The sequence below is a fragment of the Pipistrellus hanaki genome (genome assembly GCF_964339955.1).
Source record: "Pipistrellus hanaki genome assembly, chromosome: 14".
Lineage (NCBI taxonomy): Eukaryota > Metazoa > Chordata > Mammalia > Chiroptera > Vespertilionidae > Pipistrellus > Pipistrellus hanaki.
The window spans coordinates 2,784,655-2,854,594 of NC_140516.1; the positions used below are offsets into that span (position 1 = coordinate 2,784,655).

The window sequence follows — 69,940 nt, forward strand, 5'->3', positions numbered from 1 at the left end:
CCCGCAACCAATGTACATGCCCTTGACCAGAATTGAATCTGAGACCTTTCAGTCTGCAGACCGATGCTCTATCCAGTGAGCCAAACCGGTTTCGGCAAACCCTTACTTCTTGTAGGGAAAGTAGCCAAAGCAGAGTGGCCAAGCTGGGAACTTTCAGGGCATTGTGATGGCTCCTATATTTGAGAGCTAGAGAATGCAATTCTGAAATGAAATGCGAACAATAACCAGGTTAATTAAGGAGTGTTCTGTTAAAGAAGAGAGAAATAATTCTCAAGGCTACTCTTCAGGAATACTAGCATATTACATCCTCAAATATTTGTGAGAACACTGTACTTATATTGCATATAAATATATACTCTTTCACCAGAAATGTTGCTTTCAATTTCACTTTGAGGAAGCATCGTATTTTGCTACTCCTTCAAAATTACTGTTTTTACAACTTTCAAACCAAATTCTTACATTTAAAAATATATATAACATCACATACGATAATAGCATGAATTCATTTATTTAGTGAAAAGGTCTCTCCAGAGAGCCAGGCACTCACTAGGATTTCCTGATTCGCTGGAAATGATACAACTTCTACTTTCAAGGAGTTTATTTTGATGAGGAAGACAAACTGGTAAAGAGGTTATTACAATATGGCCTGTTAAGTACTCTGATAATATTCTGTACAGTTTTGTGATTCCTTTTATTTTGGTTTAGTATGCCCTCTACTCAGTTTCTACACAGTAGAAATAGACTTATCTGAATATTAAGGACATATGGATCAATTTATGTTGTTGGTTATAGACCTTCTGATTATAATAAACCATTATTGGAGAGGCTGGAACTTGCCCCATTGGATGCCACAAGGGACATTTGATCGTGCCTATGATGCTGTCTTAATGTTTCTACCAGAAAATAAAAGTAAAATCAGAGTGTACAGAAATATTGATGCAAGATGGGTAAAGCACAGTATAATCAAGATGCTTTTCAAAGCCTTATCATTGTTACCATTAATCCTTGAAATAAAATAGAAATGATTGATAAAGCTGGAATTTGCATTCTTTATTAGTTTATTACCAGAACAAAAAGAGTAAAAGGCCAAATTACAAATTGTGGAATATATTTACAAATTTTACAACCAAAAGGAATAGCATCAAGCATATTTTAAAAATAGATACAAATTGGTAAGAAAATACTACTTAAACAAAAAAAGGCAAAGTATATGAATAGGAATTTTGCTGAAGAAGAAATATAAGAAGTGAAATTATTAGAAATCAGGAAAATTTAAATCAATATCATAATGAGATGCCCTCTTACATTATTCAAATTGATAAAAAAAAATAAGTGATAATATGAAATTGTTAGAGTATATATGGCCAAACAGAATCTCTTATTTAGATGCAAATATATTCAAGATAGTTTAGCATTAACTCCTAAGGCTCCTAAATTTATACAGAAAAAATCTTGTCTGTATACAATAGAAGCCATGTGCAACGATGTTCATAGCAATTTTGTTCACAATAGAAAAACAAATGGGAAACACTGCAAGTGTTCATATCGAGAACACAAATGAACTATTGTGTATTCACACAATGGATTATCATAAAGTGGCAAAAAAAAATTATGGTAACAATTCCAATATGGATAAAGCTCAACAGAATAATATTTAATGAAAAACCCTGCAGCTCCGACACGATGCTTTTAATAAGGTGAACATAAGTAAAATTGAAGAAGAAACCAATTGCATTTTATGCAACAATTAATGACTATATACTTCTTGGGAAATATTCAAATGTATAAAACACTATAAAGAGGAAAGCCTGAATGATGAACACTGACTTTAGAACAATAAGAATATATCAAGTAAGAGAAAAGAATGTAATGGGAAAGATAGACAAGAACATACGTTTAGATGTAGAGTAAAATGTCTGGTGAATTCACTTGTACTTGCTGCATGCATGAGAATACTATACTAAATATATACACTATATATAAGGACATCGTGTTGAACCAGCAATGAGTGTGAACCGACTTCTATTAGTAATGCAATTCTATTCTTATGGGAGAATTCCAAGAAATCTTAATTAATGATGATAATTGGGGGAAAATGCAAGTCACCCAAACATGGTTTGAATAGAAAATGACTAACTAAATTGACAAAGAAGGTAAATCCAACTTTCACAATCTCCTCTGTCACACTTTTCAGAAAGTTGCTTGGCTGTTTCTGATAACAATTTACATCCTATGAGCAATTAGGGAGATAGAATGATCCTCTAAGTTTCCCCTCTCCTGACCATGCCTGATGCCAAAGATTGTATGGAGAAGCCATGCAATCTCCTTCCAGAGATCCAACTAGGATAGAATATACAAGGTCTACTCTCTGCTTTAATTCCACTCCCTTGTCTATACAAGTTATCCTTTTAAGCTAAAGGCAAATGAAGAGAAATCAGGTTGTGAGCATATAAAATTCAATACATCACCTCTCTCTCACTTTGTTCCTGTAATTTTTCCTTGAGTCACATGAGCAAACCTCTGGGATTTATTTGTTCCTTCCTTCCTTCCTTCCTTCCTTCCTTCCTTCCTTCCTTCCTTCCTTCCTCCCTCCCTCCCTCCCTCCCTCCCTCCCTCCCTCCCTCCTTCCCTTTCCTTCTCTCCCCTCCCCTCCCCTCCCCTCCCCTCCCCTCCCCTCCCCTCCCCTCCCCTCCCCTCCCCTCCCCTCCCCTCCCCTCCCCTCCCCTTTTCTTTCTTTCTTTCTTTCTTTCTTTCTTTCTTTCTTTCTTTCTTTCTTTCTTTCTTTCTTTCTTTCTTTCTTTCTTCCTTCCTTCCTTCCTTCCTTCCTTCCTTCCTTCCTTCCTTCCTTCCTTCCTTCCTTCCTTTCTTTCTTTCTTTCTTTCTTTCTTTCTTTCTTTCTTTCTTTCTGTTATTTCTTACATACAACTATGTGGTCTAGCTTTTCTGGCCTTGCTGTTGAAAAAATAGAGGAATTTAGGAATTCATTCTCAATGCAACACTATTCATTGAAAGCCTACCTCTATTTATATCTCTTCTCTAACACTCTAATTTCTCTCTCCCCTAAGACAGATATCTATTCCAAGTCAAACAACTTTGTAGTCATAAACTCAAAAATGTAAGGGACATACTCATTTTCAAAAGGAGTACTCACAGTAACCAAGATTTAAATAGAAAAGGCCATTATAAATTATGGGGTTTTTGGACACAGGTTCTTCCTCACCTGGCAAAGCAAATATGGAAACTGTAACATGTTCTCTATATAGATCTTTATGAATAAAGGTGTCTATAATTGAAGGCAATTACAAAGATCAATTACATATCAAATTACTTCTCTAATTCAGTTTTTTAATACATGCCAAACATGAACACATTTTTCACAAGAATTTACTTTTTAACAAAAATTAGTTAGCTTCTTATAAAGAAATTTTCAAAGGAGATCAAGCTTCATAAAGGAAGGTCCTGGACAATTATAAATATTTTTATTTGAAAAGTATATTTTGCACCCTACTAAATACCATACATGCAAAAATTCAATTCTAACAACATTGTAGAACTAGATATGTAAGATATGAAAATACATCTAGAGCCTGGCCAGCTTTGCTCTGTGGTTGAGGATAGACCTATGAACTAGAGTCTTTGTTCAATTCCCGGTCAGGGCACATGCCTGGGTTGCAGGCTTAATCCCCAGTATGGGGTGTGCAGGAGGTAGCCAATCAATTATTCTCTCTCATGATTAATGTTTCTACTCTCTCTCCCTCTTACTTCTTCTCTGAGATCAATAAAAATATATTTCAAAAAATAAAAATAAAGTTCTGGAGCTACAAGTGTTTTAAAATAACCATTTAAAATATAAAAAAACTTAACCCTTGGGGTCTCTTTTTTTAAATCAAAATTTAAATAGTCTAGAATTGCCCAGCCAGTGTGTCTCAGTGGTTGAGGATTGACCTATGACCCAGGAGGTCAGGGCTCAACTCCCAATTTTGAGGGTCAGGCTAGGTGATCAGCCAGAAGCAGTCAAGCCAAGAATGGGTTGGGGCCAGGCACAACACCTGGAAGTGGTCCATTGGATAAGGCCATGGGGCCCTGTGTATGAAGTTGGGAGTCTCGAGTGGCCGCAAAAGCCCCACCTTCCCATGGTCCACACTGGATGCCAGCAAGAAGGTCCCTTGTCCTCAAGGAAGGGTGTTCCTAGTGAATGGGGCAGAAAGCCAGCCCTCAGGGCCCAATGACCAGTAAGTACCTCAGGAGGGGTGGGTCAGTGCTCCCAGAATGGAAAGTGATTTTTGGGGGACTTGACACAGCTCTCTCCCCGCCATGTCAAAGCACATAGGCAGGGCTATGGGGGTCGTAGGACACTCCATTGTGAGTTGCCCCGTGGTGGGGGCTATGGGGGCCCCCAGGGCTCATGGAGGCCCATGGCGATCCCAAAATCGGGGGATGGTTTCCCCATGCTTGTGGACCTGGACCCTGGGTGGGAGGCAATCTGTGAGCAGAAGGCCATCTGCAGTTGGGGCATTCAGGCACCTAAGACAACTTCCAGAGGTGGGGCGGTAGGCCCCTGTGTGTGAGTATCAGGGCAGCCTGGCCAGTGCTGCTTGCTGATTGGTCCAATGAACTAGGGGGCAGGGTTTCTGAAAGAAAGGGAGTGGCCAGGCCAACAGCTGAAGGCTGTCAAGTCAATGAGCGGGTGGGGCCAGGTGAACAGTTGACAGCCATCATGGCAACAAGGGGGCGGGGCCAGGTGAAGAGCTCATAATTGTGATGTAAGCAGGAGAAAGGCTGCTGGGCAGGGACACCTGTGAAATGCCAGCAGGCAGGCAGGCCTGCAGGCCTTCCTCCCGGCAGCAGAGACCTAAACAAGAGGGCTGGGGGGTTTGGGGGCAGGCCAGGTGATCAGCCGAAAGTGGTCAAGTGAAGAATGGGTTGGTGCCAGGGGCAACACCTGGAAGTGGTCCAGTGCATAAGGCCATGGGGCCCTGTGAATGAGGACGGGGGTCCCAAGTGGTCGCAAAAGCCCCAGCTCCCCATGATCCAGATTGGATGCCAGCAAGAAGGTCCCTGTCCTTAAGGAAGGGCGTACCCTGTGAATAGGAGAGATACCCGGCTCTCAGTGCCTGGCGACCAGTAAGTATCTCTGTATGGGGCGGGCCAGTACTCCAGAGTGGAAAGTGATTTTCGGGGACTTCACAGCTCTCTCCCTGATGTCAAAGCCCATAGACAGGGCTATGGAGGATGCAGGACACTCTGTTGTGAGATGCCCTGTAGTGGGGGAGATGGGGGCCCCAGGGGTTCATGGAGGCCCAGGGCTGTCCAAAAGTGGGGGCTGGTCTCCCCATGCTTGTGGACCTGGACCCTGGGTGGGAGGCAACCTGTGAGCAGAAGGCCATCTACAGTTGGGGCATTTAGGCACCTAACACCACTTCCAGAGGTGGGGCTGTAGGCCCCCGTTTGTGAGGAGCAGTGCAGCCTGGCCAGTGCTGCTCGCTCATTGGTCCAATGTACAAGGGGGCTCATTGGTCCAATGTATGAGCGGGTGAGGTTTCTGGAACAAGGGTTCGGGCCAGACCTACAGCTGAAGGCAGTCAAGTCAACGAAATGGCGGGGCCAGGTGAACAGCTGAAGGCCTTCATAGCAACAAGGAGGTGGGGCCAGGTGAAGAGCCCATAATTGTGTCCTAAGCAGGAGAAAGGCTGCTGGGCAGGGACACTGGGGAAAGGCCAGCTGGCCGTCAGGCAGGCTGCCAAGCAGCAGCAACCTGAACAAGGGGCTGGGGGTTTTGGGGGACAGGCTAGGTGACCAGCCAGAAGCAGCCAAGCCAAGAATGGGTTGGGGCCAGGGGCAACTCCTGGAAGTGGTCCAGTGGATAAGGCCATGGGGCCCTGTGATGAGGACTGGGGTCCTGAGTGGCTGCAAAAGCCCCACCTTCTCTTGGTCCAGACAGGATGCCAGCAAGAAGGTCCCTTGTCCTCGAGGAAGGGTGTTCCCAGTGAATGGGGCAGAAAGCTGGCCCTCAGGGCCAGGCGACCAGTAAGTATCTCAGGAGGGGCAGGTCAGTGCTCCCAGAGTGGAAAGTGATTTTCGGGGACTTGACACAGCTCTCTCCCCCCCCATGTCAAAGCCTATAGATGGGGTTAGGACGGGGAGGTAGGATGTCCCCTATAGGGTCCCCAATTGGAGTGGATGCAGGCTAGGCTGAGGGAATGCCACAATGAATGAATCTCATGCAGCAGGCCTTTAGTTTTCTTATAATAACACTAGAGGCCCAATGCAGAAAATTCTAGCAAGAGTAGGCCTTTTTCCCCCAGCTGTTAGCACCCTCTAGCATCCTGGACCCGGCCTCTCCATGGGCACTCAGGATCCAGGCTTCTCTCTGGAAGGTCTCTGGAAGGACTTCTGTCTAATTAGCATATTAGGCTTTTATTATTATAGATTAAATATGTTGAAACATATGCAGAGATTTTGTATCTGCAATCTGGACTCCTGTTATCAGTGAATGTGGCCATCTCCTCATTATTTAGGTCTTCTTCAATGGTTTTCATATAAATTTCCTTTGACTTGTGTTAAGTAACTTCCCTTAATACCCTATATTTTTGCTGCTATAGTAAATGGCATCTTAAAACAGTGGTTTAAACTCTTTACTTTTCTTATGAAGAATGTATTCAATTATTGATATTTCACCCATATTGCTAAGCTATTTTATTCTAAAATATTATCTGCAGAGTGGCTTGGGTTTCTTTGTAAAGTTAAAATGAAAAAAGAAAAACATTGTGTTGACTAGTTCTCTGAAGTTATGATAGAGGTATTCTTGATTTTATAGAAGATACTTTTAACATGTCAACATTGTGATGGATATTTACTGAAGGGTTCTGGTAGAACTCTTATCAATTTGGAGATAATCTGATAAACAAATCTTTTATTATGCCATTCTGGGTTTATTACAAATCATGCATGAGTGTTGACTATTATCCAAATTATTTTTAGCATGTTTGACGATGAATATATATTTTCCTTTAGTAATGTATTAAAATGATTAGTTACTTCAATGCATGTAAAGCCAAGGTTAAAGTTTTATAATTAAATCCATCTTGACCATGATACTTTTTAAAAACACTGCTGGAAAGTTTTTTTCTATTAATTTATAACTTTTTACCTTTTATATAAGAGAGGGTGCCCTATAATTTCTCATTTCTGCACTGTCCTTATCTGATGTTGACATTATGTGCATAATCCTACTTTTTAAAATACTAAGGACCCCTTTTACTTTATTTCTCCTGGAAAAGACTTTGAGCACAATCCCAGAATCTGCTCATTGAATGTTTGGTATGATAGCATCTGTGTCTGTTTGTATTGGTCATGGAATGTCTTAAACTACTGACACAATTTTTCAGTATTTACTGAATATTATAGACTGAATTGTGCCCCCCATCCTGGTCTCTTTTATCTTTTGAAGCACTAACCTGAAATATGACTGCAAGTCATGATAGGACCTTCAGGAAGTGGTTAAGGTTAAATGATTCCCAAATTGCAGGGCCCTAACACACCGGATTGTGCCTTTGGTAAAGGGACATGAGAGTACTCTTGTCACTTGCCAGAAGCCAATTCGAGCATGTCAGCAAGGGCTGAATCATCTGGGAATGGCTTAAAGGCATTTCCCCAAATCTGAAAAGGATGCTTAAAATGATTGCTTGCTGCCAGACAGCTCAGGGAATCTTAATCTACATGTTATTGCCTCCTTCTGGCCAAACACCTGAACAGCCAGAGGGAATTTCCCAATCTGACAATGGCTTCTGTATGAAACCTTACCTTTTGAAGTGTGTATCTCCACCTTGCCTTAGGACAATTTGTGTTAATAAAAAGCAAGGGATCCTGAGACAAGGAGAACTAGGTTTCTTTAGCCAGGTTCCTGTGCCCCCACAAATGCCTTTCAAAATAATATTTTGTCTCTGGACCCCTTTCTCCAGATTCCAGAACCCTTCTGGATGTTGGATTAAGAGTACTGGCATTAGTCACCTACAATAGAGAAAAGGCCTGTCTGCTACCTGGGAGAGAGGTCTTATCAGACACCAACCTTGCTGGCACTTTGATCATGAACTTCCAGCCTCCACAAGGGCAAGTAAAGACATTTCTGTGGTTTTGGCCACACAACCTGTGGCTCCTTGTTATGGCTTCTAGAGCAGATGAACATGCTGGCTGATATAGTGTTCTATTTCTTTCATAAGTCAGTTTTACATGAATTTGGATATTCACAAGCATTGGTATAATCTTGTTCAGATTCATTTGATTTTTATGTTTCTGCTCTATCTATAGTTATATAATTTTTAAGTTTTCTATTTCTTAACTAAAGGGCTGGTGCATGAAAATGCACTCCTCAGGGTCCCTCAGTTCAGCCTGCACCCTCTTACAATCTGGGAGCCCCTGGGGGATGTCAGACATCCTTAGTGCTGCTGCTGCAGTGGCAGGAGAGGCTTCCGCCACCACCTCTGTGGCTTCTGGCTGAGTGGTGCTCCTCCTGCATTGAGCATCTGCCCCTTGGTGGTCAGTGCTTATCTAGTGACCAGTTGTTCCACTGTTCAGTCAATTTGCATTATTTAGGACTAGGGTGCACGAAATTTGTGCACAGGGGGAGGAGTCCCTCAGCCCAACCTGCACCCTTTCCAGTTGGGCCTAAACTGGTGGTCATCATTCCTCTTGCAATCTAGGACTGCTGGCTTCTAACCACTCACCTGCCTGCCTGCCTAATCACCCTTAATTGCCCTCCCATGCCAGCCTGGTCTTGTCCCCAAGTGTCCTTCCCTCCTGTCCTGGTTGCCCCCAACTGCCCTCCCTTGCTGGCCTGATCACCCCTAACTGCCTCTGCCTTGGCCTCACCTCCATGGCTTTGTCCAGAAGGAAGTTGGACTTCCAGAAGATGGCCAATTGACCCCATCTAATTAGCATATTACTCTTTTATTATTAATATTATCCCATGGTATATAATCTATTTTTTATATAATATAATAGATAGATTATATAGGATAGGATTGCTTAAATGGCTTGGGGGGGAAGCCTTTTTCAGCAGGAGGAGATGCTCTTGACAGACAAAAATACATAATCCCTATAACTGGACTGATAGCCAGCCATATGCACTATACTGCCAAACCAGTCGTTAAAGAATTGAACCACTTTCTTACACTGTATTCCAAACATCTGTTGCCCTTAAAACCCTTTCTCAGACCCCACCTTAGGTTCTGCCTTTGCAGTTTACCCAGTTTAGGTTCTGATTGGTTGGTTTCTATGCCAGTCAGTGTCTCCGGGCCTATCTCTGGACTTGATCAAAGAGGCAGGGCTGATCAGCAGCCTGGAGGAGGCTAGGAGAGAAAGAGAAGCCGCTCCTGGCTCAGCCAGAAGAGAAAGAGAGAGGCAAGGCTGATCAACAGCTGCCATGGAGGCTGGGGATCAGACCCTGTCCCTCTCTCTGCAGGCCTCTCTCTGGGCCTGATCCACAGCCCCCTCGGCAGTCAGTGCTGGGTCGCTGCTGGCACTGGCTGCAGTCAGTGCTGAGTTGCCACGGGACCCAGCACTGACTTCAGGTGTTTGGTGTAGCCTTGGCTGTTATGCACCCTGGCTCTTTATATATATGGGATTGTGTCTTTTGCTTTTCTGTGCATTCACAAGGAGGACATTGCCCCAAGCAGTGAAAGGCAGTTCTCCTCCAAGTATGAACACAGTAGACAAAGATATACGTGTATCTATGGCATCAATATTCCCTGAGGAACAACCAGTGTTTACAAAGCTCCTGGGAGGTTATACTAGAAAGAGAAGTTTGGGAGGCACAATTTGGTTTTGTGGTCAATTTTATTAGAGCATTATTTGCATATGTTAACTTTCAATTAACTTTTGGCTTTTAATTATTCTCTCCTTAAATTTGGTTTTTTATTTACTTGTTCTTTCCTTCACATTTTCTCACTTTCAGTTTTTTTGGGTTTATTTTACTATTGTTTCACTGATATTTTAAGGTAAATTATTAGCTTATTTATTCTCACCCTTTCTTTTCTTTAACATAAATCCTGGGGCCACAAATATCCTCTAAATTTCTCTTTCACTGTAGTTGAAAATTTTTAGGTCATATTTTATTATCATTTGACATTAAAATATTTTTAGTTTTGACTTGTTTTTTTAAATTATTTTATGTCTGATTAATTGTTTTTAAAACTTTCTCTCTCGTCATTGGTTTCCACCTGGTTGCATGATGACCGAGAGCATGATCAGAATGATGCAGTGTCTTTGAACTTTATTGAGATTTGTTTCAACGCATGAATGATGGAGAGTTATTAATAAATAACTTATGGTGTTAGTCACACTTTCTATATTTTAAGTAGTATTTCCTTTTCTTGACAGATGAGCAATGAAATTTCTCGCTGTAACAGCTGTTAGACAATTTCTCATTTTAATCATTTTACTTTATTAACAGCATGTCAGTTTAACATTTTGTGGTTTTTGTGGGAAACGAACCTGTACCATTGAGAATTCACCCACTTTAACCCTAACCTGGTTTGTTTTCTGTGGTGGAGACTCCAGCCTCCTCTTGGTTTGCCCAGCATCTCTAGTATCTTTCACTCTTTTCCAGTCAACTTTTCTATGTCCTTAGGTATTAAGCATGTCTCCCTTGAAAGCATACAGCTAGATTAAAAACAAACAAATGTGACAAATTCTGTCTCTGTCTTATAAGTCAAGTCTGTCCACATTGTGGGGGCCGTGGGGTGCCGCTTGGGTCTCTGCAGCAGGGAGTGTGACACAGCTCTTCCCAGTGCTCCTCCGGCTGCTGCTGTTTCCAGTTCCTTTGCTCACCCTTGTTTCTTGAACCCCTCTTTTTTCATCTGAGTTCAGTTTCCCTCATCCTGAGGCACATTCCTTAGTACTCTTCAATTCAGATTGTGGGGATGATAACCTTAAACCGTGCATCTGAAAACACCTGTTTTGTCCTCACTCTTTTCAAAAAAATCTGTGTTTATTTTTCAGTTTCCCTGATATTCAATATTAGCTGAGACTCAATATGATTTTGTGTTGGTTTCAGGTGTGCAGCTCGGTGGTCTGGCTCATAAGTTATGACGTGGTCCCCGAGGAGTCCAGTGCCCACCTGGCAGGGCTCTCTCTTGAATAACAGTTCAGTTCAGTTCCATTCCGAACACTGAGCGGCAGATCAGCCCCCAGGTGGCCTGGGCGCCTGGGACTGCCTCAGACTGCGATGCTCGCCTTGGGGGCTGGTGCCGCACCCCATTTTCTTCAGTGGGCTCTCTTCATAAAAGGAAAGTCATGCTTTGGGGACCAATCGCACATTTCTAATGGCTGTTCTGAACCTTGTTTCCCCGCCTCCGACTGGCCAACTTTACCATCTAACTTTGTGACAGATCCCTGAAGCCTGGGGGAGCAGAGAGCCTGTCCCCTCACGTGCGGCGCCCGCCCCTGCATCCAGCACATGGATTGAGGGAAGGAAGGAAGGAAGGAAGGAAGGAAGGAAGGAAGGAAGGAAGGGAGGGAGGGAGGGAGGGAGGGAGGGAGTGGGGGCTCAGCTGCGTGTCCCTCCCACCATCCGACCGGCTCTGCACCCCTGGGCTCACATCACGGCCCCCACACCCGGCTGCCGTGGCCAGCGTCCTGTGCTGCCCAGACTGCACCGCCTCTCCTCCCCACTCACTGCAGGCAAAGCTCAGGGACACCGCCGCCCTCCCGGCGGGTCGGGGCTGCCTGCCCGGCTGGCGCTCCAGCCCCCCGCGCTCCCAGCTCTCCCTACCGCAGCTCTGCGGGGGGCTGGGGCGCGGGCAGCAGCTCCTGACCGGCCCCTGGCCCAGAGCAGGGACTGAGGCGGGACTCCGGCCTGACCCCCGACCCCCAGTGTCTCCTGGGTCCGCAGACCCCGGGAAAGGCGCCGCGTCCAGAGGGGCGACGAGAGCCCGAGGGGGAGGCGCAGACGGGGCGCTCGGAGCGCGGAGCTCGGTGGCGCCCAGGAAGCCAGCCCCGCGCCCATCGGGCGGGTCTCCCGTGCGGCAGGTCCCCTCGCGAGAGGGGCAGTAGGGGGGGAGGGGGGGGGCAGGGCGTGCTGAGCCGGAGCCCCGCCCAGAGGCGGGACGGCGGGGAAGCTGCCCTCCTTCCCCTTAGGTCGCAGCAGTGGAGGTGCAGCTGGACGTGCGGCTCGGTGGTTCCCCTCGCCTGGGAGAGGCCAGGTGAGAGCTTAGTCCTGAGCCAGGACCAGCAGTGAGGGAGCGTGGGGTAGGCTCCTCTCACCCCCTCGCCGGCCCCTGGCCCCTGCCAGCTTCAGTCCTGCCCCGGACCGTGCCTCCGTCTTCCCTTCCCGCACCTGCTTTCTCTGCCTCTTTCCTCCAGGCCACCGCCTGCCTCCCCTCCTCTGCCTCCTGCATGCTGGTCTCCTCATTCCCTCATCTCTCACCTTTACAGCCTCTCTCTTCTCTGCTACCCCTTCCCCTGTCCTGCTGCTCTCTCCCTCTCTCCCTCTCTCTGCTCTCTGTTCTACCCCCCCCCCCCAACTGACCCTACTGACTCTTCAAGCTGCAGTTCTTCTCATCCACCTCTCCACCCTCCACCCTCCATCCTTCCACCCTCTACCCTCCACTCTCCATCCTTCCACTCACCCACCCCTCCACCCTCCACTCACCCACCCCTCCACCCTTCACTCAACTCACCCCTCCCTCCACCCTCCACTCACCCACTCTTCCACCCCTCCACCCCTCCACTCACCCACTCACCCTACCCTCCACTATTCCACTCACCCACCCCTCCACCCCTGCACCTTTCCACCCATCCATTCATCCACTCATTCTGTGTTGCTTCCTTATTCTCAGCCAAGCTTGTGCTGGGCTCCAGGCTGATAAAGATGTATTGGCCCCAGATCCTTTCTCCAACAGATTCTATCCAAAGATCTGGGCACGTAACTTGTTCAATGTCTGTTGTGTAGAAAGTACACAAATGTTTAAGTTACAAATCTCTGGATTTTCAGGGTGAGCTGGAAAAACACTTGGCTTTAGACACAAAGTGTTGATTTAATCTTTTTCTTGAATTTGCCTTTAGTGCTGGCACGACAGCACCCTACAGAGCTAACCCTGCGGGCACATTTAGGAGATAGTGAGGCTTACCCCATCTTTGGGTGAAGGCAGCGCAGGGCCAGGTAAATGGGGAGAGGGGCTGGATTCAGAGTTCAGTTGTGGGGACACAATAGGGAAGCCAGGGCTTTGCATGTAAAACATCTGGGTGAGAGTTGAAAGAAGAAATTCACTGTATATTTTGAAAATATATTTTTGTCAATGCTGCTGATGTGCAGAAATTAAGTTACATAATTAATGTGGAATGAGACAGACATTTTATAGCAATTATTATAGCATTTGAAATTAATGTTTTTAACATTAGGAAGAAGTGTTTTATCTTAACATCAAAGATTATCTTAGATACATTCTAAGTGAAGAAATCTAGATAAATAAATATGAGTCATTTTAAGGAATAAAATAGAAGTATTGCATATCAAAGTATTTTTTTGCTTTTCATTAACAATTTTAATTTTGTCAGAGAGACATGATTTCATATTTTTATAACAGATATAGCTATCAATATTTGTTCAAACACATGCAAGTAAAGTAATATATATTAATATTGTATATTAAGTTATTAAAAATACTTGTGTGTTTTTTTTTATTTTTAAAGCTACCACCTAATATTTGAAGATTTGGGTTCTTAGAAAGAATTTAATCCTTCTTTAGTTTATTATAATTTTTAGTAATAATTGTGCTTATTTATAACTGTTTAATTGATATAGAAAGGGAAATTTATTAGTAGATAAAGCACACAGAACAAGTGAACAAAATTAAATATGATGGAAGACAATTGCAGTGTGTTTACTGAAAGACTCTTTGATTATAGATAAAAGTTGTTGGCCAAATTCATAGGTATATGCATGGAATTTTGATCTGGGAAACTATTTTCTTGACTAGACAAATCATGTTTTAAGTTGTTTTTACCACTGATTTCCAATGTATTTGAATTCTGGGGTGGGGTGAAATGGATGTTTTTCAAAGATAATTCTAAATAAATAATTTAGAATTATCATGTGTGCTTTGCTTAGATTTCTTTTTTCAGAAACCCAGGAAGCAACAGCTTTTCTTTAAAACAAGTAATTATGCCATATTTTAAAATTCAAAGTGAAGTCTTTACGTACAATCTCTCTATATAAAAGCTTAAGGGACTATTTGACTGGTAGCTATGACGTGTACTGACCACCAGGGGGAAGACACTCAATGCACAGGCATGGAAACGTGGAACAGACTAATGAATCTCAGAGGGAAGCGGGGAAAGGGAAAGGCAGGAAGAGATTAACCAAAGATCATATATGCATACTAGAGGTCCTGGCCTGTGGGGATGGGGCCAAAACTGGCCCTCCTACATTCCCTAAGGGGTACCAGATTGAAAGAGGGTGCAGGCCAGTACAAGGGACCCCCCCTGGTGCATGAATCCATGCATTGGGCCTCTGATGCTTTAAAATGTTTTATTTAAGTTGGCTGTAACTCTCCTTTCTATTGTTGGCATCAGATAGAGTCTGGCTGGGAAATCTGATGTACAAACCATGGGCTTTTCCATTGAAGGCAGCCACTGGATTGGTCCACAGGGCCAAGTTAGGTCTCTAGCGGACTTCATTGTGGCCTAGTAGCTGGCTGTATTCTGGGAATCTTGCATTTGGTTTTGATTGAACATAGCAGGCACTGATGCTGGAGGCATGTAAGGCCTAACTGGACATGGAGCCTGTGGAGGATGGCAGGGAAGCCCTCCTCTTTCCCAGCTCCATGGCCCTGCTAGCCAGCTCTAGGGAAGCCTGGGTAACTCTTCAGTTGTTAATTTTCTCAGGATTCCAGGATTAAAAAAAATGCCTAGAAAGCATATGTGTTTTTCTTCTCAGAAAATCCCAGAATCTCACAATCCACAGGTAGAAGAGGCTGATAGAAGATTATCCTCTGGAATCTTCCAAAAGGGTCTGAGAAGCATCTCTGGAGTGCAGAGAACTGAAGGGTAGAAGCACAAGAGATATTTTCTGCACTTATTTGTTTTAGCTGAAAAGAAAGGCAGACACAGGATGGCCCTGGCTGGCAATGTAGATAGTGTTACTGAATAATTTCTGAGCTGCAGCTTGGAGCTGCTGGCTCAGGATGAGTACCCGCGTACCTTCAGATACCTCAGGAAAATGAGGTCACCCTGAGGTATCTGAAGGTACGCGGGTACTTCAGATCTTTCTTCTGTAAGTGGAGTGGGAAGAAGAAAAGTGCTTGGCCATTTGGTCACTCATTGACCACTGTTGTACACTAGTCCCTGGATGCGTAGGGATAGAGGGAAGGTGGCCATGACTTTGACTCTGAACCTTGCATTAGTCTTTTATATATATAAAAGCTTTTTATTTATATATATATAGCTTTTTATTTTATTTATTTAGCAGGCTAATTTTTGAAAAAATAAATCTTTATTGTTCAGATTATTACAGGTGTTCCTCCCCCCCCTCCCCTTAGCTCCCCTCCACCTGATTCCCAACCCCACTCCACGCCCTTACCCCCACCACTGTCTTCATCCATAGGTATAAGATTTTTGTCCAATCTCTTCCCGCACCCCTCAGATCCCTTTCCCCCTGTGAATTGTTAGTCCAATCCCTTTCTATGTCCCTGATACTATTATATTCACCAGTCCATTTTGTTCTTCAGATTTTTTTTTTTTTTGTTCTCTTGATTTTTTAGATTCACTTGTTGGTAGGTATGTATTTGATGCCTTTTTGTTGTTCATAATTTTTTTACCTTTACCTTTTGCTTCTTCTTCCTCTTCTTAAAGAATACCCTTCAACATTTCATGTAATCCTGGTTTGGTGTTGATGAACTCCTTTAACTTTTTCTTGTCTTTATCTGACCTTCAATTCTGAATGATAGCTTTGCTGGGTAGAGTAATCTTGGTTGTAGGTTCTTGTTGTTCATCATTTTGAATATTTCTTGCCACTCCCTTCTGGCCTGCATAGTTTCTGTTGAGAAATCAGCTGACAGTCGTATAGTTACTCCCTTGTAGGTAACTAGTTGTTTTTCTCTTGCTGCTTGTAAGATTTTCTCTTTGTCTTTTGCTTTGGCATTTTAATTATGATGTGTCTTGGTATGTTCCTTTTTGGATTCCTCCTGTTTGGGGTCCTGTGTGCTTCCTGAACTTGTATGTCTATTTCTTTCACCAGGTAGGGAAAGTTTTCTGTCATTATTTCTTCCATTAAGCCTTCAGTATTCTACTCGCTCTCTTCTTCTGGCACCCCAAAAATCCAGATGTTGGTACGCTTTAAGCTGTCCCGGAGGCTCCTCACACTATCCTCACACATTTGAATTCTTCTTTCTTTTTGTCTCTCTGGTTGGGTGATTTTTGCTTTCTTATATTCCAGATCTTTGGTTTGATTCTTGGGGAATGTTGATCTATAGTTGAGTTTCTGTATATTCTTTATTTCAGACTTTGTATGCTTAATTTCTGGCTGGTCCTTTTCCATTTTTTTTGGTAGTCTCATTAAGGTCCTTGAAGGTCTCACCAAGCTTCTTGGAGGTCTCATCAAGTTTCTCAAAGGTTTTTAGAAGATTCTTGAGTAATTTTATAAATGTGATTCTGAACTGTGCGTCATCCAGTAGTTTACTCTCCTCCATCTCTCCCATTCGTGTCGTGCTTCTGTGTTTCCTCATTTTGGCTGCCTCCCTGTGTTGATGGAGTGGCTTTGTGTGGTCTTTGACCTATAGGGGTCAGTAGCTCAGCTTCCCCAATCACCTGAGGTGGTTGTTTTTGCTATATCCCTTTGTGGACTTTGTGCAAAGTCTTGGTGTAATTAAGCCTTGATTGCTGTTGGTACACTGGGAGGAATTGACCTCCAGGCCAATTGTCTGTGAGGATTGCTATGTCTATAAAGGAAGAACTGCTGCGCTGGAGACACACCTTGTTTCAGTGGGGTTTTGGTGCTCACTGAGACCGTCTCCCAAATGTGTCACTTATGGGTGTGAGGGATTGAAACTGAGCACTGGAACTCTGGTTTTTGGGTCTCAATGAGGTGCAGTTCAGCTACTGTCTGAGACCAGTACTGTCCTGTCCTCCTTGGATCTGTTTGCTCTAGGTTGCAGTTCTGCTAAACTGCAACAGAGAGGGCCATTCATATGCAAAGTCCACTGCTTGGAGCTTGTATATGTTGTGAGGGGTGGAGTCTCGGGGTGGAGTCTCAGGGCGGAGTCTCAGGGCATCACTAGGCTGGGGCGTGGCCAACAGCCAGGGCTGCTGTCTGCCACCTCTCTGATGGCATCCCCACATCTCCCTGCATCTTGCACTACAGCACAGCAAACAATCTCAGCTCTTCAAGCAAGCCAGCCTCACTTTCTGACCTGATGGCAGACAGTCTAGCCTCTCCCCAGAAACTAGACTTCAGAGAGATCAGACGCTTGTCTCTCTTCGGGTTGAAGAAAGCACCACCCTCCGCCAGCCTGGATCCACCACTAGCCCTTATCATGTCCTCGCCCCCCTACCTCAGTTTTTCAGTGCTTGTGCCCTGGATTCTTCTCTTTCTCTTTCAGTCTAGATGTAGGGCTTCCTCTCAGCCAGCTTTCATTTGTTTTTTGGGAGATAGACTTTTGTTTTATAGTTGTTGTTTTTTTTGGACTTGTTGTGCCCGGTAGCCGTTTAGGAGTGTTTACCTACGCCACCATCTTCGTTCCTCCGCATTAATCTTTTATATATATATAAAAGCCTAAGTGATCAGCCAACTGGCTGACTGACAAGTAGCTATGATCCTCAATGACCATCATGGGGTTGATGCACACTGACCACAAGAGGACAGACGCTCAATGCAGGAGCTGTTGAGCTGCATGACTTGGCAGCTGCAGTTCTTGGTTACACACCGGGAACAAGAGAGGAGGGAGCCTGGTTCTGGAGAGCGTCACCTGAGAACCACCCTCTTACAAACTAGGACCCGTCAGGGGATGTCAGAGAGCCAGTTTTGGTTCGATCCCCACAGGCTAGGCTGAGGGACTCCATCGGCACACAAATCCATGCATCTGGCCTCTAGTGTGATGATAAATTGATACTACCTAACAGTTATTGAGCTAGGTTCTTTAGCATTCAGATGTATTAATCCATCTAGTCTTTACAACCACAGTGGGTACCAAGGTGATCCCTTTTTCACAAATGAGGAAACAGGCAGAGAAAAGATCCACACCTTCATCAGGATCATAGGTTTGGTAGATCAAAGCCAGGTTTGATCCAAGCATCTGACCAGGAGTCTGCTTTGTTGTGATGTAGGGCTTGATGGTCACGTGGGAGGGGCTTGGAGGGCATGAAAAGGAAAGTAATTCCCAGATGAAGGAATGGCCAGAGTCTGCAGTCAGTGCCCGGGGAATGGGTAATAAACAAAGAAAACACGTGCTGTTACCAGTGTGGGCTTGGTGAGGCTTCATCTTTTAGAATGAGCACTTGCCATGTTGGTCAGCAGAACCCTGGTTGGCCACCCAGGAGGGTTGGGAGCAAGTGGGAGAAGCATCGTCTCGTGGGATGGCTGGATGTGGTCGGATATCCTGTGACCTTGACAACTTAGTTTTGGGTGGTTTCAAAGATCATCACTTAGTAATCCCACGATCTAAGCAAGGGCTCAGAGACAGTTGAAGTCTGAAATTGAAATCCAGTCCTTTTAATAGGAAGAACACAGGTGGAACTGAAGATGTCTCTGTGGCTCAGAGGGTATGTTACTGAGTTCAGGCTGAAAAGACCAAGGAGGACAAGAAAAACGTCTTCTCAGGACACACATGATAGAGCATGATGAGGACCAGATAGTGTTAGGGAATGAGATCCTGGGATAAACTGAGGCTGTTGAAGAGAGCAGAGGAGAACAAAGGCTCATTACTGTTGTTTGGGAGCAAGGAGAACAAAGGCTACAGAGGCCCACTGGCTGCCAGGGCAGCTGGTGTCATGGAGGAAGAAAGAGGGAGGCACAGCTTCATTTTGCCAGGGGCAGAGACCTGTCCCCCAGTTTGAAAGGGCATGGGTGGGTCCAGGTGGGAAAGAAGGAGGGAGTCTGTGCATGAGGTCACCTGCCCCAGAACTCCCTGGCCAGGGCATGGAGTGACCCTAGAGGGGATATCACATTTCTGCAGAGGTCATCCGAGAGGCCTTGGGGTACAAGACAGAGGTGTATGGAGCCTGGTGCTGGACGAGACCAAAGTTGGATGCTGACTTGGAGAGGAGCCTGGGAGTCCATCAACAAGAAGAGATGAGCATTGCAGTCAGCAGGGGCTCACTGGGCCAAGCCATGTCTGCCTCGCATCACTGTCCATTCTGAGAAGCTCAGATCTGGTGGTTGTGGCGCACAGTGTGCTGGGATTCGGTGGGGCCACAGCAGAATTTGGCAGGACATTCTCTGCCCTTGCCTGAGTGATCCTACCCAGCAGCGCAGGCACATGGGAGAGTGGTGACCCTCAGGGAGGCTGGAGTCATGCCAAAGTCCCAGTCAGAATCTTCATTGGCTTTTTTGCTTCCTCCTCCTCTTCCTGCTCCTCCTCCTCCTCATTATTATTATTTTTATGTGTTATCATGTCATTTTCTTCTCTCTCCTCCTCCTCCTCATTGTTAAGATTTGTCTTGTGGCACTGATGGAAAATGGAATTGGATGGATATCTAACACAGCAGTTGGCGGAGTCCGGGTTCACAGTGTTTCAAAAAGCTGGAGTGCAGTGCTGAGCTCAGCAGCCTGCTATTTGGCAGGTTGAAGATGAGTGCAGTTGAGTTGAAACATGCAACTTTCCTCATATGGTTGCTGTGGAAAGTCCATGAAGTAAGGTGACTGAGCCTCTGGCACGGAGACACTTATATAGCCAATAAACAATGACTTCTATTTTCATATCATGAAGGATCTTGGTAGCAAAATATTCCATCCATCCTGCAGTCAGGCCACATATCCAAAGTTCAGTGCTGAGGAGAGGGCTGTCCTTGTTGTGGCTCAGGGCACTCTGCACAGTTCTGGCCACAGGGTCCGCACATCTGTGCTTGGCAGAGGCCACCTGAGCAGTGAAGGAGCCCAGGGGGCGGGGGGTGTCTGCTGAGGAATGCGAGGTGCAGCAGGACCACAGGGAGGCATCGGTAATACCGTCCACAATAAAATAAAATTAAGTTAAATAAAAAAAGAAGGGCTCAGACCCCTGGAAGCACAGTTTGGGGCATGCGAGGCTGACATGGGTAGTGCAACCAGAGCGGGCTTTGGGGACACACTCTTGGGTTTCAGCCCCAGCTGCACCTCCTACTTTCAGGGGACTCTGGGTAGGGTGTGGAGCTTTCCAAAACTCATGTTCGCTTGTCTGTGAAAAAGGGTGAAGGTGGAAGGAGGTGACACATGCAAAGCACCTATCGTGGACGCCTGCCACCTAGATAGAGGGAGGAACGAGTGCCTGGGCTTCCTTTCCCATGTGCGGTGTGAGCAGGGCAGGGGGAAGGAGCTGACATGAGCCCGCATGGTATTTATGTGTAACAAGCCTGTGCAAGTGCCTGGCCTGTGAAGAAACTCAGCCGTCTGCTGTCAGGTCCTCCTGGGCCTTTGGAAATCTTTTCTAATATGAAAGCTTGGAGTGTGTCCCAGAAGCACTGCTTGCTAGCTGTGGCAGGTGCTTTGAAGATGGGCTTTCCAATTTCTAGAACTTGCTGGTGGGGCTGATGAGGGAGAGGCAGGGAAGAGTGCCTCCCCAGCCGGGCTGAGGACACCCTCTCCTCTTCAATGCCACCCTCACATATGGCCACATATATGTCCCCTCCAATCCTCAAGAGCCTAGGGAAGCTGATTAATCTGAGTGTGCTCAGTAAGTGGGCACAAGAGTTTGGTTGCCAGTTGAGCAGAAGAAAAGTGGATTAATGTGAGGAGAAGCAAGTGTTGGCACTTTCAGGGAGCAGAGACAGGTGGGAGAGACTCCCAGATGTTCCAGGGGAGGGAACAAGCACAGAGTGGCTGACCCCAGGTATAGCAGTGGAGGCCAGGCACATCCCCACATCTCCTGCCATGCCTGGGTATTTGTCGCTTCAGCTTTTATCTCTCTGATGCCTATAACTGCAGGAGCTCCTGTCCCATTTGCTTAAAGTTCTTGGCATTTCTGAGGATTTGGAGGGGTGGGGGGAGATTGGCATGCTGTGTAGCAAGAAATGCAAACTGCTCCAAATCAGCATGCAAACATGTTAGAGCTGTCCACAAAGTCAGAACTGGCTGTCGGATGCCCTGTATGCTCCATTAATATAGTCTCTGCTACCTGGATGCTGACAGGGGTGGAAACAGTACTGAGTCACGCCTCTGGGTGGCAGCATTGTGCAGTAACTGTCCTTCCCTGAGGAGAGCTGAGGTAAAGCTCTGAGACAGGGTGAGTGTGGCATCTATAGTAGTCGGGGTTCTTTGGATACAAACAGCTGCCTGTTGCTTCCTCTCTCTGCAGAGGCCTGTGGTCCAAGCTGGCCCACCCAGCTGGCTCTCCAGTCTTACAGCTCTTCCCTGAAGACTACAACTGCTGGAGTGCCACCCTGCTGAGCTGTCCCAGGTCCCGCTAGTCAACATGGCTGCTGGAAAGGGGGTCCTGCAAACCCGGGGCTGCAAGCCAGTGCTGCTGGAGCAAACCAAGCACCCAGGCTCCAAGGCTGCCCTCAGCGGCTGTGGCCAGCAGGAGGCTGGCGCAGAACTGGCACTGCCAACCCCCCCGGGCGAGCTTAGACTGGGAAAAGCACTGGCCCAGATGGTGCGCTGGGAACAAGAGCAGAGCACCTTCATGGAGATGCCTCACTTCAAGAAGAGGCTTCAGAACATGTGGGCCCAGGAGAGGGAGCATGATGACTTCACAGGCCAGCCTGGCCCTCAGCAGCAGATGCAGGGCACCCCTAGGGAGCCAGCTAGCAGCACAGTTTCTGCCGCATGGCCCAGCAGAGCTGGAAGGGAGCAGAGAAGTGCCTTCCGCAAACCAGCCAGGTGCTCACCAGGGAGACCTGGGTCAGCCTCTCCCTTCCCGGCAGGCAGACCTGCAGGTGCTCGCAGGGAGCTGGGACCCATCCAAATAGCAGACATCCCTCGCTGGGCTAGACTTTCCATCTCCAAGGCTTCGGTGAGTGACTCCTGGAACCTGCAGATGCTGCCACAGAATGCTGCTCATGGCAATGCTGTCCTGGGCACCCCCACACTGTGGGTAATGCATGCCATGCCCCAAATACCCACAGCCTCATCTTCCTCCTCCGTCTCCTGGGCCCTCTTGCCATCCGTGATCACTTCCCTGGGCCTGTCCACCCAGAACCGGTGCGCCAAGTGCAACCTCTCCTTTCGCCTGACCTCTGACCTTGTTTCTCATATGCGGTCCCACCACCGGAAGGAGCATGCAGGGCCTGACCTGCATTCGGAGAAGCTGAGAGACGAAGCGCTCGCATGCCCCCTCTGCCATGAGTGCTTCCGGGAGCATCACCATCTCTCCCGGCACATGACTTCTCACCGCTGACCGTGGCCGTGGGGCTGGGCATGGCCAGGAGCAGGCTCCCCGGTGCCACACAGAAAGCCCTCTGCAGCCCTCTGCGGGGCTCCGTCATCACTGAGAAAGGCAGTCCTCGGCTGGGATGTGTTTTGAGGTGAATAAACTCATGAAATAAAATGATGCGCTTTGCTAACCAGGGTGTTGGGACTCCTGGGCGCAAAGTGCTTCCAACATCTTCAAGAGTGGGGCCGCCACTGGCACCCCCGGGCTCCATGGAGCCGCGCTGGGCTTCGGAGACGGGCCAGCCTGGATTTGGGTCTCAGCCCTTTTACATACCAGGCCTGCCCTTGCACAAACTGCTCTGTCTGTCTGAGCCTGTTTTCTTACCTGCAAAGTGGAGATATGACACCTGCGGCTGTTGTCAGGGTTCCACGGAGAGACGTGAGGACACGGGCCAGCACTGCGCCTGGAACAGTGTGATCCCCGTGGAAAGGAGACTTACCGTCAATGTTCGTCAGCCGCTCTACGTAACAAAATCTAAGTGGCCAACAAACCCAGAGTATCCATTTCCCACCGCTGGTGTGTGGGTTGGTGGGGCTGAGCTGGTGTTTTCCGGGCTCGGCTCCAGGCCATATGTGCTCTGGCTCTGGAACCGATGGGCTTCTCTCGTGATCACACCAGAACACAAGAGGGCAAGTCCGCTGCCTGGGTCACTTCCGCTAACATCTCCTTGGCCAAAGCAAGTCAGTGGCCATGTTCAAGGTTAAGGAGTGAAATGTGCATGCTGCCATGGTGAAGCCAGGACGAGCGAGTGGATGTGTCACCCACTACCTGAGTGTGAAGACTTGGGATCAATAGTCAGCTATAGTTCTCCACGTTCTGCATCCGTAGCTCCCAGGAAGGAAGCGTGTGCAAGGCTCAAGGCTTACCATGTGGAAGCGGGAGAGTTCTGGGACCCAGTATTATCTCTTCTGCTTATCCATGCACACGCCAGGCCATAAGCCGATGGCATGCCTGGCTGTGTAGGCCATCTGCTGGGAGCCTTTTTGGGTCAGTGCAGTGTTTTCACTGGTTTCCACTTCACTCTCAGGATTTCTTCAATCTGAGCTGCAGCTTGCAGTCCTCAGGTGGGGCCTCCATCACAGGCTCAGGCCTGTGGTTGCGAGGATCTAGTGGGGGTACCATGGGGAGCACGCCTAAGTCTGACCTGTGGGGAGGGGTATGTGGCATCCCCGGAGGCCTTCTGAGAAGTGGGGGGCATGAACTGAGCCTCCAAGTCAGCAGTGCTGGTGATTCAAGCCGGGAGGAGGGTGGTCAGAGCACAGAGGTGCCAGGGTGCTGAAGGCGGGCAGGAGGACTGGGGGTGTGTGTGTGAGGGGGGCAGCCTTCAGAGGAGATGGAGATGCACCAGGGCCTCGAAGAAAGAGTCTGGACCAGGCATGGAGGTTCAGTGCGGAGAGGCACTTGGAGGGAGGGGGTCTCTGGCCTCAGAGGGAAGGGGAGGATGGGCTGGAGGAGAGGATCCCCCCCCCCCCTGAGGCATTTCCTTTGCATCTGAAAGGAGCCAGGGGCTCCCTAAAGGCACCAGCAGAGACCTCGGTTCTCAGGGAGGCTTGGAGGAAAGGCCTGCAGGCCAGCCCTTTGGGCAGCTGTGTGGAGGCAGGGTGTGCCCAGAGAGGCTGAGGTTGCTGGGAGCCACCTCTGCTGTCCCAGGTGGGCACAAGGGCCTTTGCAGGATTGAGCCTGAGGCTCCACACTGTCATTCGAGGCGTCATTTCATCCACATGGCACCTAGGAGGGAGTGCTTCAATTCCCATTTTCTGCAGAAGAAGCTGAACTGCTGGAGGCTAACAGACTTTCCTAAGACCATGGATGCGAGGACAGGACCTCGGGACCTGCTCATGCCGAGGGCAGATCCTTCCTCGCCTGCCACCGTCTGCTCCGAGTGCTCATATGTCCTTGAGGGCACTTTACAGACTAGGACCAGAAATTGGCTTCAGCGTGCCCCCTGCCTGCCCCCCCTTCCTATTGCTTTTCTCTTTAGCGCTTTCACCAGCTTGCATGCCATCTGTCTTGTTGGCTGTGTCCCCATCCATGGAGTGTGAGCTCCATGAGGGGTGCCGCTGCTTTGGGCACTGCCGTCTCCCCAGCAGCAGAGCGATGCAGGGACACGGCAGGTGCTCAGCAGGCTGCTTCTGCCCACAGCCCACAATGCTCATATCAGCTTCTCACTGCGTTTTGACCTCGGCCATCTTTCTCTGGCTTACTGGATTGGTCCATAATTTCTGGGAAATCACTTTGAAAGGCATAAATTCATCATTTGAAAACACAAGACATTTAGAATCAAGAGTGTAGAATTCTCACCCATTCCCTCACTTCACGGCAGTAAGCACTGCGCCTGTGGGGAAGCTGGCTGCAAAGTAATGCAGGGCGAGTGGTGGTGAGGCCGAGCCAGGGTTCCTGGGCGCCTGTGAGGCCCATCTGTGTGTCTTCCTGGCCTGCCGGACTCGAGGAACCACAGCTGTGGACTCACAGGGAATTATTACTAACGGTGACTGCACCACTCACACGCAAGAGAGACAGTAAAAAAAAAAAAAAAAAAAAAAAGGTAAATTAATAAAAGCTAATTAAACTAATTAAACTTAAGAAGAAGCACAATAAGATATCTTTCTCCAGCCCAGTTTTTAAGATGGAATTCAGTTTGCTAGAAATTGACTCTGAAGATGGACTTTATTTTGGTAAAAAGTGATGTTAATGCAAGTTGCTCTGCAGACACTGACATTGACAAACTGAAGGTGACGCATAGAGGTGATGACTTACAGGTGATGAATGTGGCAGACACCACTTGTCACAGCCAGGCCCCAAAGTCCTCCTGACAGTTGAATCTTGTCTCGCTCATTCTTCTCTCCTGCTTTCCTTCGTCTGCTGGAGAGGAGTCACTTTTAATCATGGTTTTGCCCAAGCACCCTCTGCCACCTTCTGTACCATTTAAGTGTTGGCCAGTGATGTTGCCACAAAACATCACGTCAGCAGGTAAAAGTTTTCTCCCCAAGCCTTGGGTAACAATTGCTATATTCCTTAAATTCTCTGTGTCACATTTAATCTCTGCACCTCAATCTTTGGCTTTGTAGGATATGCAATCTGTCTTTTGGAAATTCCTCTCCCGCCTCTCGAGTTCAGAGAAAGCTCCCCAGCACCCACACCCACGAAGGCAGCTCTTTCAACATCATGCGGACTCCCCACCCTGCCTTGGTGGCTTTGCCACTATTCCCCAGTCTGGTCTATCTTTTCTCCTCCTCCCACAGGCCCCCGGGGTCCTGGCACTTGGTGATTTTCTGACAGTGCTGTTTGTTATTAGGTAACCAGAAGCCACCAAGTCAATGAACAGAAAAGCTTGGCCAACTTCTTAGGCAAGGAGAAGGAAAAGCTACAGTGGCTAGAAAAATGGCTAATTGTATTCTAATAAACTAACTCCCAGTAGCCATTCAGTTAAGACTTATCAAAGTCCAAAAAAAATGTGCCAAAGAGGCTAAATAAGACATTTTGAATTAAGATCTATTTTATTTCTCAATTTTAACACTTCCTGTTTTTATCTAGAAGTAAAACCTTGATAAGTCTTGGATCCCAGATTTTAACTTTTGGCCAACTTCTGGTTGTGGATTCTCTTCAAGTGACTATCTATTAGGTTATGGAAAGTGAGGGACTCCTGCAGATTTGGGGCAAGAAGGGGAAATGACGAAAGGCAGTCCTGACAGCCTGCAGCTCAATGTCCTGGGCAAAGGCTCAGCACCCGGCTGAGTGCAGGCCGGAATCAGCACTGCTTGTGAAGTTAGAAGTCAGCCAAAGCAGGCGGCCTCTAAACTGATGGTGGGAATGGAATGCAAGGACTCCAGGAGCACAGTAGTGGGGGTGGGGGACAGGGACAGGGAGAGGGAGAGGCAGGAACCACCTGGAGACCCCTCAATCTGTTATGGTCCCAGTCTCACCAGGTGCTGGGCCTGGTGCTGCTAGCCTCATCCATACTGCCTGATTCCTCTGGGCACAGGAGGAGAATTCTCAGGGTGAAAGGCAGCAGGAGTTGTCCCAAGGAGAACCTGGTGCCTTCCTTATTTTGGAAGGTGCTCACGCCCCCTGGAGGCAGCAGGCCTCCCCTGCAGGCCACTTCCTTTCAGAGAAATGTTTGCATGTGTTGTTTTTTGTACCAGAAGTCTTGTGGGATAAACCTCATATAGCAAGGTATAAATCCCATAGAAAATAAACCTTTTATTTAAAAAATAAATAATTTTCTGATGTGTTTTGATTTGTGTCATTTCTTAGGAGAAAGTAATTTATTTGGCAACAATTTTGAATGGGGACTCAGTGCATGCTGAGAGAAGGGTTGGGATTCTTTAAATTCACAGCTTTTTCTTCCCTGACCATCCGTGCTTTCCCAGGGCCGGAACAGGACACCAGCGGCCTCTGCTGCCCTTGCTATTCCCAAGGGCCTGGGCCAGGAGGCTGTTTTTAGCACTGGCTGCCCTGGTGAGCAGGGCAAAGAATGGGCTCGGAGGCCAAGTGGCACTAACTCTATGGGACCAGTAGGTGGAGAAGGTGGCAATGGCCCTGTCCAGTGGGGAAGTTTTCCTTGTCCAGCAGTGAACCATGGGCCGTATAAGTTTTCTTTTTGAGCTGTGTCCCCTGTTGCATGAAAGCTGAGTAGGTACCCAGGGCCCACAAAGGAGGCCACTGGCTGTGTTGGCTGTGTGGGCAGATGCAGGGGCACAGGAAGCAGGAGGGTGCTGGGAGAAGAGCTGGGCCTCCCCCTGGGCTCCAGGCCCCCCTGTCAAGAGAGAGCACCTATGGGGTCTCTCGGGTGCCTCCTTCACACTCCTCCTGGAGAGGTCCCTGCCCTGCTTCCCAGCTGGGCTGAGCCAAGCCTCAGGACGCTGACAGTGAAGGTCACCTTTCCTTTCCTCTTCTAACTACAGAGAGCATGGCAGGCTGTGGCCTAGATGTGGATCCCAGGAACCAGAACTAATGAGGCAGGTCAGTGAGCCAGGACAAGTGGAACAGGGAAACTGAGACAGACAGCTGAACAAACTGGAAGAGCAATCACAGCTGATCCAGAAGTCCCAGGATCACATCTGGGCTTCAGCTGCATTTCAACTCCAGGCCCAGAGAAGCAGCACAGCCAGGTGGGTGGCACCAGGACCACCTGCCGTGGCTCTGAGAGACTTGGACCCTGAAAGAACCACCTGGAAAATTGAGGAGTATTCAGCAGAAACCCCCCTGGGACTCTCCCTAAGATTCCCAAAACAGCCAGACAGATGTGTGTTCACCTTCACCTACTCCCTACCCAGCTGCCCAGGCAGTGAAGTCTGTTGTCAGAAAGCAGAGACATGGCCGAAACCGGTTTGGCTCAGTGGATAGAGTGTCAGCCTGTGGACTGAAAGGTCCCGGGTTTGATTCTGGTCAAGGGTATGTACCTTGGTTGTGGGCACATCCCCAGTAGGGGGTGTGCAAGAGGCAGCTGATCGGTGATTCTCTCTCATCGATGTTTCTAACTCTCTATCCCTCTCTCTTCCTCTCTGTAAAAAAAAAAAAATCAGTAAAATATATTTTAAAAAAAGAAAGAAATAAATAAAGCAGACACATGGCTGATTGAAGCAGAAGGGATATCTTGAGAGGAGCCTGGGCTGCACCCAAGGCTGGGTAGGAAGGTGGGGACCCAAGCTGGACCAGGGACAGGGACAAAGAGCTACTCAGCAGGGCCAAGGCCATGGTCAGGCAGGAGGACGGCTGAAGACGTGGAGCAGCACAAATGTGCTGCTCTGCACACTGGGCATCTGGCCACTGCTGCTGCTCAGATCCCAAGTCACTTGCTCCAGATTAAACATCCTACACAAGCATCTCTGATGGGCTCAGGAACGACCATGAGCCTAAACCCAGCCATCAGGGGCTGGGAGAGGAGGCTTCTGGGTGTACAGCTTCAGAGTGGGGAAACGATGCCAGCTGACATGGGCTGGCACCAAATTAATTCCTTTAATTTCCTAGCACCCAAAGGTGCTGGTATCTCTACCATTGAGAAAGGAGCAAACTGAGGCCCAGGAAGGTGAAGTAAATTGCCCAGAGTTACACAACTGAGAGGTGACTGGGCTGCCTTTCTACCTCAATAGGCTGAATGGAAACCTAGGTTCCCAGCCACTCACTGCTCCTCAGCGCGTCTGTTTCCCACAGGCTCATATGGGAGCAATTCTCTGAACCCCAAAGTGGGTGTGAGTGTTGGGTGGCAAATGCTGGACAAACATCCATTGTGCTAGATGAGTGAGCTGCTGTCGCTTCCTGAGCTTCTCTGTGTCTCGGCTGGCTCCTGTGGATATGCTAATGATTCTGGCCATGGGAGAGGACCGTGCACAGCCCCCAGCCTAAGAGCTGCTCTGTGCCTTCCCCTGTTTAACACCCACCAGAATCTTGTCACCTGTGAACCCCACAGATTCTAGCTGACACCTTAAATGAAATAAATTGTCAATAAATGCCAGTAGTGCAGAAATCCAAATGATATTGAAAGTAAAACCCAACTTTCGATCATTAGTGATTACTAAGGTATGGTTACTAACTCAATTCTGTAATTTATTTGATCTTTTTTATTTTTTGATATAATGATTGCTGCATTTGAAAATAATCTTATATACTCATTATAAGGATGTAAGAAAAAAGAAAGGTATAGAGAAGAAACTTAAAATATCATCCTTGGTTCAACCACCTAAAAGACATCATGTAGGTTTGATGTAGCTGATCATCTGATAGCGAAATATATATATCTCACATGTGTCAAACACAAGGCCCGCAGGCCAAATCCAGCCCGCCAGGCCTTGCAATGTGGCCCGCACCGCGCTGTCATCACTGCACTCCGCTGTCAGTTTATGACATTGTCAGTTTATGACTGTTCAGTAAACCATTCTGCCCGCGATTTAGGCTGGATTTTAGATTTTGGCCCCTTCTCTGATTGAGTTCGACACCCCTAATATATATATATATATATATATATATATATATATATATATATATATATAGCATCCCCCAAAATGTATACACATACTTCAAATAATGAGAAAGGCAGTGTTTATTAAAATATATTTCATTTCCAAAATTACACTGTCAGGTGGACGAGCTGCCACTGGACCTGGAAGTTAGGGGGAACCTCCCCCGGCCATTGCCAGAGGGGATTCTTCCATCTCCCCTGTCTCTGAGGAAACCCTCTCTCTCAGGCACACCCTCACAGAAGCAGAAGAGAGGTGGCTGGCTGGGAGAATCCCCCAACAATCATTTTGTGAGGCAAAGAATTCCTTTTGCAGCAATAGTGGCTAATGTGTAAATGCCCTCTGGGACTTAGCGTTATGATTCTCATGACCAGGGTAAAGCACAATCACAGGTAGAGACCTAGCTCCTGAGACACGAATGATCATCAAAATGACCTGGGTAATGCCTGTCAAATGTATAGATGACTGGGCCTCGCCCCTGGAGTGTTGGACTCAGTGGGGCTGGGGCGGTGCACTGGAACCAGTGTTCTTCAGTCTCCCTTTCTTCTCTCTCTCCAAGGAATCCTGTGACGAGGCACATTTGGGGATCAGCAAATGAGCTCAGTAACTCTCAGTCTGGAAAGCACATTGGGATCGTCAGAGGAGTTTTTAAAATCTACCAGTGCTGGGGTCTCACCCAGTCAATTAAACCAGAACCCTGGGCTACCTGGCAGAGCCCTGAGAGCCAGGTGACCCAGTCCTTTTCAACTCTCAGGGCTCTTTTTCTTCTCTACTGGGCCCATAACTCTGACTACCTTCCAGCAGCAGTCCTGGCCTGACCAGGAACCTCTGACCCCCAGCCCATTGACTCATGTCAATAATCATGGCGTCCTTGTGTACAATCCTCTTCCCGATATGCTCCACCAGCAGCTCTGAGACCTGGGTGAGCAGCTCACAGTCTCCAAACATGTCAGACCTCAAGTAGCCAATGTTGTCCTCAAGCACGTTAGTGTGGAAGGAAACTTGATCAGGTCTTCAATGACTTTGGGGGAAAGGATCTGAGATGAAGAGATCCAGTTCAGGGTCAGGAGAGGAGCAGAGTTTAAAGCTTAGATAAGTGGACAGCAGAGATTTCCTTTATAGCAAGAGAATTATTAAGGGTATATAAAAGGAATCGATCTTTCTGAGGTGCTGGGAGCTTATATGGGTGGTAGCCTGGGATTATGAGCTTCCTTACCAAGCATGCCAACCCCATGCCCTGGAGCTGAGAGGCTTACACATTGTCTCTACACTGTTTTTCCTGATCTCTCGCCAGACACTTCTTGATGTCATGAGGAAAGGGACTTTATGTTCCATTTACTATTACTTTTACTTGCACCCACATTGTATTTCTCCAATTTTCCAGCATGCCCGGGCCTCTCCTTTCTCTACAAGCTTCTCCAAGGCTGCTGGCTCTGTGAGCTGGACTGAGGGCAAGGAGCCATCAGGCCACCACTGTTGACTGGGACCCAGGGCCTGTAGGTCATGCTCTGTCCTGTCCTTAAGAACAGCTCCCGGGGGCTGTTCGCTTCTGCACCATCCAGACCTCAGCTTCTGATTCTGGGAAATGGACAATTCTGCAGTCGCTGCTGTTGGCATCCCCAGCCCCCCTCTGATTTCAGCTGCAACTGGACCCCAGCTGACAGGCCCGGGCCTCCAGCACACACCTGTTTTCCTGCTCTCCACTTCAGAACCTTCTCTAAGCTTCCTCAGAGGTGAGAGGTCCAGCAGTCCCAGAAGCTGAAGTGCTCCCGCATGAGGGTGGCGGTGATAGGTGGTAAAGACGCACAGGGCCGGTGTCTGGGCCCTGGAGAAAGGACAGCAGGAGGGGCACCATGGAGGACGGGATTCTGGTGCACATCCATAATCAGGGGCTCCGCTGCCTGCAGAGGTCCCCATACCTGGCTTAGGATGCACGGCCTCAGCCAATGGAGGACAGGAGCTGCAGAGAGGTGGCTGCAGGAGGCATTCCTCACACTTGTCAGCATCCTGTTGGAATCAGTAAGCACCTAGCTTCCCGCCATGCCTCCCTCTCCCTGCCCCTTCATTCCTGCTTCAGTGACTGCCTTCCACACACACATCACCTACACCCACGCCGTTGTCTCAGGCCCTCTTTTAAAGGAACCCAAGACAATTGCTCCCCCTGTGCGGTGACATCATGGATGATGAAAGGTGTGGAGAGCTGTGCTAAGTGCTATGTTCAGTGAAGCTCATAGCTGATGGAAGTACTTGCTCCCCTTGGCCACTGGACAGGAGAACTCCTGCACCCACCCAGCAGCAGACTCCTCAGCACTGATACCCCGCTCAGTGTGTCACGAACTATGACTCTTCCCAGCACTGACAATGAGAAGCCCACAAACACCTGTCTTCCACCCAGGTGAGAGTGTAGCGCCTGTTATAACGGGTTTCCAAACCAAGGTCCTGTGGGTACCAATGTCCACAGAAGTGCTCAGGACCCACTGTGCCCCCCCCCCCCCCCAATAATGGGAGTGGATGGGATGCAGAGGGAGAGAGAACAAGATATGACTGTAAGAGCTCAAAGGTGAAAACAAGTCTGGAAGCTGTCGCCTTGCACCTCACACAGAGCCTGGGCGTGCAGTCAGTCAGCCCCCTACCGGGACAGTGCTTGACCCAGCCCCCTGCCTCTCACCTGCATGGGCACAGTCCTTAAGAATCTGGGCTGTCTTCAGGTGTGGTCTCCAGATAGCACCTGCTGATCAGCCCCAGCATCTCAGCCATCGCCCCGTCGAAGGTCACCTCGAGTAACGGCTCTGCAGATGGCTCAGTTTGGCAGCCACATCAGGAGAGGCATAGTTATTGGGAACCAGCTTCTCGGCGGTCTGCAGCACATGGGGCACCTAGGGGGCACCCGCTATGTCCCGGGGGGTGGAGAGGGCCTGGCTCACGGCACTGTGACATTGGGCTCTACTCCTGCCAGGTCCCAGGCCTCACCAATGCTGGCACTCAGGGCCAACTGCATGGGCATGGAGGCATATAAGGGACTTCTGTCCACTTGGTAGATGCCCACAGAGAGCGTCCCTCCAGCCGTGGCTCCCATTGATGGTGGCCCGCCACAGGTCCTGCATGGTGTGAGCAAAAGCCTCGGCTGCCGACCTGCCGGGGGCTCATCAGGACGTACAGGTCCTTGTGGGGGCCTAGCGCTGACCGGGCACCTGGGGCAGGGTTGCACCTCTGTGACCCTCGAGGTGGCCCTGTGCTGGCTCTGTCTCACAAAAGTAGGACAGAGCAGGGGCACCGCCGTGGAGTAGCTGCCAGGGTTGCAGCATAGAACAACCAGCGTGGACGGTCCTGTCCACCAGCCTCTGCCACACCAGCTGCGCCAGCTGTGGCCCGATGCCTTCATGGTCTCCAGCTCAGCCATGGCATCAAAGCCCATGTAGCCCAGCCGATTGGCGGCACCTCCCTCTTGAACAGGCCTTGAACAGGTAGGAGGTTCTTGGGGGAGGAGTGGCAGGAGAGGGGGCGCCTCCTTTGTGCAGCACCAGAGCACGGTGGTCCCCAGACAGACACCTCTGGCAGGTCAGCCGTGAGCTGGGAAGCCCAGGACTGCAGGTCCATGGCTGTGTGGTAGGACCCCCCTCACCCCCTTTGGCTCATAGCACATCTCCTACCTGCCCGACAGCCTCAGGCTGTGCAGTGAGTCTTCAGCAGACACACGTGCCCTCTACCAAGATTCCAGGCCCCGGTGCAACACCAGCACTCCTGGGCCCTGTCCAGGGCCTCCTTGGCCATCCCGATGGCGGCGCCTCCCTGACCCCAGCCAGCACTCGCTGCGGTTGCTGATGATGCTGATGAGGGTGAGCAGGGGCCGGGAGCACCAGGCCGCCCTCGGGGTCTGCAGCAGGGGCATGTGCTCTGTGCAGCGGGCTGCCTGCAGTGATCTCGCCCACCAGCGTGGCCCAGCTGGCGAAGGCAGGAGGAAGGCCGGCTCCTTGGTGGCCTGGCTGTTTGGTGGTGAGCCCAGGAGTCACAGTGCTGTCCCAGCAAACCCCCTTCCTTCCCCCAGGCTTAAGTGCTGCTGTGGGACCTTGGTGCTGTAGTCCTAGGTGGTGAAGAGGCAAACGCCCTGGCGTTTGGGGCCTGGAGGAAGGACAGCAGCAGGGACACCTGGGAAGATGGCCCTCCCCGATGGGGTTCCTGCACAGGTCCACCATCAGGGGCTTGCGACCTGCAGAGACCCCCACACCTGCCACAGGATGCATGGGCCCAGTGCCCCAGCAAACAGGCCTTGGCAAAGAGGCCCAAACGGGTAGCCCACGTGGCCCAGCAGCATGGACCTCGGAACCCGGAGTCCACCAGGGCCACCGGGAAACTTCTCCTGCACCACTGGGATATCCTTGGAAGTTCCTGGGGCCCGAGGCCTGTACCAGGAGCCCGGGTCCTGGGACACAGTGTGGGACACAGCCTGGGACACACCCTGCAGACCAGCGCTGAATGGCCAGACCCTCCTGGGAGCCACAGTGGTGATGTCCACGTGGGCCAGGGCACAGGGCGGGCACGTGGTCCCCCAGCGCTAGTTCCTGCAGGCCCTGCACAGGCTGTGGATGGCCAGGGCTTCCCCGGGGGCCTGCTAGGTGGCGTCTCCATACAGGGCAGCGCCCACTGCCTTCCCACAGCGGGTTGTCCCGCCCAGCGGCCCCGGGTCTGGATACAGGCACTGTGAGGAAGAACTGGGACTGGCCTAGCCTCAACGTCAGGAGGCCCAGGCGCCTGGGTTCGCTTGCGCACTGCAACAGCCCTGCGCCTCTGAGGGTGTGAGCATGTTCTCGCTACTCCAGCAGTGGGGCTCCTGGTGAGGGCCAACCTTGTGGGCACTGGACCTCCCCCAGGACCTGGGCAGGGTCCCGGTCTCGGTGGTTGTATGGGATGGGCACTCATAGATGGTGTCTAGGTGTGGGGCCAAGTTTCCTGGGTGAAGGTAGGAAATGGTGTAGGGGATGACAGAAATGTGGCCCCAGTGCAGGGCCCCTGAGCTCCCTCCAGACACTGGCCGCCAGGAAGCCCCCGAGCTTGCTCACCACCTCCTGGCTCAAGATGTTGTTCACCCGCAGGAGCCCACGCTGCCCTCCAGAACACCATGGCGGTGCCCTTTGTACCAGGCAGGCAGTTCCTCTGTGTGAGGCGGGTGAGTGCTGGGACTTGCCGTGGGCTCAAAGGAGGTGACCAGTGGTGGTGGTGGTGGTGGTGGTGGTGGTGGTGGTGGTGGTGTGGTTCAAGAAGCTCTGCCCTCCTGCCCGTCTTCAGGATGTGGCCCAGTGTCTGAGGGTCCGAGGTGCCCAGGCTCTCACAACTCTCAGCCTGCCGATGTCTCCCTGCATCCCATCAGGCTCTCTGGGAAGCAGTAGTTACCCAACAGGACCTTGGCCTTGTACCAGGCGCAGCAGGAAGAGATGTGTGGGGCCAGCCAGGCCACAGAGCAGCATGGACAAGAAGAGCAGAGCCCCCGCCCTCCTCAGGGGGACTCCGAAGGGGGCTGGCTCCTGCACAGAGTTGCTTTCACCCTTGCTGCCTTGTGGTTGCCTTCCTTCTTTCTCAGCGGGCAGGCAGAAGGTCTGAGGCTGAACATGGAGCTGAGGCTCGGCTTCCACCTCCAGTTAGCCTTTAGTCCCAGCTAATCCAAGCTCCTCAGCCCCAGGCTGGCACAGGCTGGTTTTACCAGAAGGTATGCTGAATCTCATCTTGCTGGGTCGTTTCTGTGCATAACCATGTGAATAGCGACCATTTATTCTAAGTTCCTGCCACATGCAGGCTCCATGCTGTATTATAGGCTGACAGTCTCCTTGTAAGTGGAGTCATTAACTTGCAAGTAAAAAGCATTTCCCGTTGGTTCTGTAACTAGATAGAATTCACGGGAGGCCTGGTGCTGCCACTCTTCTCTGTGGCCTCAGGTCTCACTGTGTAATTACAGTAAGGAGAAAATAGGCATAAAGCTCTTCACAGTATCAAGCAAGAAGGAAGCACTAGCTACTACATGTTCTCCCTGTTAGATATTATCCCTGTTTTTAGCTAAAGAAACGATTTAGTAGGTGGGGGAAGTGGGGTGGAGAGAAAGCCTGGAGGCCATCGGCTCACAGTGCAGAGACCGAGCCCAAGGCCCCCATCAACTTCAGAGCTTGAAGTTTATTCCTGGGCCCTGCTCACGCCGCCAGGAAACCAGGGTGGTCCTCCTGACAACTTTCACGTGATAGGAATGGCACGTCTGGACCTCAATGTGGGGCTCGGTGAGTGAGGAGGGGACCTGTCTTCCGACATCACGGAATCAGGGATTCCAGGTCAGAGGATGTTAGCTCTGAGGCCAGAGGAGCATGCATTCTCCTGTTGGCTGAGAGCTCGGCCACAGCCCTCTGCTCACCTGAGTAGGACTTGGATCCCTGTGGTCCCAGGGCCCACAGGGAACCAGACCACTCTCCCTGCCTGCATGGAGCACAGCCAGTCCCAGCTGATGGACTTCTGGGCTCGCAGTTTTCTAGTTCCTGCTCCTTCACATGGAAGTGACATAGGTCCTGTCTAGGACCAGAACCCCTGCTTTTTCTCTGCATCACTCCAGGGGTGGCATTTCCCTCATTTAACAGGTGAGCCATCGATGGCTCAGAGACAACCACCACGGAAAGCATGGGCACACAGCCAGGCAGAGCCTGGGAGGCAGCCTGGCTCACCTCCTTTCGTTGGCCTGTTATCTCCAGCACACGCTTGGGTTGTGCAGACAGCAGGCAGGCACGCATGTGTGCTCAGCAGGCAGCTGGAGGAGGCGGCCTTGGGAGGAGTCGGCCTTTCTCAGCACACTTGACAGCCACAATCTACTCTCTGGAAGTCATTATCTGAGGATGTTTACCAAGTGGTTTATGAAGGCCAAAAAGGTCAATTAGCTAAAAGAAAGATATTTTTAGCTCATTAGGATTTGTTTAATGCCCAAGTGACATATGGTCACACCACTCAATTTGCAGCAAATGATGTGAGCCTGATTTATAATAACAGCAAGGCCTCCTTAATTCCTGCTAGGAAGACAGCTCCTCCTGCTCCCCCTCCACTTGGGGAATCCCAGCTCCCAGCATGCATTCTGGTCTTCTGAGGACACGCTTCCACATTGCCTGAGCCAGGGAAGGGGGCGAAGAATGGAGGAAGTCTCTTTCTGGGGAAAGTGCTTCCCCTGGACTCATTAACATGCAGGCCCATTAACATGGGATGCCTGCAGCTGTTGCTGCACCTGGATTTAGGTGAATGGCCCAGAGCCTCAGGGAGAAACTGGAGTTCATTGTGAGTAATTGAGGTGACTGAGATAGAGAGAGCCTGCAGGAGGAGGCAACCTGCCCTCCTGGGGTGTGGCCTGAGCTCATTGAGAAGACACTCTGTGCCCAGAGTTCTCCATCCTCTCCAGGAGCGAGGGGTGTCTGATGCTGAGGAGAGCACGTCGGGTGCAGGTCTCAGAATGAAAGCAGGAGATGGTATGCATCTCCCACCCAGTCCTGCCTGGCGGCCTGGAGATAACAGGCCAACGAAAGGAGGTGAGCCAGGCCGCTCTCCCAGGGCTCTGCCTGGCTGTGTGCCCATGCTTTCAGTGGTGGACTTCCCATGTGATCGTGGGTGTTGACTTTGCAGTTGGGATGGAGTCGAAAGCCTCAGCCTTCCTTCCCATGTACAGCCACATGGGCAGAAGTGTCAAGAGTGTGAGCTTAGGAATGCCTCCAAAACCCTATGCTCTCTAGACTAGAGACCTAGATTAGGTGACATCACTGCTTTGGGCCTTGGCTTCCTCAGGGAGAAACGCTGTTGCAACAGCGTTCCCAGGTAGGCTGCAGAATGAGAACTCAGTAGGAATTGGTACGTGGCAGCCTGTGACCAGAGCTCCTCTGGGAAGTTGGGAAGAGAAACCCCAAGAGGCAGACATTGCCATCAGAACCCTGAGGTACCAGGTACTTCTGAAGCCCCAAACCTTCCACAGACCTACGTATATCTAAAGAGTCTGTACACATGGGAAATGCCCAGACTTGGAGTTCACTCCAGAGTTCATCACACACTGACCCCAACATAAGATTAAATGGCTCAGAAGGTGTGCTCTTGGGATGATCAAAAAAAGTATGCCTGACTCTGGGCAACCCAGGAAGAAGCAAGTCACCTGTTACATCATGAATTCACTTTTGCAATGGTGAGAGGCCTTGTATGGTTATTTATCCAACCACCCACTCACATCTCTATCTATCTCTATACCTATCTATCATCATCATCTATTCACCTCATGTTAGTTTTTCCCTTGAAGGTCATTGTGGACATTGTCAAGTGGTATAGCAAATTTCCATGTATGTCTACCTAGATTGTACCACTGATGTTTTATTACTCTTTCTTTATCGAAATTTGTCTCTTGGGCTCCTTCTCTAATCCTCATACAACCTATTTTTTTGGGTGCATTTCAAAGCAAGTTGAATCTTGTGTTGATTTTAATCCTTTCTCTGTTTAATTTTTAAAGAATAAAAGTAAAACATAGTTTTACAAGTTAAATAATTCATAAATATGTCAAAATTTCCCCCAAAGACTTTCTAGCCCAGCAAATAGCAACAGATTAATGTGTTCATACAGGAAGCACATATGTAGAAAATTTACCTGTCCATCTATGAATGCCTATCCATTTGTCCCTCTATCTCATGTCATTTCATAACAGTCTGAACAGTAATTTACATTTTGTTTTCATTTAGACATATAGCGGAAACATCCTTCCAAGTTGAAGTATTTACATACAGTGTATTTTTTTTAATGGTTGTGCAATAGTCCTTGATAACGTATTTGAGAAATCCTCTCTTCCCCCAACTGATGGACGAAGAATGACATAAACTCCACCTGCAGCCCGAACATTCCTGATCACCTAACTAGGCACGTTATATGGACTGTACATTGAACCACCAATCAGCACCTGCCAAATACCTTAAGCCCCCGATTCCTAAGTCCCTAATTATGTACCTTATATGAAACCACCAATCAGTGTGTGTGGAGTATCCTAAGCCCCATCCCTTCCCTTTCCTCCCCTCAAAAGACGCCTTCACCCCGCCACATGTGCTCTCTTCCTTTGCAAAACAGCCCGGCAGGGTTCCTGCTCCTTTAATAAAACCTGTGTCCTGGTCTCCAGCCCTCTGTCTTATCTTTCAGTATTGATCCTCCTCCTTATGAGAGATACTTAAAGTTGTTTCTGCATTTTCTTTCTTTCAATCCTCACCCAAGGACTATCTTCATTAATTCTACAGAGAAGAAGAGAGAGGAAGAGAGAGAGAGAGAAAGATCAATGGGAGAGAGAAACAATGATCCATTGCCTCCCATATGCGCCCTGACCTTAGGTGTACATATGCCCTTACCTGGAATCGAACCCACCACCCTTTGGTGTACAGGACGATGCTACAACCAACTGGGCCAGTCTGGCCAGGGCTCTTTGTTTCTGTTTTTGATTCTATAACAACATGGTGATAAAAGTTTCTCTAATACATTGGCACTTCTGTTTTTGTAGAATAAATTTCCAAGCCTGGGCTTGCTGAATCAAAGGGAGCACTCTTTTATTTATTATATTTTTCAGTAACTTATAAATTCCATAATAAATGTATACTTTCCCTGTTGTTGTTCTTACAACTTGATGTAAGAACATTTTGAAGTGTAGAATTTGGTGAGTTTTGACATATGTTATACACCCATGAAACTATCACCATTATAACATACGTTGTCCTCATCCCCAAATTTTCCTCAAGTCCCTTTGCATCTCCATCTCCAAACACTATAGATTAGTTTGTGTTTTCTAGAATTTTATATAAATGGAATTATACAATACGCACTAATTTTTGTCTGCCTTCTTTTATTCACTTCTTTTACTTCAAGGATTTTGATTCATTGATGTTGTTGAGTGTACCATTAATTCATTTATTTATTTATTTATTTATTTATTTATTTATTTATTTATTTATGGAGTAGTAGTCCATTCTATAGATATACCACAATTTGTTATCCACTCATGTTTGTTTTTTTTTGTTTTTTTTAAATATTTTATTGATTTTGTACAGAGAGGAAGGGAGAGAGATAGAGAGTTAGAAACATCGATGAGAGAGAGTCATCGATCAGCTGCCTCTTGCACACCCCCTACTGGGGTTATGCCCGCATCCAAGGTACATGCCCTTGACCGGAATCGAACCCAGGACCCGTCAGTCCGCAAGCCGACGCTCTATCCATTGAGCCAAACCGGTCTCGGCTATCCACTCATGTTTTGATAGACTTACATGTGAACGACTCTTACAATAAGCTGTTGTGAAAATATATCAGTCTTTGTGTGGACATAGGCTTTTATTTTGTGGGACAGGACTGCATGCCTAATGTGTTAAGAGACTACCTAACTGTTTTCAAAAATTTAATTTCTACCAGTCATATGTGTCTCTTTCAGTTTTCCCACATCAATACAATTGGTATAGTCAAATAGGCATAGATTGGCTTTTCACTGTGATTTTAATTTGTATTTTCTTAATGACTATGGTGTTGAGCATCCTAGCTAATAAAGAGGAAATATGCTAATTGACCTTCACACTGTCACAAAATGCAGCCACACAGCCAATAAGGAGGGAATATGCTAATTGACTGTCCTGCCCTCAAAGATGGTGATGCCTACAGCCAATTAGGAAGGAATATGCTAATGGACTGTTATGCCCTTCAAGATGGTGGTGCCCACGGCCACAAAATGGTGGTGCCCAGTCCCCTCAGCCCTGCTGGGGTGGCAGGCATGTGCAGAGGCTGAGCCCACTTCGGGCCCAGCTGTTCCATATGCCTGCCTCTGGACTCCCCCAGTTCCCTCAACCCCCTACCTGCCCAGGGATGGCTTAAAGTGCAGGCAAGCCTCAGATGGCAGCTGCCCAGCCTCCCAGGGCGCCCGAGGCTCAGGTAACCAAGGACGACTAAGCCTTGCTCTGCCAGCAGTGGCAGCAGCAGAGGTATGATGGAGCATCACCTTCCCCTAATTGTTGGGTCGCCTCCTGGCCTTAGGGTTCCTGAACTGTGAGAGGGGGAAGGTCTGGCTGAGGGATTCCCCCTCCAGTGCATGAATTTTTATGCACTGGGCCTCTAGTCTTTTTATATACAGAGTGTCCCAGATGATAGCTCAATTGTGAAAATGAAATGTATTTTAATAAACATTGTCTTTATAATTATTCAAAATGTCTGTATACATTTTGGGGGTGACCCTATATTTATTGGCCATTTATATATATTCTATGGTAAAATGTCTGTTTAAATCTTTTGCTCATTTGCTGGAGATGGGAGGAGAGGAGAGTTTTTCTCATTATTTATAAAGTAGGAGTTCTTTTTATATTATGGAGATGATTCTTTTGCCTAATATTGTACATATAGTGCATATATACTAATATGCACTAATTTTTATAGCATGTATTTTCATGCTCTTAACAATGAATTTTGAAGATCAAGCTTTTATTTTGATAAATTCCAATTTATCAATTTTTCCTTTATAATTTATATTTTTGTCCCATATCTAATAAATCTTTGCCTATCTCAAGGCTACAAAGCTTATCTTTAATGTTTTGTTTTTTTTCTAGAAACCCATAGCAGGGGTGGGGAACCTCCAGCCCATTGGTCGTACAAAGCTCAAGAAATCATTTGTTCTGGCCCCACCAAGGCCTTAGGGTGATTTAATTAAATGCTTGACCAAACATAGCTGCTAATTTTTAAGTTGATAATCTTGTAGGGTCCTAGAATGATGTTATAAATATCCAAATGGCCCTTGGCAAAAAAATTTTTCCCACCCCTGACCCATAGTTTTAGGTTTCACATATACAATCCATTTTGAGATAACTTTTGTGTATGGTGTGCAGTAGGGGTCAAAGGTTATTTTTTTCCATGTGACTATCCAGTTGATCCAGCACTAATTGTTGAAAAGATTTCCACTGAATTGCCTTGGCATTTGGTCAAAAAGTGATTAACCACATATATGTGGGTCTATTTCTGTACTCTCTGTTCTGTTACATTCATCTATTTGTTTGTCTTTTGACCAATACCATACTGTTTTGGTCACTACAGTTTATAATATGTCTTGAAATCATGTAATGTGAATCTTCCAATTTTGTCATTCTTCATCAAAATTATTTTGACTTTTCTAGTTTCTTTGATTATTCATATAAATTTGAGATTCAGGTAAAGGATTTTAGAATCAAACAATTGATTAGGATTGTGTTGAATCTATAGATCAGTTTGGAAGACAATTCATAATTTGTCTTCCAATTCATAAATATGGTATATCTCTTTATTATTTAGGTCTTCTTTGATTTATCAGTGTTGTATGATTTCAATTTATGTATCATGTAAATATTTTGTTAAATGTATAAATAAGTATTTCTTGCATTTTTGGATGCTATTGTAAATGATAGTTTTTCTTTATATTTTCACTTCCAGTTATTTAATATGTATTAATCTTATATCCTTCAATGGGGTTGAGTTTATTTATTCATCCTAGCATGTTTTTGAAGATTCCTAAGAATTTTCTAAAGGGGGATTCATATTGCATTTCTGTTTCCTATCCTGTTTTGTGGGTGAGGAAGCTGAGGCTGGACTAGTTTACAGAACTCTCCCAAGACCACAGAGCTGGGGAGCATGACCAGCTGAAGAAAGAGAGGACATCACCTCCCTCTAGGGATTCTGCACCTGCTTACCTGGGCTTTAGTTTCTGGGTCTGTGTCACAGTTTTAGGCATGACTTGTGGTGGTGAAGGGGGCAGCATGAGCAGGGACTTGCATCCCTATGGCTTTATGAACCCCAGAAATGCCATGTCTCTGATAACATAGAGTGTGCTGTATGCTGGGGTGAAGCCACCACCTCCTGTCTCCAGGGAAGCCAGAGCTTAACATGGGATGAATTGGATCGAGTCTGAGGGTGGCTGGGAGTGGTTAGTAAATCACAGTCTTGGAAATCTATGAGCAGGAGTCATCTGGGAAGCCTGGGAGCAGGTAGGGGGCGGACACTGGAAGGCCTGGGGCTTCAGGATGGTTCAGGCCCAGGAAGTGAGGCTGGAACCACTCACCAGGAAGCTGCCTCGATGTGAGGACTGGCCAAGGAAGAGGGGTAGGGAGCAGAGAAGGGAAAGGCCAAGAGGCAGACATTGACAGGCCTTCTCTATGTCTTTTGTCCAAGGTGCCTCCTGTGGAACTGATCCTGAGAGGTGGGGATGCTGCCTGGGTCAGAGCAAGGCAGTTTCTAGTGACACCGAGAGTCCTAGCCCCCATGTGTCCGCCTCCATCAAGCATCCCCGCGGGCTCTGGCTGAGTGCAGATTCCTGAACGAGGGCCACTTGGGTTGCGTGTTCTGAGCTAAGAGGGCTTGGTCTTGGGGGGAATCTGGTCCCTTTTGGGCTTGGCCCCAAGGACAAGCTGGCTCAAGGCTCTGAGGGCAACCTAATCAGGAGGGATTGGAGGAGACACTTAGAGTCACACAAAGAAAATGGTGCAGTGGATAGAGAGAGAATGCTTGGGAAGGCAGAATGGATTTGAAAAATTATCATCCCATTTGCACCATGTTCTATCACTTTTTTGAACATGGTCTTGTTTAATGTTTTAAAAACACATTTATTAAGATACAATTCACATGCATACAGTTCACCCACTTGAAGCGCACAATTCAATGTTTCACAGAAATGTAGAGCCATCACAGCATTTTCATCACCTCAGAAAGAAACCCAGCACTCCTCAGCTATTCCCCCCATTGCCATCCCCTATCCCTGCTTCCTCACCCCAATAAATCACTCTACTTATAGACCTTCACCCTGCTCTGGACCTTCACATGCCTGGAATCATACAGCATGTGGTCTGTTGTAACTGCTTCTTTTACTCAGCATAATGCTACAACATGCTATCCATGTTGTAGCATGTGCCAGTACTTCCTTTTTTTGATGTCCGAATAATACTCCATTGTGTGTATAGACCACATTTTGTTAATCCATTCAACACTTGATGGACATTTGTGTTGGTCCCACCTTTTGGCTCTTGTGAATGATGCTGCCATAAACATTGGTGTGCAGTTTTATATGGACATACATTTCCATTTCTCTTGGGAATATGCCTAGGAGTGGACTGGTTGCATCATATGGTAACTCTATGTTTAACTTTATGAGCAACTACCAAACTGTTTCCCAACATGGCTGCGCCATTTTACCTTCTCACCAGTAGTCTCTGAGGGTCTGTTTTTGCACATCCTTGCCAGCACTCATTATCACTTATATGGTTGAGTTTAGTCCACTAAGCAAAGACATTCTTTTTCTAGTGCCTAGCCCTCTTCGGGAAGATCCTGCTGTAATTCTACCAACTTCCCCTCTCAATGTTTCTCTCCTGCCTGGCTGACCATTGTCCTCTTTTCCCTGGCCTATATAATCTTGTCTGGTGTGGCCTCACCCTGGGTCTCGAATCACCAAACTCTGCTGCCTAGAAGGGCTTGCCTGCAAGGCTCCATCCTCATTTGTGATGTTTCCCCTCAAGACTAGCTTTTCTTACTGTATGTTTTTGTCCACCAAACATATCTATATATGTCTGAACCTCAATAATTAACAGGCATCAGGATCTGGTCTGTGAGGCCCCTGGGCCCAGAAAGAGCAAGGAAGTGAAAAATGTCTCTGCGAGCCCTAAGAATGTGGCTAAGTTTCAGGTTTGGATGCCAAGCACACGGAGGAGCTCTGGAATGTGCATGGGAGGACCCTCACTTCCAAACCAGGAACAGGGAGAGAAAATGGATAGGAAGGGGGGGAGGGTGGTTATACAAATGAAGGCTCAGAGCCAAAAATGACAATAGAAGATAATAGAGTGGCTCTGATATTTTCCTGAGCATTACTCAGAAAATGTGAGGGCCCAGGTGAACTTTCCCCAGGCAGCAGGAAGCATCAGTGTGCCATGTTGTGGAGTGATATGCAAGGACATCAAGGCTCAATGAGCCCATTGCTTTACATAACCATGAGCCAATAGGTGACTTCACACCCCATGCCCTTCCCACCACCCTGCTGTTCCCAGCTGTCCTCTGCTGTCAGCCCCAGAGCTGTCTGTGACGATGGACACCACGTATGTAACATGCTGTCCAACAAGGGCCCTGATACTAACTACACAGAGAACGCAGGCATAAGCCAGGACCATCCCTGGCAAACCGGATGGTGGTCAGAGAGCCAGAGGGAGAGGCTGGTCAAGCACAGCCTGGCAGAAGCATTGTCCAAGCAGAGGAAGAACAGCTCAGCACTGACATGGATGCCCTGGAGGTGGGGCTCTCATGGCTTCCGCAGTGAATGTAATGCTGGGGTCGCGGGGAAGCACAGAGGGCACCACTCACTACCCAGATCCAAAGACACAGGAAGCTGCACCTTGATGTTGTCAGGGATCCGCACCATGTCTGTGGCTTCATGATCTCTAGAGCCTGGTCTCCCCTCCCTTCTGTGCTAGCTGTTTGGCCTGGGCAGTGGTGGCCTTTGTTTCCCAGTACGAGGTCCCACTTGCCCGGCCCTGGGAGAGTGGGCAGTGTGTGTGGGCTCCAGGCACGTGGGGACTGCAAGTTCAAGCTGCCTTTGAAGTCTGTCTTCCTCACCAGTCCACCCGTCAGCCGTCAGCCTCACGGTGCTAACAGTGGGTAAGGGACATGTTTGGACAAAGTAGGGGCAGATGCAATGGGCATTTATCTAGCCTCATGCTGGTGTCCCCCTGGCCTCTGTGCTGGAGACCCAAAGACAAATCACGCTCCAAAGGAGAGGACAAATATATCAAAAAATTACTGCAAGGATGATGGTGAAGACACCACTGCATGACATCATCCACTTCCTTCCCTGTGCTGTGTGTTCTGTTGCTTTTATAAGCTGCCTCCTGCTGTGCAAGTATCTCCTTAGGCTGCACACAGTCTCAGTGTGGGGTTTATTGATGTGGCTAATGCCACGCTGGGCATTCGCTGTGCTACTTGCTTTCCCACTCAGTGATAGGGTTTAACGTCTAGACATGCTGCTGCTCATGGGCCTCAGTCTTTTTATTTGCTCCACATTATCCCTCCAAATGCATGCATTGCCCTTCAGCCAGCTGTTCAGTCTTCACTGGGGTTTGGTCCCTCACAGTCCCAGGGGGTGAGGGGCAGGCATTGCCCTGGGTAGAGGGAGAGTCTGAGGGCAATGCAGCTGCAGCAGGGGTCTCGGCCAATTCTGAGGAGCTCTGGAGCAGGAAGGCCCTTCAGAATTACCCCATATTGAAGCCAGAGGCCTTTCCACTATAAAGGTTGTGGTATAGATGTCTATTGTCAGAGCCAGCCTGGTCTGGGGGTGCTCCGGCCTCCCTCTCTGGCTGTCCTCGCAGTCCCTCCAGGCCACTCCCTCCCCACTGTCTCTGTGTGGCCTGGGGCTTCTGCTCACCATCCCTGAGTCTCTCTCTCCCCTGCTCCGGTCAGGACTGTAGGTCACATGAGAGCTCAGAACAGCCCTCAGTCTTGCCAGCCATCACTTTGCTATGTGAGATGATGGCAATGCCACTGCTCTCACGTGGCAAACAGGAGCATGGTTAGAAACTACCCTGCAGGGTGAAGGTGGTCCTCAGGCAGAGGGCAGGTGCTACAGTCAGGGTCCACAGGGTGGCGCTGTTGCCTTTCCATCTCCGGCTGGGTGACCTGTGGGAAACTGGTGAGGATGCGGCCAGAGAACACTTCTGGGGCTGTTCCTTGCATGTCCTCTGTCCTGTCCCTCATGGTCACCCACCCCAGTCTGTCCTGAGCCACAGGCCGTGTCAGCTCTCCTGGATGGACAGACACCAGAAGCTCACGGGCCTTGTCCTGGGGGACTTGCTGCCTCAGGAGGTTCAAGACAAGAGGCTGTCAGGTCTCCTTCCCGGGCCAGTGACAACTATGATAGACACTTGGTGTCCTTAGTGCCAGGAAGATCCGCCCCAGAGGCTCAGGAAAGGGCCAAGGGGAGACACTAGAGCAGGGTCCCAGCAGGTGGACTTGGGCTGTGGAATGGGGGTGGGGCAGCTTGGACGGTCACCCAAAGGCCAAGAACAGGGGATTCTGGAGGGCATTTGGCTGGTGGTGGCAGCTGAGCAGGGACAGAGTGGAGAGGAGGCTGGGACTGTGCGGCCCAGCACGCCCTGCGAAGGTGATGCGGGGCCAGATGTGTGTCTGAGCAAGAGCCAGGCCTCTCCCCTGACACGTGCGCAGGGTGAGGTTGGCACGGCGGCTGATTATCCGTGGTCACTTACAAATACCTGCATGCATGCCCACACCCATGCCCACATAGCCACACACACACCCTTACACAGACATGTCCACCCGGCAGGGCGTAGGGCTACTGTCCACGGTGTCCCCACCCCCACTGCAGCGTTTCTCCATCCCCTCCCCTTCACCCGCCCACTGAAAGAAGGGCCTTAGGGAGGGGTGGGCAGGGTGTGGGGCTGAGGGACCACCGGGCCCAGGTCTCACATCCACAAAAGGCCACAGAGTAGGCTTTTGACTTTATTTCCAATAAAACTCTGATGCAGGCACAGAAACACATCGTTGGGACAGGAAGATACCCACCCATCTTTATGACTGAGCACACTGTCATACCAGGAATTCGTGTTTTCTAAAACTCTAGTAATCAATGGTGTTTCATTGCAATTTTATTTTAAAGCTGTTCCTTGGCTCCATGTAAACATTCAGCACAAACCTTTATTTTTGTAACACACCGGAGCTTCCACCAGTGGCATGGCCCAGGTCTCTCTAGGCCTCTGCTGGGATGGGCCTTGGCCAGTGGTCAGAAGGGCCATCGAGCGGGGTCTTCACCACTCCCAGACTCTTCCTCACCCCCTCTCATTCCATGTGAGCCTTGAGTCAGAGGAGGAGGAAATACAGAGAACAGAGGCCCGTGTTCTCCTGGGTCAGTGAGGGCTGGCTCGGCCCATGCCCAGACCACGGCCTAGATCGTGGCTCTGGACACCAGGAGGCAGCACAGCCTGTGCTGGGGAGCTGGTTATGCCAAGGGAAGGACTGCAAAGATGCAGGCCACAGGTCCCGGCCATCAGGGCAGCTGTGTCTGCCCTCCCAAACCACACAAGGCCTGAATGCATGGGCAGCAAATGGCCGTGTGAACTGTTGGCCATATGAGCACCGTGCCAGCGGCCCCGTGGCTGCAGCACCGTATACACTGCGGCCGAGTGCACTGCCCCGCTTTCTCCCCTGAAGTTGGTTTCGGGCACCTTCCCAGTGATTCTGGGGTGAGGTTAAAAAGCACTGGCCACTGCATCAGCACGGCACTGAGCAGCCAGAACATGCCCTGAACGTAACCGGCAAGCCAGTCCCGCTGGCAAATACCGGCCAGTCTCAGCCCACTGCCCGCGCCCCTCATCGCCTCGCAGCTAACTGATCTTTAGCTACAAGGTGATCTGCTACCCTGTGATGGGCACTTGGGAAGATCCTAGACATGGGCAATAGATGGCCCTATGGAAACCTGTGAGATGGAGTCAGATTTCTGATGGGTGCCACTTGACCTGTCTGAGTTTGGGGTTCCACATATATAAATTAGGGGTCATAACACTGTCTCACTGGGTTTGGGGATAAAATGACTGGTGTAAGCACTTGGTCCATTTCTTTCCCTCACAGTCCTCAAGGTTATTGGAATAAGCCCCAGTCCCTTTCACGCCTTAATTTCTATAAATCTCTACACTTCACCTACCTGTCTAGATGCCTCAGGCTCACTTTGTTCAGTGTTCTGCTGACTCTGGATTATTTTTTTCATGTTCCCTTTTTGTCATCTCCCTTTCCACCCCAACAACCCTTCCGGGTGGCCCTGTTCTCTCCAGGCTTTACCTCCCTGCCATAGCCCTCCTGCCGTTACACCTAGCGGAATGGTGGCCTTGAGAGGGAGAGCGATGGATGTGATAGTTCCCTTTCCTTCTCCAGGCTGGCATGCAGACGGACCTCCCCTTACGCCCCTCCAACCTGGCCTCCCCCACCCGCAGGTGGCACTACCTGCACCCACACTCTGCCACGCTCATCCCTTCGTAGTGGTACTTGAGGGTGGGGACCCCCATGTCATCCTTGTAGAGGATAGAGATGGGGCTTAGTTTGGTGGGCACACAGCAGGCCTTGCCCACCTTCATGGGGAACTTGAGATGCACCAGGGTCTGCACGATGGCGTGTTTTGTCGGGGTCACGTCATCGGCCAGGGGGAAGAAGCAGCCTCCTCTACACTCGAAGGCGTCGTATTCCTTGGGCGCGATGATCCAGTTGTCCCAGCCGATGTCCTTGAAGTTCACTCGCAGGGAGGTCTTCTGACAGTGGTTGTTGGCCCCAGCGCTCCTCTTCCGTCTGGCTAAGGAGGACCCCGTGGCCACGTGGTTTTCCACGTCCCCCACGCCCTGGTTCCCAGCTGCCTCTGGGCCCCGGGTGGACAGCTTCTTCAGCACACTCTCCTGCTCGTGGCCGATCATCTCCCTGAGCTCCAGCCGGGTCTCCTTGGTCCCATTGCTGCGGTCATTGGAGAAAACCACGAAGAAGGGCAGGTTCCTGGAGCCGGGGGGGACGCTGATATCCAGCTTGTGGCAGCCTTTTCGGTGACTCTGCACCATCACTTCCAGTTTGTTTTTGCTCTTGGTGGCGTCGGCCCTGACCCACCGCTTTACGGCCCTGGAGATCTCGAAGGTGGCCCAGCCCTCGCCCCGGATGTCCTGGGACAGCAGGAAGGCCTTGGCTCCCGCAGAAGCGTCCCCCATGTCTGCTCCACCCACAACATCATAAATGGTTATGCTTCCCTTCCGCTCAGGAGAGGGCGTCTCGTGGCCTTGGCAGGAGCTGTAGAGCCGGAGCTCTGCCCTGGTGATCTGCTCGTGCCTGGGGATGGAGATGTTGAAAAGCAACAGGTGCTTCTGGAAGGGGAAGTCTTCTGTGGTGGATACAGAGACGGCATCTGAAATACAAACACACAATAAGGGCATCTGCGGGGAGGGTCTGGCTCAGGACACCAAGCTGACACTCACAGGGGGATGAAAGGGCTGTCAAATCTCTATTTGGTTTCACGTAAGTCCTCCGTGTAGAAGAGGCGTCTGAGAGGTACACTTAGAATCGTGCAGAGCAAAGCGGATGAGGGAGAAGCTGGCAATGGAGTGGACAGGCCCAGGTTCTACCAGGCGGCCCCAATTGCAGTGGGGACTCGGCACATATATTTCATATGACTCTTCACGAGGATCTATTGTTATTTCATTTTTACAGAGTGGGTGTGGGTTTAAGGTGTTTAACATCCAAAGTGCTCACACTCTGCAAAGATCCTCAGTTTAAAAAAAAAAAAAAAAGAGCCAAATACAACAGCAATGAAACAGCCCTCTTCTGAGAGCTGACCCTGAGTGTATGATTTTAAACGATGGTGCATGTAACTTGGCCAAACTGTCCTGGCTCATACTAGATGCCCAGTCAGTATTTCTGTGTCCTCCCAGGCCCTCCGCCCACTGGTGCATTCCCTGCCCCGCAAGCACTTGGCCTTTCGCGCGGTTCTCCGTGGTCCCCTCACAGCTGTCCGAGCCCCACAGAGCCCCTGAGGTGCTTTGGCATATCGAGTAATGGGGGTCTGTGAGCAGAGCGCTTTTAGGGGCCTCGTGCGCTCCTGCTGACCTGCCTTGGCAATGGCTGTGGGCTGCAGTCAGACGTCTCAAAGGGCAGATGCATGGCCTCCACAGGAGTGCTGGCCAGCGGCAGAGCTGTGGCCGTCAGAGCGCTTGTTTCCAGGGCCCAGATATGCTGAGGGTGGGGTGAGGTGCCCCTAAGATGACTCTAAGCGTTGGACTCCCAGACTGTGGGTTCAATGGCTAGGTCCAGCCAAGGAAGCCCTAAAACAGAGGACACAGACATACGCTGGGAGCCTGGTGAGATGCTGGCAGATTGGAGTAACAGAATAAAGCCAGTGTTTTAAAACCAAGCAAGTTCACATAAAATCTAGATCTTCCTTTTGGGAAATCAGACACTGCTGGACAGGCATTGTGGGCACAGCGTTCTCACGCGGGCCTGGCGGCTGTGGCAGGAGCAAGGCCTGCAGGAGCCCCGGGCCCCAGCCCAGGGCGGAGAAGAGAGGCCATGCCAAGGGGCTGTTCAGAGGGAGAATGCCCCAGCAGGAGGCCCACAGCCACGTGGGTCTCCCGCTGCAGCCAATAGAGCTGCCAGCCTCACCCCTGCTCAGTCATCTCGCCTGCTCTGTGTGAATGAGTGACATAGCCCTCAGTCAATGTCTGTCCTCTTCCAGTCCTCCTAGATCAGGGCCATTCTTATATATTTAGGAAATAATTAAATAGTCCTCCAGTGTTAATCTCTCAGAGGCATTTATATAAATTTTCTATACCTTTTCATGAGAGAGATGTTCTCTCAAAGTTTAAAAACATACCGGGGCTGGAGGCCCAATGTGCAGTCTGTTTCTCGGTGGGAAGGGAGGAAAGGGAGGGAGGGGGGTTGAGGGCATAGCCATGCCCTCAGCTCCCACCAAGCCCAGGAGCCCAGGCCCAGGGGTCTCCCCAGGCAGAGCTGCCAGCCCCGGTCCTGCAGGGAAGCCGTTAGCCTCACTCCACTGCCGGGCACTTGAATGGAAACCAGTGAAACTAAAAACTAAATTACCCATTTGATTTCATTCTAATGAATTTAAATGGAAACTTAAAGACCTCCTGTGGCCAGGGCCCCCCAGAGCGGGCAGTGCAGCTGTGGACACTTTATCCCCCAACCCTGACCCGCAGCGCCCTAGGGGTGGACTCTACCTTCCACGCTGAAGCTGCGCACGATGTTGGACGCGGGGGTGGACGACTTGTCAGCGGTGTACCGGTGGTACAGGTCGATCATGTACTGCGGCGGCTCCGCGCCAGTCCTGTCCTGGGCCGGGACGCCACTCAGGTTGAGGCTGCGCAGGAAGTCCATCTTCATGTTCTCCAGGAACAGCCTCAGGGCGAAGGCACCTCCCGCCTGCTCGCCTCCCGGGGCCGCGGGCAGTCGGGCATCTCCCCTGGCCGACCCCAGGGCTCGGGCCTCCAGAGGCTTCCCCCGCCCGGAGCAGGCCAGCAGGGAGAGCACGGGCAGGGCCACCCACAAAGCCCCCAGGCACATCTTGAGACAGCACAGGGTCCCCTGGGCGGGAGACGGCGCTGGCCACCTTGTGTTAGCGGGTGTGGGCAGGAGCCCGGGAGGAGCAGGCCCACATCGTCCCGCCGACCCCTCTGCGCCCAGCGCCTGGCCGTTCCCAGGCTCCCGCCGCCCTGAGTCCTCTGCTTCTTATCTGGCCCCGATGCCGGCTCCCACCTCTTATCTGAGCGGCAGGAGCTAATGAAGGCTCTGTAAACACTGGACAAGCACCCAGGCTGTGGGAAGAGCACGGTCAGCTGCAAAGAACCCGGATTTCTCCGGGGTTATCGCCCCTAATTGGGATCTTCCTTGTTTCCTTGCCAGTTCTGTTCAGGGGAATCTCAAGGCAGGGTGACATGGCTCTGTCTGTTGGGCCACAGGAGCAAGGGATGCAGGAAGCAACATGACAAGGAAGTCCTCCTAACAAGCAGCAGCACAGCCCCAGCTTTGCTGGTGCTGGCTGTGCCCTGCAGGACAGAGGCCACACCCTGGGGAGGTCAGACCTGCAGGTGCTCACGCACTTCAAGCCTTGGGGCTCATTGGTCAGCTGGCTCCTGGGCATTAGAGACCATATGAGGAGGTGGCGTATGGTTCGGTGAGGCTAGGGGACACTGGCTGAGGATTCCGACCCAGCTCCTCACTCACTCTCCCAGCAGGACCCAGAGCAAGTGCTCCGTGCTCTCAGCATCCAGCTAAGAGGAGAGTTGCCAGACGTGGATGCACACGTGCTAGAGCCACGCCGCCCCTGCACACCCTGGTCCGTGACAGGGCTGCTTGCTGCCTGTCGCTTCGCCCAGGCCTGACTCTGCTGGGAGCTGAGGAGAAAGCCCTGGGCCTCCCAGCCTGCTCCCGAAGGCTGGCCACCAGGGGCCCCAATAAGGTCTGTCACTGGCCTTGTGTGTGGGTCTTGGCTCATGTCAGAAGGTGGTGCCTGGACCACATTCCTCAGCCAGGAGAACTGAGCCATGCAGGAGAGCGGAGCTCTGAGCTGTACATGGCAGGGATGGGCCTGCCCGAGGGAGCTGAGCAGCCACCGCCCCAATCGCCTGCCCAGCCCCAGGTTCTGCACTGTTTGGAGAGCATCTTGCCCACACTTAAACCCTGTCCATTCTCCATCGGGGGTGGGTGTGAACAACGCAAAGAATGAGCCTCGTTAAAAACCCCAGGGGTCTGCCCCAGGAGCATTGGCACGCGGAGTTTCCACGTGGCAGGTACCCTGGGAGGCTGGGGGGAGCTGAGCAGCCTCCGGAGGTGGAGGAGAGGCTGTGGCAGGTTGAGGTCAGGTCCAGGACAGGGCAGCACCAGGAGCCTGAGTAGCCAGGCCTGCACAGGGTTTGCTTTGGGCCCTGCCAGGGGAGGGCAGAGGGAAAGGGTTCTGCTGCTTGGAGAAGGGCAGGAAGCCTCCTGGGCACTGGGCCAGCTCAAGGCAAGAACTAACTCCTGCACTGAGGAAGGGGCAACAGGCTGGGGAGTGCGGTGGGCTGGAGGAGCCGGCAGGATGCACCCTGCTCCTCCCAACCCCCATAGCCCCATGCCGTGCTTCTGTCCCTGCAGCAGCCCAGAAGTCTCTCCCGCTGCAGGAGGGGCCAGGGGCTGCATGGGGTGGCTCGGGTGCGCTTGGGGAAGCTCAAGGGGCCTGATGCTTTTGAAACACTTACAGATTTCTTTTGACTATATCAGCAGCACACAGTGCACGTAATGTGGGGAATGCAGAACCCTCTGAAGAAGGGAGTAGACTACCACCTTGTCATGCAGTCCTGCCCACCCTAACGTTCTGAGAAACATACGCTCCAGTCTCCTATCTGAAGCCCCTGGGCCTGGACTGTTTTCTGATTCAGAGAGCTCCGGTCTGGGATGGGGCAGGGCATGCGTACCGTGCCATCCCCAGCGGTGCTGGGGACAGTCACCTGCAGTCAAGCGCATTGATGTTTCTGCAGTGAAGCAATAGAAACACATACCCATTCGGGTCGGGCTTTGCCATGAAAGGGGTTAGAAGAAACTGCAGGTTTGCTGGTGGTTTGGGGAGAGGGGATCTCAGGTAGAGGATGGGGGCCACTGTGGAGGCTCCAGGAGCAAAGCTCAGAGTCACTGGTCCCGTGAACTGTGGTGTGCAGTGCCCAGCATGGTGCAGAGCAGTGTGCCTGCGAATTTCCGGAATTATCTAACCCCCAAACCCAGAGTATCAATATGTCCACATCTCCTACGTTGTTTTCAAATGAAAGTGTGTAGCCTTCTGGTCCCTGCTATCCCGAAGCCTAGTTTGTCCCCTCTCAGGGCATCTCCTTCCTAAATTGTCCAAGTGCATGTAGGTTTACTCTCCAAAGAGGCAGAGGTGAGATGGTGTCAGCCCAGCTTCTTAAAGATGGAAGGCAGCAGGGGGTGGGTAGGAGGTAGGGAGAGATAAAGAGGTTTCAGAAGGTGCTGCCTGCTGTTGCTTCTCCATGATATCTGGCTTTGCTGTTGGCGATAGCCTGACATCTCACAACTGTCTGTGCACAGCTGCTGGGATGCCTGGCTGGCCCAGGTGCCTGTGATGTCCTCCTTTGTGCACTATGGAACATAATTCAGCGTTAAGAAATTCTGGCACATGCCACAACATGGATGAACCTTCAAGACATGCTGAATGAAATAAGCCAGTCACAAAAGAATAACTAGTGTACTTATATGAGATTCTAGAATAGTCATACAATCATGGTTGCCAGAGGCTTAGGGGAAGGAGGAATGGGGCATTATTGATTAACTAGAGGCCTGTTGCACAAAGATTCATGCAATAGGCATTGCTTCCCCTGGCTGCTGGCACCGGTTTTCCTCCGACACCCAGGACCCAGGCTGAAGCAGAGCCAAGCCTTCAGCCTTCAGTGGAGCTAAATCTTCAGCCTTCAGGCTTGACTCCGACCACAGTCTTCAGTCTTCACTCTGTGCCTGTGTATGCAAACTAACCTGCCATCTTTGTTGGTTTATTTGTATACTTACTCCTGATTGGCTGGCAGGCATCATGATTTGCAGTCAATTTGCATCTTTATCTTTTATTAGTGTAGATGGTACAGAATTCTAGTTCTAGAGACGGATGGTGGTAATGGTTACATGGCAACAAGCATGTACTAAATGCTACTGAACCGCACACTGAAATGGTGACTTTTATGTTGTGTATACTAGTATTTTGACGCAATTTTAAAGAGTGGAAGTGTGCCATATAGTTTTTTTGGTGGCAGGTTGCAGAAAAGGAGAGTGCTAACTGGCTTAAGAAAACGATGGTGGCTAACTAATGGTAGCTGACAAGTCCGGCAAAGGCGTGGCTTTAGGAGCCTGGCCCAGGCACAGGCGGAGCTCCAGGATGTTCTCTCCAGTCGTGGACTTTCACATGGTCTTCTCGCTCCCAGTGTGCCTTGGAAAGAAGGCTCAGTGGGTCTACCCATTGGGGGAAGGGCAAAAGCCTCTCTTCAGGAAGTCTTAGTCTCAGGTGTCTCCTGTTCCTCGTTGGGTCATCGGCCTACACTCCAGCCAATCCCTGTGGCCAGGGCAAGGCAATTGACTGGCTTAGGCAGGGGGAATGTCGCTGGCAGCAAGGAATGAGAGTCACATTAGGATGACTCTTTATTCTGGCCACCAGAAGGAGATACCACTAACAGATTATGTAAGCATCTCCTTTGCCATGAAACATTTTTCATATACTACATTTTTAATGACTTAACAATATCCAACTGTTTGGTTATATCCAAATGTATTCAACATCATCAACTACAGGGCAATTGGATTATCTATTAACCTGTTAACCAGGGAATTCCCTTTTTAATTACGCAACATATAACGGGCGCATACTCTTTCACTAGGACGTGTCAGTATGTCACGCCCGGAGGATGTAATTTCATATTATTATTATTTTTTATTTATACTTAAAATAAATGAAAAGAATATGAAATATATTTTTTTGTTTATTTATATATAAAGCAGAAAGGAAAATACAAAATTACAAACAAATAGAAAAGAATACCAACAAAAAAATGGAAACATCGAATTAAAAAATTATAAATTTTACAATTATAAAGATTGCAAAAAAATATATTTTTATTTCGATACACAATAAAAAATATAAAAAAGTTAATAATTACAGAACAATAAACAAAAGCACACAAATAAAATAGAAATATTGAGTTTAAAAAATTGAAATATAGATGTATTATAAAAATTCAAAACTCAACTTCCGTGTGATATATTTTAAAACAATTGTTGATACATAGTGCTACCTTACAATCCGGACACCAGTATGTAGATTCTTTCCTAACACCTTTTATGTAGCAAACTCGGCATTTCCTGGATTTAGTTTTTCCTATATCGCTTTTCATTTGTTCTGGAAAATGCCTTTCAACTAAGCGTGATGATTTAGATGTAGAGCTGCTTGTTGATGTCTTTGGGTGGGTTTTCACTATGTTGTTATCTACCAATTTCTCTACACACTCTATCAAAAAGTGTAATCAATCCAAATGACCTTTATCTTTTTGTATATAATATATGCATTGAAGCAGCACATATCAATTAATCGTAGAAAAAATTTTTTTACCTTATACGGGCAGCCGTGTAGGCCACCATAACTCCATCTCCCAAATCTACGCCCCCCATATTCTTGTTATAATCCAGGACAACATTCGGTTTTTCTTGCCTTCTTCCTCTCTTTTCAATCATTGTCTTTTCGTCATTATGAATAGAACTGAGCATCAATACGTCTTTTTTATCCTTCCATTTTAAAACCATAAGTTTGTCTTTGAATCTTACTATATGTTCATTTTTCTGTAATTTTTTTGTTTGTTTTTATTTCACTGGGGATTCCGACTCTGTTTATCCTCATTGTTTCAACAATGTCTGTATTGTTTTGACACAAGAGTTCAGTCAAATGAATTGACGAATAGAAATTATCTAAGTAAATCCTATATCCTTTATTCAGTAAGTCATGTGTTAACTCCGAAACAATTCTTGTTGAACACGTCCACCACTCTCACTAGCGAAATTATACTGATTCCCTCCGTGTCTTAAATTCATGTCGAGACATGTATGGATAACTAATAACTTTGTTGTTCGGAAATATAGGTCCCGCCCATTTCAGGGCGCAACATATATTTCAAGGACGTATTCATATGTCCTACCCGTACCTGATATTGTTTACGTTTGACGTATTTATACGTCCCGCTCGGTTAATAGGTTAAGATAATGTTGGGAAGCACATAGTTATAGTCTATATTTGATATTATTTTCTTGACAGCTCATCAGCGGTGGAACATGTACATGAAAGTATGCTGGTACATGTTGCAAAGTCACTGTCCAGAAATGCTCTTTTAATAATCACTCCTTTGCAGAGCCAAGTGCACCTGTCTCACCACCCCTTCAGGAGTACTTCTGAGTATTTAGTAACCTGATAAACAGACGTGCTAATGTGCATGGCTGGTTGAGCGAGACTAATTTTCCCACTTGATGAGCCACACCTGTGCCTGGACATCAGCCTTCCAGACGGTACAGCAGTGGCACCTCTCACAGCAGCGGGCCAGGCTGTGCTCGGGGTTTGTTTTGGTGGCACGCTGTGTCCAGGGAAGGCACCGAGGCCCCAGAGGCCTCGGCCTCCCTCAGGGCACAGAGTCTGGTGCAGGGGAAGCTCTCCTTATTGCTCTGGTCAGTGCAGTCGGATGTTTCCAACTGCTCCTATTGCCCTGGGGCGACTCGGTCCTCCCCTCTGCAGAGCCCCTGCCTTGTGCTCTGTGCTCTCCTCCCACCGTCCTGCACCTGGGCCAGTCCCACCTGGCCTCCAGTTTCTGCTCAGCACCGCCCATTGCCAAGCAGCCTGTGTATTCTGAGCAATGGCACTTAGGGGTTTATCTGACAACCACTACGAAGGGCCCGAGGCCTGCTGCCTGCTGTTGGCTTGGGTGGCACTTTCAGTTTGCCACTGAGGCCCCGCATTCCCGGTGGGCTGAGGCTCCTTCTGTCAGGCCTCCGTGCTCATTGCCGCATGCGTCCTTGAACGCTCAGGGGCTCCGGGGTGTTGGCCAGGCTGAGGATGGTGGCTGCCAGCTCAGCCTTGTCCTAGCTGCACTCGATGCCCAGATGGTAAGCATCCCTGTGCTGTGGTGACTTTAACCAAAGCCTCCATGACAGTATCTCTCCCAGGACCTGTGAGTGGCAGAACTAGGGTCATCCTGTGCCATTTCTATGGGAGACGTAATGAATAAGAGGGCAGGTGGACGCATCCATTCATTTCAAGGATTGCTAAGGCCCATCCCTTCAGCACACATGGAGCTCAACCTTCATTTCTGGGGGTGGGGCCATCTGCCTGGTTTCTAGGAAGGAGCTGCCTCGGGGGGGAAGGGGGTTTAGGAACTCCTGCTATCCTGGTAGGCATGGCAACAAGGACACTGCCAGTCCCTCTGTGAGCTTCTCAAGCCCCACACTCACCCACCCGCCGCTCAGGAGAACAGAAGCTGTAAGAAGGAAGCATGAGCAGGCAGAGCAGGGGTGCCTGCGATCTCTTGGCATTTGAACATGTGGCCCCCCATCTCAGGACTGTGCAGGTGGTGAGCACACATGTAAGACAGTGGCTCTTACAGTGTGGTCCTGGGCCAGCAGCAGGGAGCTGGTCAGGAGGGCAAGTGTTGGCCTGAGTGAGAAACAGGGCCCAGTGACCTGGCCGAGCTCTGCAGGGACTGACGGGCTAGAGTTGCAGGTTGGTTTGATAGAATTGTAGGTTGGTTTGGTAGAGGAAGTGCAGGTTGGTTTGGCAGAGGAAGTTGCAGGTTGGTTTGGTAGAATTGCAGGTTGATTTGGTAGAGGAAGTGCAGGTTGGTTTGACAGAGGAAGTTGCAGGTTGGTTTGGTAGAGGAAGTGCAGGTTGGTTTGGCAGAGGAAGTGCAGGTTGGTTTGGTAGAGGAAGTGCAGGTTTATTTGGTAGAGGAAGTGCAGGTTGGTTTGGCAGAGGAAGTGCAGGTTGGTTTGGTAGAGGAAGTGCAGGTTTATTTGGTAGAGGAAGTGCAGGTTGGTTTGGCAGAGGAAGTGCAGGTTGGTTTGGCAGAGGAAGTGCAGGTTGGTTTGGTAGAGGAAGTGCAGGTTTATTTGGTAGAGGAAGTGCAGGTTGGTTTGGCAGAGGAAGTTGCAGGTTGGTTTGGTAGAATGGCAGGTTTATTTGGTAGAGGAAGTGCAGGTTGGTTTGGTAGGGGAAGTCCGTAGGAGCCGCAGGAGGAGAAGTAGCAGATGCCACCCAACGTGGGCCTTGGCACTTGGTAGATGCTAGAGCAGTGAATAATGACCAGCCCATTCCTTTGCTCACCCCCCGAGGGGAGGGGCTGCTGGGAGAGACCAGGTGGGGACCGGACTCTGCCTGAGAAGTGTGGGCAGAGCTGGACCCAGCATCACCCTCAGGAAAAAGAGGGAAGAGGGGAATCTCAGAAGTGAAGTGGGTGTGTCAGGGGGGCTTATGCTTCCAGCCTTGATAAGGGAAGAGCCTCGCACTGAAACATCATGTTTATGAGCACAATTTATAGTCAGCGCCGGTTCTGACCCCTCCAGCTCTCCTGGCATGGGTGCCACCACATGCATCTGCTCAAATGGGATCTGCAGTGCCTTTCCAATGAGTCCAGCCCTTCCATCCTGGTGGGGCCCCCTTCATTCCTCTCCCTGTGAGCCCCTCATGCCACCCACCCCAGACCTCTGCTGACTCCCCCCACCCCCATTACCTTCCTCAACCACCCCCATCCCCACATGGCTCTGCCTCCATCCTGGCTGAGAAGTGCTGTGACAGCTACAGCGCTGATGGGTGATGTGAGGGGATTGGGCACACAGAGGCGCCCGTTGGGACACCTCAGGCAAGGCACCTGGTGGGATCTGGACGCGGTTTCCCCACTAGTTCAGGAAATGGCTGGCTCCATCTTCCACGTTTTCTCCCAGCCTTACACTGCCAGCTCTCAGTGGCACGGTTTGTGTTTGTCACATGGACTCACCCTTCCAGAGGATGTCGCCTCAGGAGCAGGCCGGTGGCAGCCATCCACTCCTGCCTCCAGACCCGCGACCGCAGGGACCCATGCACTGGGCTCTTTCCCGAGCCTCTTGTGTGATGGTGATACTTGGGTTTTAAGGAAATAAAGTTGTTTCATTTGCATGCTTTCTTTTAAACCTTGCTTTACTGTGAGGTCATTCAGTGCCGCTGGGACAACCCAACAGGCTGGCAATTCGGCCACTGGCCAGGAGGCGTGGGCCTTGATGGAGCAGCCTTGGTGTCGGAGCTGACACTGCCCGTCTTGGGAAGGCCCATGGGCACCTCCCCAGTCTGAGCCTGTGCTTCTGAGGCTCTGATTAGGTGCTGCAAGGTGCCCCGAGGCTTCCCCTCTGTTCACCAGGCACAGCTCCTCCCACCTCACTCCCAAGTCGCACCCCTGAGTCCCACCGTCCACTGCCCATGGCAGCACCCAGATGCCTTCCCAGCCTGCTCCCTCCACCCCGGATCCAGAAACAGAGCAGAGGAGCTCTAGGCATTCAGTGTGACTCAGATCTCCCAGAAACTGAAAATGACAGAGAGAACTAGCGTAGGTCTCCCTGTTTCCACAAAGAAACGGAAAGGGAGCAATTGGAGGAGAGGAAATTGAAGGGAGAAGAGAAAATAAAGAATCTGACACCGTGAAGGCAGGCATGGGAGCCTCATCAGGCCGATGCTTTGTCCTTATTTTCCCATTAACTTACGTCCTGCCATGGCCCCACAGGCTTAGACATGGCACACCGAGTGCTAAGCCAGCCGGCCACGTGAGCCACCCCAGCAGTTCACAGCGAACACACCTGCAGGAATGGGACGCACTCCCTCATCTCACCAGGTCTCTGCCCGGAGGCAGAGCCGTGTGCCAGGCAGCTGTGTGCGCACGTGTCGCAGGGCCATTGGAGCATCTCAGAGGAGTGAGCAGCGCTGGGGGATCTGACCAGAGGCCTCAGGACTCCTGCCTCCCTGCCCTGGGCCCTCTCTCTTGTCGGTCGCCTTGTGTCCAGGAGCTGAACTGCAGCCTTCTTCCAAGGCGGCCTGCACAGGGGCCAGAGAGCTGGGAGTTTCTGTTCCTCCCATCACCCCTCCTGAGGCAGCGGGGGTGGGGTCTGAACACCCAGCTCCCTGGTCAAGGCCTGACCAACCCTCAGGTGTAGTTCAGCCCCACAGCTCCCCACAGGACCCAGGCGAGGCCGGGGCGCTCTCCCCCCCCCCCCCCCCCCCCCCGCCCCCCGTGCTGCTTTAGCCATTCCATTTCTCCTGGGGACTTCCTCCTGCATCTGGTGGAGGAATCCCGGTCTCAGGGACCTGGCCTAAGACAGACGCCATGGGTGTCTTTCCTCTAAGCCCCCCCTGGAGGCCTGCTCCCAGCTTCTCCATGTCCTCCTAACAAGACTGGGCTTGCCATCCGCTCAGGGCCCACCCAGACAACTGCCAGACACCACGCTCTCCTGGGGAAACTCTGGGCGATCCGCGCTAGTGGGCTGTAAGCAGCATCGCAGACCACGCACACAGAGAAAGGGAGCCATCCGGAGGCTGCTCTGGGGTGGCCGTTCTCCCCACGCCAGGGAGCAGCCCTCCAGGCCCTGAGCGCTGGCACCGCAGGAGCCACTCCAGACTGCGCGCCCGAGTCCCCAGCAGTGCCAGGACCAGGCACCGACCGCAGAGGTTCCTGGTGATGTCTCAGACCCTCTGACCATTCAGTGTCCCTCTGAGGTGGAGTGCGCAGACGCTCCGGGTGGCTGCTGGCCACCCAGACCGCTGCAGCCTGGACCAGAGGGTAGGGAGGACTCGAGGGCACGGGAGCAGCTGGTTCCCAAGTTTGGGGCAGAGATGGCCTACGGGGTCTCAGCTGACCCTAACGAAGGTGCTCCCAGCAGCCATGCGGGCCGAGTGCTCCCAGGTGGGATCCGTCAGAGTTTTGGAACTGCTAACATTCCATTTTTAAGATACCACTGTACCTTTAATTTATTAGCTTTCCATAAAACACATAACACACACACTCTACAGTAGAGAAAGTATAATTTATAAAAATATAAACATCTTGATTATTTTTTAGTATCCCGAGATATTGCTGCGTGTTATTTCAATAAGCACGTTTAAACAATGCACACTTAACCAGCACGATCACCCATGCCGAATGGTTACAACCTCCTTCTTGTTTAAAATAAAATATATATTAAGAAAAAGAAATGAAAATCGATTACATGTGCAGATTGTAAAAGCTTTTGCAGTGGAATCTGGGGAAAGAAACATCGGTCTTAACTGTTGCTGGGGCCCGTTTTCCAGTATTAACATGTGGCCAAAGTGACTGTGTAATGAGGCTGTTTCCTCTGAGCGGAGTGAGGCCCCGGTGTGCAGTGTCCGCTGAGGGCCAGGGGATGGTGCCCGGCGCCAGCGGTGTGGACGGGTTCAGCTTGCAGGCCTCGGGGCCAGGTGGGCGCGACCAGCCTTCAGGCTGGGCTGCCTCTCGGGTTCCTTTAGGGGCTCAGTCACCGGCAGTAAAAGCCCCGGAACGACGCGCTGGGGACAGCCCCTCCTGGGCATGAGGCTGCCTGTGCGCGGCCTGCCTTTGCAGAGGCACCTCCGGTCCAACTCTCACTCCAGGGCCCGGAGGCCGCTCCCCCAAGGGCACGGGGGCGGGGGGGTTCCATCCCTGGAGCAACCGGTCTTACCGGCAGGCACAGGTCTCCACAGACATGTTGGGGTACACCTTCAGAACCACATTCCGGTTCTCATCCAGGAAGAGGACCCCCAAGGGGCTCATCTTGTCTGGAACGCAGCAAGGCTCCGGGATGCCGGGGACGATGCCCACGGCCCTGACGATGCTCTGGATGGTGGCGTGATTGGACGGGCGGACGACCTGCAGGGGAAAGGAGTATGGTTACCGCAGCGCTGTGCCCTCACCCACCCACCGAGCGCCTGCAGGGCCTTCGCTCAGCCCTGGGAAAAGGCATCAGCCTAGAGGAAACGGTGCCATTCCAGGGCTGGTCCCCTTTCCTCCCAAGTCAGCCAGGGACCGAGTCCCTGGGAGGTTTGCAAGAGCCTCAGGCCTTCCTGCCCCTCCGGCCTCTCAGAGCTGTCACAGCGCCCACATGGCACTGGCCGCGTGGGGGCACCTGCTCATCACCCGTCCTGGAGGAGCACCTGGAACCGGGCAGGTGCCTTCAGAGGGGGATGCCCAGGGGGTTCAGCCTGGCCACAGCAGCCCCGGTTTCCAGGCCCAAGAGTCCCACATGCTTGCTCCACGGCGCTCTGGGCGCTGACGGGCAGCCGCACATGTGTACATGTGTGCACACGGCGGCCTGGACACTGACGCTTCCTGGGAAGGCAGAGGGCGGAGGGCGGTGTCAGTGCTGTGTCACCTGCATCAACCCATTTTCGCCACTGTACCAGTCTCAGGGGGTGGCTATTACCTACATGTCACTGGTGAAGAAACTTAAAGTGACTAAGAAACTTGACCAAGACGCCGCAGGAAGACAGCCAGGCATGGAACCTGGCTCACCGGCCATGCAGGCTCCTCTCCCCAGGCAGCCTGGCCATCCGGGAGCCTCAGGCACGCAGCACACCCCGAGCGCTGCTCCAAAGCACCCTGACTGGGGAGAGGATTCAGCAGGCCGGAGCTCTATGTTACTGTGCGGAAGACAGCCCGCTGGCGAGAAGCAAGGAGTGGGGAGGGGAGGGAGGGACTTCTGATTTGCGGGATGCAGGCAGGTGTCAGGGAAGTGGGAAGGCAGCCAGCCAGGTGACAGGGGCCTGCAGGGCCAGCCAGCTGGAGCCTGAGAGCCCTGACTCTGTCCCACCTTCCTGTACACCCGTCCTGCGGGCACCTCCTGCCCTCTCTCTGGCCCATGCAGGGCTTTGAGAAGCCTCCCAATGCCCAAGCAGGGGAATGCACCGCTGGCTGGGGGGGGGGGGGGGGGGGCTGACTTCTGGAGGCTCCAGTGGGATTTATGCACTGACTTCCTTTCCTGGATGGGAAGCCATGACCCAGAGCTCAGCGGAGAGCTGAGAGAAGGGGAGTGTGCGCTGCCAGCTGAAGATCGGCATCAGCTGGCTACCAGCCACAGGCTCAGGCGGTGGGAGGAAGACAGAAGAAGCCACAGCCCCCTAACAGCCTGGAGGGAAGCTGAGGCTGCAGACATTTTCTGGTCCAGCTCGGGGACCAGGCAGCCCACGGCCTGTCTGCAGACTCCTGCACCCTGAGAGTCAGGTGTGCTGGGGGTCTCTGCCTGCGTGGGAGGAAAGGAGGTGGAGTCTTCCCTGGACTCACTGAAACCAGCTGTGCTAGTCACAGACGCAGATGCTGTGGTGAGGAGGGAGCTCCTGAGCTGTCCTGCCTCCGGGGAGCACCCTCTGCGGATGGCTGCTGTAGGGATGGACCTAAGGATGGAGTCTCCCCTTGGCAAAGGCAGAGACATTTTGACTTAAAACTTAGTTCAGCCAAGTCATCATTTTCAAAAGCACAGCCAAGCACATCCATCTGGGGGCTGAACCCGTCTCCCCAGGCCCCAGTAGGTGGGGGGAGGGGTGTTTGATCCTGTTTGAGAGACAGGAAACAGCACAAGGCAGAGGGACTGGCCAGCCGGAACAGCTGAGAGCCAGTCAGGCAGAGCCTACCTTGGGCATGGGGAACTCGCACGCTCCGGCGCAGTAGTAGGCGTCGAAGGACTTGGGAGAAATGATCCATTCGTTCCAGCCAATGTCTGCAAAGTCCACCTTCAGGTACCGCCGGGAGCAGACCCTCGGCTCGTCCCACTGCCTCCTCCGGGCTTTCTGCATCGTCTTCTCGTCGAAGTGCAGCACCTGCGAGGCGGCGGGGGCGGCGGCGGGGAAGGCGTCCGGGCCCTTCCTCCTGCGGTCCTTGCGCCCTGGCCGCGGCTTCAGTGTCCGGAAGGGGCTGGGCCACAGGGCGTGCTTGTGGCCGTGCGGGGCGTGGGGCGCCAGTGCTGGCTCCTCGTCCAGCCCTGGCAGCTCATTGTCGTGGAAGGGCCCAGTGGCCTGCGTGGCCCGGCGGACGCGGGGGTCCGTGGAGCTGTTGGGGGCTGCGCCGGGCTCCGGGTCTCCAGCAGGGAAGGGGTCGTATCTCTGCAGTGTCACCGTCACACTGTTGGGCTCCGAGATGGCCAGGTCATTGGCATAGATGAGGATGTAGGGTGCATGGGCGCTGGGGCTGGGCACCCCAGGGTCCTTCTCCCCCGAATACAGCTCGGCGGAGAGAAGCAATTCGCCATCCCGGCGGGCCGCCTTGACTATGGGGGAGATGTCCCTGGCCTGCCACAGGCCCTGTGGCGGGGGCGCCAGGGCGATGGCCCCCCGGAGCAGCCCCTGCGTGGCCGTGTTCGGCGAGAGGCTGCGGAAGAGCAGGCGGCGGGCAGGCCGGCCAGGAGGCAGCAGGCGGCAGGACGCGTTCTTGGCCCGCTGCTTGCAGGGCGCCTCGTGAGCTTGGGGCCCCCGTGGCTCCGAGTAGAAGTGGAAGGTGGCCATGAGGATCACTTCCGTGTTCTGTAGGGATGTCAGGTTGAAGAGATACAGGGCCCTCCGGCTGACCACTTCTGCGGGGGGAGGACAGACACAGCCTGTTAGAGGGGGGCTGGGATGGAAGAGGAACACCCATTTAGGGAGCCCCTCCTGCCAGCCAGGCCATCCTCCTGTAATTCTCACATTAACTGACGAGGTTGCCCTCTGCTATCCCCAAAGGGGAATTAAGATCACAGAGGTTGGGGACTGTCAATATCCCGCTGCAGACAAGGAGATGGAGCCGCTTAGGCTACTGGCCCCTAAACTGTCAGCCCCGCCTAAGGACAAACACACAGTCACACACACACCAGTGCCTCTCAGTGAACAGAGGAACAAATGGCCTCTGGCACATTAATTAAAGGATAGGGTTCGGATGGCGTGGCTGAGTCCCAGTGCTGTGAGAGCGGCCTCCCTCTGCTTCCTCTGCCCTCTGTCTACAGACACTACAGGCAGCAGTTGTTCTTCCTGCGAGGTGGGGAGGAGCTAGCCTCAGCCTGTCCTGTGCAGAGGGCCGCCAAGGGGAAAGGGCCCGGGACACAGTCACCTGGCTGCCCAACGGTTTAAAAACAGCCTTCACCCAGGACATGCTGAGAGGGAAGGAGAGAGAGATGCTGGAAGAGACACACTTGCCTCTGGCCTTGTGTGTGTGCTCTGACTGGAACCAAACCCGCAACCCAGGTGTGTGCCTGCCTGGGCACTGAGCCAGCAGCCTTTCTGTGCGCACGACCACACTCAGTCAACGGAGCACCTCTGGCTGGGCTGCCCAGTGGCTTTTCTGCTTGGTTTACAAAGAAAGAAATCAACTGCACAAGGTCACCAACAAAATTCCCTGTGTCCAGGCTGCCCCAGAGGCCCAGACCATGGTAGGGACTGGGATGCCTCAAACAGCCCACCTGAAGCTGGAGAATGCCAGCCCCTCTTTCTTTCTCTCCTGGGTCTACCAAGTGACCCTCCTTCCCAGGGCCACGCCCCCCCCCCCGGGTCTGCAGCCTCAGGAAGCTGCCTGGCCTGGCAGCACAAGCTCCTTGAATGGCCAGGTCCTCTCTAGGGTTTGAATGGGAGGGAGGAGTGGTCCCCGGGCCTCCCAGGGGTGCTGCGGACCAGCAGACCAGAGCTGCCTGGAAGGCTGCCCCTGGTTTATAGCCTGCTGCCTGAGTGGGCCTGCTGGGCAAAGCTGGGGGAGTGGCGGAGCTCCAGGGCTCGGGATGTGGATGTGTGCTGGGTGCTGGGTGTTGGGTGCTGGGTGGTGCGGATGCCCTCACATTGCACCCAGGAGATCGGCTGGGATTACTTTCAAAATGAAAATCTTCAGTGTAAGGTCATTGTTTACAATAGGAAGAAGGCATAGTTCAGGTGGGAATTCTCACCTGCTCTTAGGGACGATGAGAGAGGGGAGAAAGGGAGGACACACAGAGGCCCTGGGACTGCCAGTCAGACTCAGGTGGCCTCCAGGCCCGCCTTATCTATTTCTCAGACAAACACACAGAGTTGTGGCGCCCCCTCCCCCCTCCCCCTGTCTACCCCCTCCCCTTCCCCCATGAGGTGTGGCCCGCTGCACACACAGGAGCAGCGCGTGGTCAATGCACATTGGGACGGGCTCCCCCCACCACTGCAGCCCCTGGGTGTCATGGCCGAGGCCTGTCTTTCCCAGATCCCTGATCACTGCCTTCCTCCCTGGAGGTGACTCTGAGAGCCTGGAAAATGGGGCGCAGGAATCTGTAGTGCCACCTGCAGCTCAGGGGTTCTAACCAGCAGAGAAGTTTGGGAAGCACTGGGTGGGGGCTGTGAGCCTGCAGCATCTGGACTGGCCCAGCGCAAGGCGGCTCTGTGGTTCCCTGCCTCATTGATCTTCGTGTCACCTCCCCATCTCCTGACGTACGTGTCACTTCCCCATCCCCCCAGAACACATGTTCCCAAAGAGCAGGGGCTTTGCCAGCTTTGTCTGCTGTCGTGTCCCTAGGGTCCAGCACAAGGCCAAGGGACAGTGCTCCGGACCCCATGCTGGTGATGGGGCGGGGTCTGTGCGAGCTCTGTCTGCACTACTTAGCAGATGGGCTTCCCCTACAGGAGCAGGACGCGAGCCGCTGAGATGCGTTCTGTCACCCATTGCCCTCGGAACAGCCATCGAGGTGACCAGAGGAGAGCCCAGCGAAGACACAAGCACCACATGAGCTGGAGGAAGAACGCAGGGTGGGGGTGATGCAGAGGAGGGAGAGCTGAGATAACGGAGGGTCTGTCTTTCAGGCAGCCCAGAGTCAGGTTTAGTGTGCTAGCATCACTTACTAGCTCTGCAGCCTTCTCTGTGCCTCATGAACCATCTCTGTGCCTCAGTTTCCTCCCCAGCAAAACACAGAAGATTTGTACCCACCACCTAAAGTTGTAAGATCACCACAGCACGGTGCCCCGTGGCATTGGGAGCATCGGCTGTACTCAGGGCACTGCGCCCTGATCCCTGCCTCTTGCCCCGTGAGTGGCAAGGCCAGCTGTCCCCTCCCCGCCCAACAGGAGCCTGAGGACGCTCACAGTCTCTTCCCCTCCACCATCTACCAATCCCAGTCCTCTGGGCTTTGCACCTGCTGGTCCACAGCCGTCCTGCACTCTGCGTCCCTCCGCCACTGCTCGTCCCGGGCACGGCCTCAGGCCACTATGCCCAGACCCCACCCCCTTCGGTCCCTCTCAGGCTTCACAGGGAGTCACCTTTGTAGGTGAAGAGTTACTGTCTTTAATACATAAAGAACCTCCACAAATCAGGAAGAAACAGACGGAATCCCAATAACAAGAAGCAATAAAAAAAGCAACTTCAAATGAGAATGGAACACATTTTACCTGCATGTTGAACATATGATCCTACAAACTACATATCCCACCAACATGCTACCTCTGGTTCTATCTGGGTGCTGATTAGGGGTGACTTCTTCTCTTTACTGTGGTTTTCTATGATTTCTAGATTTTCCCCAGTATTACTTTTATGATCTTTCTTTTTTCTCTTTCCTTTCTCCTCCTCTTGAGTCTCTCCTTCCTTCCTCTTCCCTTCCCTCTCTCCCCCTCCCTTCCTCTCTCCCCCTCCCTTCTCTTCCTTCCCCTCCCTCCCTGTCTCTCTCCCTTCTCTTCCTTCCCCCCTTCCTCCCTTCCTCCCTCCCTCCCTCCCTTTCCCCCCACTCTCTTCTCTTCCTTCCTCTCCCATCCTCTCTCCTAATTCCACCCCCTCTCCCTCTCCATCCCCCCATCACTGTGTAACACTGTATACCCCCACAGCCTCTAGGACTCTGGAGCTATTGAAGGCCGGGTTATAACGCACTGGCCCCTCTCCTCACCTCATTCTCTCCCTCAAACCCAAGTCCTCACAGGGCCAGACATGCAGCCACTGCTTCACCCCCACAGCCGCCCAGTGCCACCAGCCCTTCCATTGCCTTAGGTCTCACCTGCTGCCAGGGTTTCCCTGGCACTACCCATGCCCTTCCCTCCTGCTCCTTGGGGATCTCGAAGTCACCCCCAGCCCCCGTGGTGTCAGCTCCTGAGTGTTTCTAGGCAGGGCCCGAAAATGCATCGTGGTGCCATCTGAGCTTACAGCCCTGCCACCCTGCACGCTGGCACTGTGAGCCTCGATGCTAAGAAAGACTTGGGGAACTGGAATGAATGTGACTGTTGGCATTGCAGACAGATAGGTGTGTATTATTATACCCCTTTTACAGATAAGGAGGTCAATAATGTGTAGGCATTACAGCAGTGGGTGAGAGCTAAGGTTTAATGCGGGTTATTGGAGTGGGGTGTCTAATCTTAACCCTGAAGTCAGGCTCAGAGGCTCTCCACTGAGGGAGCCTTACTAAGGAACAAAGCACACGCAGTGGAAGGGAGGGAGGGTGGCTGGAGTAATAATAGTGGGAGCTAACACATTATTGAGACAAATATCAGGCATTCTTTTTAAACACTTGACATGTTTCAGATCATTTAAAAAATACTTATAAGAAAGGCAGAACTTCAGTAACGAAGAGGCTGAGACATGAGCAAGTCCAGGCCCTTGTCCTAGTCACAGACAGGATCTGGACCAGGCCGCCGCAGCCTGTCCTGGGCACCGAGCTGGCTGCCCAGCGGCAGGTGCGGAGCATACTTCCCGGAAACTAGGGCTGAGGGCCCAGCACCTGCTGAGCAGGAAGAGACACCACCACCCAGCCGCAGAGGCAGCGCCTGGAGCAGGCTGGCCCAGGGCATTCTGGTTCCAGAGACTCATTCATAAGGTGAGGGAGCCCTGCCCAGCTCACACCTCCTCAGGGCTGGTCAGAAAGCAGCCTCTCTGAGGCTGGGGAGTGGCTGCATCAGAAACAACTTCAGTGAATCAAGGGGGAGGGGATGAGAAACTGAGCTGAGCCTGCTCTCTGTGGGCACCAAACCCACCCACCCACTGCCCTTCCCGTCCCCGCTGTACGCACAAGAGCAGATGCTCAGAGAGGTAAAGTGATGCTCCCACAGCGCACGCCAGCAGCTGGTGGTCAGAGGATGCAGATGGGAATCCTGGATTTGTCAGACAGCCCCAGGCTCCTTCAGCATCGCCTCCCAGACCCTCTGCTCTGCCCTCCCTCTGCCACGCCTTGGGCTCAGTTATGATGGAGCTGGGGAGGGAGGTAGCTGTGAAGATAGCATGGGCTTAGCAGATGGGAAGTGCCAACCACTGTTACTGTTGTGCACAGCCTGGTCCCCTGCCTCAGTTTCCTCCTCTGTAAATGGGAGGGCTGGGTCTGAAGGACTGTCTCCGGTCTTTTTCACTCACTGTCCTTGTAATCTCC

The 69,940-nt window shown here is 50.9% G+C and overlaps 4 protein-coding genes across 4 annotated transcripts in view; 1 reads left to right on the top strand and 3 right to left on the bottom strand.

The window, feature by feature from the left end:
* Positions 1 to 21,596: 21,596 nt before the first annotated feature.
* ZNF488 (zinc finger protein 488) lies at positions 21,597 to 22,520 on the top strand (the record flags this gene model as incomplete). The annotated part of the gene is made up of 1 exon (XM_084904370.1): positions 21,597 to 22,520. One exon carries the CDS (start codon positions 21,597 to 21,599, stop codon positions 22,518 to 22,520), a length of 924 nt encoding a protein of 307 aa, XP_084760496.1.
* A 7,742-nt stretch (positions 22,521 to 30,262) lies between these two features.
* Positions 30,263 to 36,273, bottom strand: RBP3 (retinol binding protein 3; the record flags this gene model as incomplete). The annotated part of the gene is given in 23 exon segments (XM_084904371.1): positions 30,263 to 30,510; positions 30,513 to 30,599; positions 32,181 to 32,228; positions 32,231 to 32,257; positions 32,260 to 32,286; positions 32,289 to 32,388; positions 32,392 to 32,435; positions 32,438 to 32,580; positions 32,582 to 32,653; positions 32,655 to 32,688; positions 32,691 to 32,717; positions 32,720 to 32,834; positions 32,836 to 32,888; positions 32,891 to 32,941; positions 32,944 to 32,973; positions 32,976 to 33,054; positions 33,056 to 33,111; positions 34,280 to 34,506; positions 34,508 to 34,604; positions 34,607 to 34,639; positions 34,868 to 34,917; positions 34,919 to 35,109; positions 36,208 to 36,273. Coding segments are annotated over 23 exon segments (1,905 nt in total).
* Positions 36,274 to 47,016: 10,743 nt separating this feature from the next.
* On the bottom strand, positions 47,017 to 51,787 carry GDF2 (growth differentiation factor 2). The gene is made up of 2 exons (XM_084903614.1): positions 51,280 to 51,787; positions 47,017 to 49,454 (listed from the first exon to the last, which is right to left on the bottom strand). Exons 1-2 carry the CDS (start codon positions 51,620 to 51,622, stop codon positions 48,514 to 48,516), a joined length of 1,284 nt encoding a protein of 427 aa, XP_084759740.1. The 5' UTR covers positions 51,623 to 51,787; the 3' UTR covers positions 47,017 to 48,513.
* A 9,755-nt stretch (positions 51,788 to 61,542) lies between these two features.
* The window catches only part of GDF10 (growth differentiation factor 10), a 10,599-nt gene continuing 2,201 nt past the window's right edge, over positions 61,543 to 69,940 (bottom strand). The window contains exons 2-3 of the mRNA XM_084904704.1: positions 64,260 to 65,194; positions 61,543 to 62,502 (exon numbers count right to left, since the gene is read on the bottom strand). Coding sequence (XP_084760830.1) covers positions 62,311 to 62,502; positions 64,260 to 65,194 — 1,127 coding nt within the window. The 3' untranslated portion in view covers positions 61,543 to 62,310. The remainder of the gene's footprint in view (positions 62,503 to 64,259; positions 65,195 to 69,940) is intronic.

Coding starts and splice junctions, on each gene's coding strand:
- GDF2 (XM_084903614.1), bottom strand. CDS start 51,622: ATGTGCCTGGGGGCTTTGTGGGTGGCCCTGCCCGTGCTCTCCCTGCTG. Junction 49,455..51,279: donor GCGCAGCTTCAGCGTGGAAG/GTAGAGTCCACC, acceptor TTTGTATTTCAG/ATGCCGTCTCTGTATCCACC.